Source organism: Aegilops tauschii, chromosome 1 (genome assembly GCF_002575655.3).
Source record: "Aegilops tauschii subsp. strangulata cultivar AL8/78 chromosome 1, Aet v6.0, whole genome shotgun sequence".
Lineage (NCBI taxonomy): Eukaryota > Viridiplantae > Streptophyta > Magnoliopsida > Poales > Poaceae > Aegilops > Aegilops tauschii.
Genome location: NC_053035.3, coordinates 22,149,735 through 22,221,823, shown reverse-complemented (window position 1 = coordinate 22,221,823; position 72,089 = coordinate 22,149,735). Strand labels below are relative to the sequence as shown.

At 47.0% G+C, this 72,089-nt stretch overlaps 3 protein-coding genes across 4 annotated transcripts; 2 read left to right on the top strand and 1 right to left on the bottom strand.

Annotated features, from left to right (window-relative positions):
• The first annotated feature begins 21,317 nt into the window (after window positions 1-21,317).
• On the top strand, window positions 21,318-26,377 carry LOC109768422 (disease resistance protein RGA5). Of its 2 annotated transcripts, none has more exons than XM_020327145.4 (4): window positions 21,318-21,752; window positions 21,872-22,772; window positions 23,414-25,391; window positions 25,497-26,377. In XM_020327145.4, exons 2-3 carry the CDS (start codon window positions 21,949-21,951, stop codon window positions 25,368-25,370), a joined length of 2,781 nt encoding a protein of 926 aa, XP_020182734.1. In that variant the 5' UTR covers window positions 21,318-21,752; window positions 21,872-21,948; the 3' UTR covers window positions 25,371-25,391; window positions 25,497-26,377. The 2 variants fall into 2 exon arrangements, with proteins under 2 accessions (XP_020182734.1, XP_020182733.1); XM_020327144.4 differs by having other exon boundaries at window positions 21,821-22,772.
• A 5,287-nt stretch (window positions 26,378-31,664) lies between these two features.
• On the top strand, window positions 31,665-42,271 carry LOC109768425 (ATP synthase small subunit 6, mitochondrial-like). The gene is made up of 2 exons (XM_040387265.3): window positions 31,665-31,965; window positions 42,015-42,271. Exon 1 carries the CDS (start codon window positions 31,756-31,758, stop codon window positions 31,933-31,935), a length of 180 nt encoding a protein of 59 aa, XP_040243199.1. The 5' UTR covers window positions 31,665-31,755; the 3' UTR covers window positions 31,936-31,965; window positions 42,015-42,271.
• A 764-nt stretch (window positions 42,272-43,035) lies between these two features.
• LOC109768424 (wall-associated receptor kinase 3) lies at window positions 43,036-46,001 on the bottom strand. Its single transcript, XM_020327146.4, has 3 exons — window positions 45,092-46,001; window positions 44,655-44,795; window positions 43,036-44,334 (listed from the first exon to the last, which is right to left on the bottom strand). The coding sequence occupies exons 1-3, from the start codon at window positions 45,987-45,989 to the stop codon at window positions 43,136-43,138; spliced, it is 2,238 nt and encodes a 745-aa protein (XP_020182735.1). The 5' UTR covers window positions 45,990-46,001; the 3' UTR covers window positions 43,036-43,135.
• Between the last annotated feature and the right edge of the window lie 26,088 nt (window positions 46,002-72,089).

Genomic DNA, 72,089 nt, shown 5'->3' with positions numbered 1-72,089 from the left:
GAGCGCGCTTTCCTATTTTGGATCCAGATTGGCACTGATGCTAAACTGCTGAGATGAATCACCTGGAACGAAATCAACAAGTTTAGTCTCATCAGCCGACTTAAATTTCATTGCCGGTTCATGCTCCGTAGTCGGCTTTTTCAGAGAGGTCATATCTGTTGGGTCAACATTGTTCTTGTAAAATTTCAACTCCTCTGTTGCACAAACAGATTCTGCATAAGCTGCATCGCCTTCCTCACACTCCAAGGCCACCTTCCGGCTGCCGTGAACCGTAATGGTCCCATTGTGACCCGGCATCTTGAGCTGTAAATACACGTAATACGGCCGTGCCATGAACTTGGCGTAAGCCGGCCGCCCAAATATGGCATGGTACGGACTTCTTATCTTGACCACCTCAAAGGTCAATTTTTCCACCCTGTAGTTGTACTCGTCTCCAAAGGCCACTTCCAACTCGATCTTGCCCACTGGATAAGCCGACTTACCAGGCACCACACCATGGAAAATAGTGTTTGACTGGCTGAGGTTCTTATCAATCAACCCCATACGACGGAAAGTCTCATAATAGAGGATGTTGATACTGTTGCCCCCATCCATGAGCACCTTAGTGAACTTATATCCTCCCACCTGAGGAGCCACCACCAAGGCCAAGTGACCCGGGTTATCAACCCGGGGAGGGTGATCCACCGTACTCCACACGATAGGCTTCTCAGACCCATCTTAAATAACGTGGAACCGCCGGCTCAACAGCATTCACAGCCCTCTTATGAAGCTTCTGATCTCGCTTACACAGACTGGTGGTAAATATGTGATACTGTCCACCGTTAAGCTGCTTTGGATTGGTCTGATAACCCCCCTGCTGCTGTTGATGACCCTAGCCAGACTGCTGATTAAAGCCCCCTTGACCGTTCTGTGGATTAGAATTTGAGCCGCCGCCTGGGCCATGAAAACCGCCCGCGCCTGAGCCGCCGCCCGGGCCATTGTTTCCATTAAAGGCATTGGAATTCTTAAAGGCCTTCATGATCGCGCAATCCTTCCATAAATGAGTAGCTGGCTTCTCCCTAGAGTCGTGCCTTGGACAAGGCTCATTCAACAGTTGCTCCAGCGTCGGGCCTGACCCGCTGGCTCGGGGAGGTGGCCTCCCCTTGCGTCGCTGGTTATTACCCTGTGAGCTGGCGTTGGCCACGAACTCTAGGCTACCGTCGGCCTTACGCTTGCCACCTCCTTGGTTCCCCGGGTTATGCTGAGGACCCTTCCCATTGCCGTTCTTCTTTCCCTTCCCTGTCCTTTCATCATCTGAAGCGGGGTCCTTGGTACTATCAGAGTCGGCGTATTTGACGAGAGCCGCCATCAGCGTACCCATATCATTGCAGTCGTGCTTAAGCCGCCCGAGTTTCATCTTCAAGGGCAGGAAATGACAATTATGTTCCAACATTAAGACTGCAGAGCCGGCATCCATCTTATCAGATGAATGTATTATCTCTTTGACCCGGCGAACCCAATGTGTCGTAGACTCACCCTCCTGCTGTTTACAGTTAGTCAAATCCACAATTGACATAGACTGCCTACAGGTATCCTTGAAGTTTTGGATGAACCGGGCTTTCAGCTCAGCCCAAGAGCCGATGGAATTCGGTGGTAGCCCTTTCAACCAAGTGCGGGCAGTCCCATCTAACATCATGGTGAAGTACTTGGCCATCGTAGCTTCACTGACCTCCAGCAATTCCATGGCCATCTCGTAACTCTCGATCCAGGCCCCGGGTTGTAAATCAGCCGTGTAATTAGGCACCTTCCTAGGCCCTTTGAAGTCCTTGGGTAGACGTTCATTACGGAGAGCCGGCACTAAACAAGGGACACCTCCAGTCCTCGTAGGGATACCCACGTCGACGGAAGTCGTCGGATAAGCCGGGGGTGTCTGGTAAGCCGTCAATTGAGGCGCCTGCTCCGCCTCTTGTCGCGCTCTGTCTTGGTCTGCTGCATGAAAGGCTCCGTTATGAGCCGGGCCATGGCCAGGGGGTGGGTCATGGCGTCGGACATTACTTGAGCCGGTCGCAGAGACCATGTGTCTGCTATAACTCGCACTCCGGCCTGGACGAGGGGTTGAGTGGATCCTGTCCCGGCTGTAAGAATACGCCTCTTGCTGCGCCAGCGCTGTCTGAAGGAGTTCTCTGACCCGGCGGGTTTCAACAGCCGTTGGAGAGTCGCCGTAAATTGGGAGAGCCGCCAGCCGTGCTGCTGCGGCGACCATGTTCTCCAGCGGGTTAGCATAATGACCCGGTGGTATTGGCACATACTGAGGCGGGGCAGGGTTCACCCGGGGAGGCCCCATCACTTGTGGCTGAACAGGGGTCCCAGACCCGGGCACTATGACCCCCGGCGGGTTACTAGACCCTGCACCTGGCGTGTTGAAGAGGTTTCGAGGATCGTAGACCGGAGGGAGTCGAGATTGGGCCTTTTGATGCCTCCTTCTCATGACCTCATTGGACGCGTTCTGATCCATCGTGAGCTGGAAGGACTGCGCCTGAATCAGCTGAGTCTGGGCGTCGAGAGCCGCCCTCTCCGCAGCCATCCTGATCCCTTCTGCTGCCAGATCCTCCTTGGCTTTCAATATATCTAACTTTAACTGCGCCACCTCCGCGTCATGCTGAGCTTGATCCGCCGGGTCAACCATGGCGGTCAACAGGGCCGTCATCTTGTCCGTGAGATCCATCAGCACCTGAGCCGGCGAGGGCACCGGATTTCCTGACCCGGCCGCAGGGTTTTGAACAGGCTGTGCACCGGCCATGAAGATTCCAACCCGGCTCGGTGGCTCAAAAGGGTCCGGAATACTGTCACCATCGGAACAGCACCTGAGCCTGCCATCTTGAAGTTGATACAACGAGTTTGACTCATCTGTGGACGACTCGCCGTCAGAGCCGGCGGCCGTCTCATCACCAGATCCAGATCCATCAGAGATCCCTCCATGGACACATCCCACAAAAGCATGCCTCAAGGCAGGCAGGGCCCGGACTGGTCGTGCACGCTGAGCCGTCTCGATGAGATCGGCGCAAAGATCCGGCTCGGGGCCCGGCTCACCAATCTTGCCAATGAAGACATGAATTCCGCCGAAGGGGACCCGGTACCCGTACTCTATTGAGCCGGCGTCGGGGCCCCAGTTTGCATCGTTGATGTAGAGCTTGCCGCGACGACTCTTGGTCATCCGGCCCACAGCGTATCCCTTGAGCCCTTCGAAGCTGCCCTTCAAGAACTCAAATCCACCATGCGCTAGCCCCACGGTGGGCGCCAACTGTCGTGGAAATGTCACGGCAGATGTCCTCGAGCTAGGACTTAGTCGTGGAGCCATCGCAGCTAGGAAGCTTGAAGGGGTTAAACGGGACAAGGAACACGAGGATTATACTGGTTTGGCCCCTTACGGTGAAGGTAAAAGCCTACGTCCAGTTGAGGTGGTATTTATTAGGGTTTCGATGACCAAGGAGCTTAACTGCTATGCCTGGCTCTCGACGAGATCTTTCTTGTCCCTAAACCGTCGCCGGGTCGTCCCTTTATATAGAGAGGTTGACGCCCAGCAGCTCTCAGAGTCCCGGCCGGCTCATAAGAGTGTCCGGCTCGGACTCTCAACTATTCTTGCCTTACACTACAAGTTCTATCATAATGGCGGTTGTAACTACGAGCCTTAAGCCATATCCGGGTCTTAAGCCCATCTTTGGCCTGCCGTCTTCAAGCTTGGCGCCGGGCTTCAGACGATGACCATTATGAGTAACCCGGCCCCTCCTGGCGGGTGACTCTAAGGTTTATATCCTCAACAGGCGGTAAATTAAGACCATGTATTTCTTCAATAGGAGGTAAATTCTTAACATCTTCAGCTTTAATACCCTTTTCTTTCATAGGTGTCCAATTATTTCCATTGGTTAATATATTATTTAATAGAATTTCAGCTTCATCTGGTGTTCTTTACCTGAAAACAGAACCAGCACAACTATCCAGGTGATCTCTAGAAGCATCGGTTAGTCCATATAAAAGATATCAAGTATTTCATTTTTCTTGAGAGGATGATCAGGCAAAGCATTAAGTAATTGGAGAAGCCTCCCCCAAGGACTCTCTTCTTCAATTTGCACAAAATTATATATTTCCCTTAAAGCAGCTTGTTTCTTATGAGCAGGGAAATATTTAGCAGAGAAGTAATAAATCATATCCTGGGGACTACGCACACAACCAGGATCAAGAGAGTTGAACCATATCTTAGCATCACCCTTTAATGAGAACGGAAATATTTTAAGGATATAAAAGTAGCAAGTTCTCTCATCATTAGTGAACAGGGTGGCTAAATCGTTTAATTTAGTAAGATGTCCCACAACAGTTTCAGATTCATAGCCATAAAAAGGATCAGACTCAACCAAAGTAATTATATCAGGATCAATAGAGAATTCATAATCCTTATCGGTAACAAAGATAGGTGAAGTAGCATAAGCAGGATCATATTTCATTCTAGCATTCAGAGTTTTTTGTTTAAGCTTAGCTAATAATTTCTTAAGATCACTCCTATCATTGCAAGCAAGAAAGTCTCTAGCAGTTCCTTCATCCATAACATAGCCCTCAGGCACAACAGGCAATTCATATTTATTGGGAGAGTCTTCATCATCACTTTCATCAATATTATCAGTTTCAATAATTTCATTCTCTCTAGCCCTAGCAAGTTGTTCATCAAGAAATTCACCAAGTGGCACAGTAGTATCAAGCATAGAAGTAGTTTCATCATAAGTATCATGCATAGTAGAAGTGGCATCATCAATAACATGCGACATATCAGAATTAATAGCAGAAGCAGGTTTAGGTGTCGCAAGCTTACTCAAAACAGAAGGTGAATCAAGTGCAGAGCAAGATGGTAGTTCCTTACCTCCCCTCGTAGTTGAGGGATAAATTTTTGTTTTCTCGTCTTTCAAGTTCTTCACAGTGATCAGCAGATATAAATCCCAAGTGACTCAAAGAATAGAGCTATGCTCCCTGGCAACGGCGCCAGAAAATAGTCTTGATAACCCACAAGTATAGGGGATCGCAACAGTTTTCGAGGGTAGAGTATTCAACCCAAATTTATTGATTCGACACAAGGGGAGCCAAAGAATATTCTCAAGTATTAGCAGTTGAGTTGTCAATTCAACCACACCTGGATAACTTAATATCTGCAGCAAAGTATTTAGTAGCAAAGTAGTATGATAGTAACGGTAATAGTAGCAAAAGTAATATTTTGGGATTTTGTAGTAATTGTAACAGTAGCAACGGAAAAGTAAATAAGCGAAGAACAATATGTGAAAAGCTCGTAGGCATTGGATCGGTGATGGAGAATTATGCGGATGCGGTTCATCATGTAACAGTCATAACATAGGGTGACACAGAACTAGCTCCAATTCATCAATGTAATGTAGGCATGTATTCCGAATATAGTCATACGTGCTTATGGAAAAGAACTTGCATGACATCTTTTGTCCTACCCTCCCGTGGCAGCGGGGTCTTAACGGAAACAAAGGGATATTAAGGCCTCCTTTTAATAGAGTACCGGACCAAAGCATTAACACTTAGTGAATACATGAACTCCTCAAACTATGGTCATCACCGGGAGTGGTGCTGATTATTGTCACTTCGGGGTTGCCGGATCATAACACATATAGGTGACTATAGACTTGCAAGATAGGATCAAGTACTCACATATATTCATGAAAACATAATAGGTTCAGATCTGAAATCATGGCACTCGGGCCCTAGTGACAAGCATTAAGCATAACAAAGTCATAGCAACATCAATCTCAGAACATAGTGGATACTAGGGATCAAACCCTAACAAAACTAACTCGATTACATGATAAAATCTCATCCAACCCATCACCGTCCAGCAAGCCTACGATGGAATTACTCACGCACGGCGGTGAGCATCATGAAATTGGTGATGGAGGATGGTTGATGATGACGATGGCGACGGATTCCCCTCTCCGTAGCCCCGAACAGACTCCAGATCAGCCCTCCCGAGAGAGTTTAGGGCTTGGCGGTGGCTCCGTATCGTAAAACACGATGAATCTTTCTCTCTGTTTTTTTCTCCCCGAACACGAATATATGGAGTTGGAGTTGAGGTCGGTGGAGCTCCTGGGGGCCCACGAGGCAGGGGGCGCGCCCAGGGGGGCAGGCGCGCCCCCCACCCTCGTGGCAACGGTGTGGGCCCCCTGGCCTTGATTCTTTCGCCAGTATTTTTTATTATTTCCAAAAATAATCGCCGTGGAGTTTCAGGTCATTCCGAGAACTTTTGTTTCTGCACATAAATAACACCTTGACAATTCTGCAGAAAACAGCGTCAGTCCGGGTTAGTTCCATTCAAATTATGCAAGTTAGAGTCCAAAACAAGGGCAAAAGTGTTTGGAAAAGTAGATACGATGGAGACGTATCAGTGGGGAACGAAGGGGAACGAAGGGGGAACAATGTTTCGGTTTGGGACGTGCTTGTTTGAAATTTGGGGAAAGTTACAAACTTTGCCCACATCTAAAATTTTGGACATATTGTGGGTTGGGGGTAGGACAGTCATCTCAGGTGTCCCAAATGTGGGCGGGATAGATTTCGGCCGAGCGCATGGGTGTTTTGGCGCCCACGGCGTATGAATGCTTCTCGGAGGCGGTTGAGACTGGCGTCTTGGTGAAGTTACAAACCTACCCCGGTTTAGACCTTTGGACATCGGGCCGATAGGCTACACGGGCCAGAGTCAGGACAGAAATTTCCTACCACCAAACATTAGTCTCGCGCGGTTTCGGGTGACCAAAGGCCTATTTGGCGCTTCGTTCAATATTTGGGTGCAGAAGCATTAACGTTTTTGGTTCTCTTGAATTGAACTTTCAGGATTTGTCAAACGTCACAAATCTTTACTCTTGAAAATCCTAAAGCTATGATTATTTTGGAATGGAGGGGGTACATTTGAATATACATTGTACACGAGTATATATTAAAAAATATGCAACTTACCTCAGTTCATGCATGGTTCCAGATATAATCTCCTTGGTTGCAAAAAAAGTTAGACATGCGTATCAATATATATAGCATGTTCAAACGCACAACAAAGATTGATGCCCCCTTTTACATCTGATTTACAAATGCCATTATCTCGGGTTCAAATAGATGAATGCACTTCCTATGAATTCGAATCTTCGAAACCCCCTTTATGTTGAATTCTACATGTATTCTATTTCGTAGCTAGCAATTTGGAATGTATCCATGCAAGTGACAAATGTATAAAGTGCTTCACACTAACAACATGGAGTGCACTAATTAATGTTTATATATGAATTGCAAAAGCATCCATTGCCTGCATTTCAAACCGCTCTCACTCTATGGATCGATAATATGAAATAAACACATGCACATGCTAGAATTCAATATAGTATGGGTGTCTGATAGACCGATTTTCGTCCATACGCAATTTGCAAAATTCATGATCTCATCCAAAAATAATAATGCCATTTATATTTTAATTTAATGCGTAGAACCGCCTTTTACACGTATATGCACTATGCCTCAGCCCGTTCTCACAAACGTGCTATATATCTCTCTATCTAACGCATAAGTGCACACACTTTATATGCATCGGCATTTTCTCTTTCACACATGTTCACAATCTCTCTCGGGGTGTCGGAGTCTCTCACGCACACGCTCTCTCTGTATCTCTCTCTCTCTCTCTTTCTGACTACTATGTACCACTCTTTTCACTAATCTCAGTTGGAAAACACTATTTCTCTCACATGCATATATACACACGCACGGTCTCTACTAGCCCTCTATACGCACATATATGTGCCTACGTGTCTCCCGCATGCACATTATCTTTAGGCCTCTCTCGCACACATTGCCCCCCAGACACACCTCTCTCTTAGTAGTTGGCAGATATGATTCCATCATATCATTCGGTAGGATATCCCTGACTGTTAGGCTGGATGGTAATACGAGGCAAAGTTTTACCCTAGTTCGGACCCTTGCAGTTGAGGAAAAAGCCTACTCCTGGTACTGTATATTAGTGATAGGGGTGTGTACAAAGTACACGTGAATACCAGGCATTGTGCGTGTGTGTATACTATCGACGAACTAGCCCCCAAGCTTCTATAACATACTGGGGGCCTAGGGTTACAAATCATATATAGTCGGCTTATCACCAGTGGGGATAGAGTCCTCCGCGACTCTGGTAGCTAGCTTCGTGTTGTACGCCGAGTCCTCCACATGGGTCTTCGTATAACGCGTCTCGGTCCAACCTATGTGGCGCAGGATGGAACCGACCCATGAGTCCTCATGTTGACCCACCACAACTAGAAATGATGTGCCCACCACACCACACACACACAATCGGCCACTAAGAAAATAAGCATATACAATAGTACAATGTTATACATGAAAGTTAATTGCATGGTGCATCCAAAAATATTTGTTCTGCATTGTGAATGTTTATATATTCTCCTAAAATATTAGTCACGGGAAAGAGAAACGAAGGGCATATCTCTCCTTGTCTCCATCGGACACCCCCTCTTTCTACACCACTGTCACGTACGCACACAAACTATCTCTCGGCCCTCTAAAGGTATGCATGCCCATGACACATTCACGCATGACGGTCACTGTATTTCAAGCTAAAGCACTATACGGTCACAGGACTTCAGAGTATGCTCATTACGGTCACCGTATACATTCTCGTGGTGGGTATCTAGCTCACGATACGTCTCCGTATTTTCTTGATGACACTGACGGACTTTGCATTTGATGCGTGCTCCGTATTTTGTTGACGACACTTACGGTCATTGTATTTGAAGCGAAAGCACGATATGGTCACTGGACTTCAGAATAAGCTCATCACGGTCACCACATACATTTTGTCGTGCTAACCAACATGTGGTTGGATGGTTAGGAGGACAGTGGTTTCTCGAGCCCACCAGGGTTAAAGTCCCGGTGCTCGCATTTATCCTGTGTTAATTTCAGTATTTTTCGGCGATGTGCGTTCAGTGGCAGGAAACGTTCCACTCGACTACGAGGCACCTATGGTGACTTCATAAAATCTCAAGATCATATGCTGGCTCACTCTCTCGTAGGTGCTCATAGGGGTAGGGTCTGCGTGTGTGCGCTTATAGCGGTGAGTGCTTGCGCGTATATATGAGCCCTTGCGTCTGTACCGTGTTAAAAAAATACATGTCATGATTGTACGATCACTGTCTCACCCGTACAACTCCGTATTTTGTTGATGACACAATCAATTGACCAGTCAAACGTTCCACGTCGCGCAACTAGTGTTGCACCATCGGGGCGCGTAACCATGGGGCCCACCTGTCAGCCCGTATATGAAAGAAAGAAATGGTAGTTTGAGTCTGTACTGTGTTAATAAAATACATTTTAGGGTGATCATACGGTCACTGGCTCACCATACAGCTCCGTAATTTGTTGATGACACGATCAATTGACTAGTCAAACGGTCCACATTCAGCAGCGCACATTACCATAGGGCCCACCCGTCAGCGCGTATATGAACGACAGAAATGGTAATAAATTAGTGGTCGGTGGCTCCTCGAAGTCGTGAGACCTCTGGTTGGCAGTCGCTGGCGGTGGGGGGCGCGTTGATTGGGCGGTGGGGTGGGGATCGCCGGAGAAAAAGCTCGGCGCGGGGGGGGGGGGGGCCTAGAGGGATGGCCGGTGCGGCGGCGGACCGGTCGTGGGGAGTGGTTTCGGGGCGGGCGGGGCGGCGTGGCGGCGCGGGCCGGCCACAAGCGGCGGGAGCCGGCGGTTCGGTCGGCTCGGTGGCTTCCTCCATCTTCTTGGAGCTCTCTGTCTCGTGGGGATCAGCCTCTCGCGTCTGCTCCAATATCGGCAGATCTTTGCCTGGTTCTCCTTGGTCCATCATGAAACTGACGAATACTAGGAGACCACTGAAAGGAAAAAACAATCGCAATGACAATGAAACAAAAAAGAGAGTGAGGATCGGTTACTGCTTTGCGAAAGTTCTTTTTTTTCTGAAAGAAAATATACCAACATCACGGATCCGCTTACCTTCCCTTCGTTGGGAGAGAAGAACAGTGGCAAATGCGAGTGTTGCCTTTCTTGAAGACGGTGAGGGAGAAGGGGATTCTGCGAAGAGTGAAATGATGGTTGCTTCGTCGGTCAAACTTAGACTGCCGGGAGGTGGGGTTTTGTGATACGACGGCTCGTTACTGCCGCGCTACGATCGGGGTGACTCTCCGCCTGCATACTGCCTTCAAATTTGGTGGATGGCATTTGGGCCCGCACACTGCATGGCCCGCATGTTGGTGAACAAAAGTATAACGGCATTCAGTAGAGGGAGACGTTTCGATGACCTAGGAGGATCCAGAAGCGGTATTGTGTATCCACTGTACTAGTAGTAATTATTTTTCTGGGTAGCTGTAGAGTGTCTCCACTGTACTAGTAGTAATTGTTTCTCTGGGCCCAAGACAAAACAGCCCATCCACCCTAGTAAATAGTAAAATCAATTCAAAAGCCCATATATTTACTGAATGAGAGGCGCTACCCACACCCAGCACACCGCCCCCCAAAAAAACCTGGGTGCTCTTCTTCCTCCTCACTCCCACCCACCTCACGTCAGCTTGCTCCACTAGTACCCCCAAATTCCTCACCTCACTCCTACAGAAAACCCCAGCTACCCTTCAAATCCATGAGCGCGACGCGACGCCCTCGAGGAAAATGGAGTCGGCTGACCCCAGCGCCAAGAAGATGAGGCTCCCGCCAGCGGCGACGCCTGTTGTAGATCCTGCACCCGGCAGCGCAGAGAGAAGCGGCGCCCCCGCCCCCACCGGATCCCAGGAACCCGTAGAATCTCGGGTGGACCGCATCAGCGATCTCCCGGACGCCGTCGTTGGGGAGATCATCTCGCTTCTCCCCACCAAGGATTGCTACCGCACCCAAGTCCTCTCAATTCGGTGGCGCCCTCTATGGCGCGCCGTGCCCCTTAATCTCGACTGTCGTCAGCTATCTCTCTTCAATGATTTTGAAATCCCTAGAGCCATCATATCCTCCCACCAGGGCTCCGTTCAGAGCCTCTGCATCCCGTCATGCTACCTGAGCAAGCATACCATGCCCTGCACGGTGGACGCCTGGCTGAAATCCCCTGAATTCACAGAACTACAGCTGCTTGAGTTCTAGTATTCCCCTGGAGATCACATACCACATACCGAACGCCACGTACGTGTGCCCTCAGCACCGATGTCCATCTCGTGGTTTTCCTCCTCTCTCCAAACCACCACCTTTGCGCTGTGCTACCTACCAGACAATCTGTTACTAAACCTTCGACTCCCATTTCTCAAGAAACTTTCACTTGTGCGGGTTCGTATATCGGAGGCCTCATTGCACACCATCATCCACTCCACTTGCCCTGCCCTGGAGTGCTTGGTGCTTGTTTTCACAGTTAGAATCGGTTGTCTCCAAATAAAGTCGCCTAACCTTGTAAGAATTGGAATTTCTTTTGACGGAAGGCAGCTCATCATCCAAGATGCCCCTTCACTTCGAAGGTTGAACCTTGATTCTAGTTATTCACCGTTGCAAACAACCGTCCTCTCTGCGCCTAAACTGGAGACCTTGGGTGTAATACATGATCTCTGTGCTCATTTCAATATGGTGTTTGGCTCCACAGTTCTTCAGGTACTTTACATTATCATCTACACTTGTAACCATAAGCTGCATTTTAAATTTCTGCGCATAAGTTATATATCATCTTGGAGTACACATTTTGTACTAATATTCTGTTTATGCTCAATGAAGAGTTTCTCCATGGATGTCCTATCAATGGTGCTGGATTCTCTCAAGATCTTATATATCCAAATGAATAGTTTTGATCTGGACAAGATTATTGGCTTGCTGCAATACTTTCCATGTGTGGAGAAGTTGTATATAAAGGTGATAATTTCACGCACATTGGAAGCCCGCATATAGTGTACTACTCCCTCAGTTCGGAATTACTTGTCACAAAAGTGGATGTATCTACAACTAAAATACATCTAGATACATTCATTTCTTGGACAAGTAATTCCGAACGGAGGGAGCAGAATTAACCATTCAGTTGTTTCTCTTTCGACACTCTTTTTTAGAAGTTAATTGTTTTCAATCTTCATGTCTATTTAGGCAACAGGACGGGGTAAGAAAGTTATAACCAATCGGTGGATTCGTAAGCATCGGGATTTTCTCACTTCTCATGAGATTCGATTGAAGACAATAACGCTAGAACGATATGTAGCCAACCGTGCAAACACTAGATTTGTCACATTCTTCCTGCTGAATGCGAGGTTACTATTGTCCATCAGGCTTAAGTTTATCAGCAGCATGGTTTTGACGGATGGGTATGTGGAAGAGCAAAAAAAGGAGTTTCAGGTGGGCAAAAGAGCTTCTGAACGTGTCGGGCTTCTATTTACAACATATTGTAGTCATAATCCAGTAAATTTTACAACCCAGGATGTTCATTATATGGACCTGGCCGATCCATTTGACTGTGACTGCCGAAAACAGTGCTGGAGTTAGATGTTGTTGCCCTTTTCAACCTGGGTTTTTCTGTAAACCTGATGAACAATTAACCCTCGTGCTTTTGTACAGTTTCTAAGCTGGAGTTAGATGTTCTTGCCCTTTTCAACTCGGCTGTGACTGTCATATTTTCTTTGAAACAAGGCAAATGGCTTGCCAGTCGTTTAATTTAGAGTGAAATATTGTAACAACTAACAAATCCCAACCAAGGGAAATAACATCACTCTCGCCGGCTGCTTGAGCTCACTGTGCATTACAGAAGCCAAGTGATTAGCCCCCACCAGCACCCACAAACTTATTTCGAACTAGCACATCAAATGGCTGTAAATTTTCATAGGAAAGGCTGCATGACCGTGACAGATTTGGATTCTGACATTTGGGACCCGCGAGGAAATAGCCTATCCAAGGTGGTGTCGACTTACTAGCCAGTCAACAAACAATTCTGCCTACCAGCCGTTGGATTGACATCCAACATCTGTCGTGTATCTTCTATCTCTTGTCTTCTTCTTCCTCCAGCCGCCCAAACCAAACCACCTCGTCGGCTCCGCCTGCTCCCGCCTCCCATGGCTGGCTGCGCCTCCGCCGCCCCACCGTACGTACCCTCCAACGTTGGCCAGTCCCTCCCTCTATTACCCCACACGTCCTGTTATTCTCTGGCGACGTCAGCCCCAACACGCACCCGCACCCGAACCAGTCAACCCTCGTACTCCCCTCCGCCTGCGACTGGACTGGCGCATCTTACACGGCTCCTGTTCGTTCCGTCCGAGGCCTCGCCGTCATCCTCCGCCTTGCGGCCTTGGTTCGTTCGCCGTGCGCGGTGCCCCGCCCTCTTGCGTTGTCAATGTCGTCAACAACCGAGAGGAACAAGGAGATGATTGTACATGGAGAGGATGACAGTAGGGACCCACCAGCGTCATGGCAGTACGCAAGCAAGTGACTCTATATTACAAGCCCAAAAATATGGTTCCTCCTAATGGTTGGACATCTGGGGCTCACGCCATTGTCAACGTAGTCAATAAATGAGAGAATTACACTACGAGCGGCTGACACTAGGGACACAGAAGGTCGCGCAGTTTTTTTTTTGAGGAACAAGCAGTTGTTATTTATACTAGTTTTAGCGACGGATCAGGGTAACAACGGGGCTGTGCGGGGGCTGTGGCCCATCTAGCCAGGGTTTTATTTATGTTTACCACATCATGAGCCCAGTTGTGTTTTTTTCTTGCTGAAAATGGCTAGCCCAGTTCTATTTTTTTAAGAAATACTCAAACGAGGCCTACTTGCTTTATCAGCCCGGCTCGGCTGCAAATCTTTCAAGACGAGGAGAGTTTCATTCGGTTTTCCCAGAAATGGGTTGTACATTTTTAAAACACATCAAACCGGGAATTAGTTTCTATTTTTTTCATTACAAGATTTTAAATTCCACTGATTTTTATGCGTGGACAATTATTTTGGATTTTATATTTATATAAATTATTTTTCAAAATAGTTTGAATGTGAATCAATATTTCGGGATTAAAAACAGTTGAACGCACCAAAATATGCAAAATTTCGCATACTTTTTAACCTACGAGAGCAGTGACTGTTGGATGTCCATCCAACGGCTGTCGTGCTTCTTCAATCTCTACTCTTCCTGCTCCAGCCGCTCAAACAAGCGCCGGCGGGACTGCCTGCTCCCTCCTCCCGCGGCCGGCTATACTGCTGCGCAGGCCTCACCGCCCCATCACCGCCCCATCGTACTGCCATCGCTGGCCTAGCCATCCCTCTACTCATCCACACCTGCTGTTATTCTCCGGGGACGGCAGACGAACCAGTAAACCCCCGTACTCCTCCGTGTGGGAAACAACTGCCAAGTCTTCCCTGGCTCCGTGTCGTTCCCTTCCTAGGCCTCGCCTTCGTCCACCGCCCTGCTGCTCTCGGCGCGGCCTGGTCAACATGGTCAATGAACGACATCCATCAGAAGTGGACTGTACGTGGAGAGGCTGACAGCTGGGTCCACGGCCACAGCCCAGTTTTTTTGTGATTTGTCAAGTAAGTCTCTTTCAGGCCTGTTGGGCTGCAAATCTTTCAAGACGAGGAGAGCTTCATTCGGCTGGCCGAGAAAATGGCCTATCAGTAATGAGAAATGGGCTGTACATTTTAAAACACATCAAACCGGCAATTAGTTTCAAATTTCTTTTTTTTCATTTCGAGATTTTAAATTGCATTGATATTTATGCGTGGACAATTTGTTGGATTTTATATTGATATACATTTATTTTTAAAATCAGTTTGATTGTGACTCGAAATTTCGGGATTAAAAACAGTTCGGACCGCGCCAAAATATACAAAATTTCGTATAATTTTTTAACCGTGGCCACAATATGGGCTGTAATGCTAACAAAAAGAATATGGGCTCGAAAAAAACCTTAAGAATTAGCAAATGGGCTGTAAATTATTAGAAATAATGGCAGATGGGTTGTATGCTGTTTTCCACAGATTTGAGGCTTTCCTAAAAAAAGGTTGCCGCACAAGCAGTGACTGTTGAATGTCCATCCAACGGCCGTCGTGCTTCTTCAATCTCTGCTCTTCCTGCTCCAGCCACTCAAACAAGCGTCGGCGGGACTGCCTGCTCCCTCCTCCCCGCGGCCGGCTGTGCTGCCGCGCAGGCCTCACCGCCCCACGGTACTCCCATCGCTGGCCTAGCCATCCCTCTACTCACCCACATCTGCTGTTATTCTCCGGCGACGGCAGCCAAACCAGTAAACCCTCGTACAGTCGTACTCCCCTCCGTGTGGGAAAAAACTCCTGAGTCTTCCCTGGCTCCGTGTCGTTCCCTTCCTAGGCCTCGCCATCATCCACCGCCCTGGTGCTCTCGGCGCGGCCTGGTCAACGTGGTCAACGACCGACATGCATCTGAAGTGGACTGTACGTGGAGAGGCTGACAGCTGGGTCCACGGCCGCACGCAAGGAAATGCCTCCTTATTACGCGCAAAATAATTCTTCCTCCACCTAACATCTGGGACCCACCGAAAGGGCCTCTGTATTTCGTGAAAAAAATGTTACCGCCGCTGACAGCTCGGACCCACCAGCTATATCTTCGCACGCAAGGAAGTGCCTCCTTATTACGCACAAAAAAATGAATACTCCCCCTGCTAGCTGGGACCCAGTATAGCGGGAGGCTGACTTGTGGGCCTACTAAGTTGACAGGGACGGAGGCTTTGTCAACTTAGTCAATATGCACGATTCTAGCTCCAGTGACCGTACGATGTCCATCCAACAGCCGTAGTGCTTCTTCAACCTCTGGTCTTCTTGCTCCAGCCGCCCAAACCAGCGCCGGTCGTGCCTCGTGCTCCTGCCTCTCATGGCCGGCTGCGATGCCGCGGAGGGCTCACCGCCCCCTACTACTCCCACCGCTGGCTAGGCCATCCCTCTACTCACCCACACCCCCTGTTATTCTGCGGCGACGACAGCCTCACACCGCAGCGAACCAGTGAACCCTCATACTCCTCTACGCGTGGGCATCCACTGCCGCATCTTCCCCGGCTCCGCGTCGTCCCCTTCCTAGGCCTCGCCGTCGTCCACCGCCCTGGTGCTCTTGGCGCGGCGTGGTCAACGTGATCAAGGAACGACTTCCATCGGACGTGGACTGTACGTGGAGAGGCTGACAGCTGGGTCCACGGCCGCAGCAAGGAAGTGCCTCCTTATTACGCGGAAAATAATGATTCATCCACCTGACACCAGGGACCCACCGGACGGGCAACCATATTTCGCGAAAAAAACGTTTCCCCCCTGACTGCTGGGACCTACCAGCTACATCTTCGCACGCAAAGAAGTGCGTCCGGGCAAAAAAAATGATTCGCCCCCCTGACTGCTGGGACCCACCAGCTACATCTTCGCCCACAAGGAAGTGCCTGACAGTCGGGACCCACCTGGTCGAAGCGTACGTAGCGTTGTCATTCTAGTCGCGAATGTGTACGTACATACTGGTCGATGTAGAGGCGCACACGTAGCATGTACACGTACGTACAGCGGCCAGTGTGCAAGAAAGAAAATACGGCCACGTACGTACATCCGGGCGGGGTCTCGAACGCCTACTCGCGCATACGTACGGCTAGGGCTCGTGTACATGGCTGGATCGGAACGGAGAAACAGCGTCGGCGTTGTGTTCTTGGGGAGCCAACCGGCTGGGTCGGAACGGAATGCGTCGTCGTGTTCATCGGGAGGGCTTGGACGGAATAGCCAATGGAAACGAGGCCTGACGTACCGCAGAACGGAGGAAACGGCCTTGTGTTCGACCGGCCACGTTCGAAACGGGATCATGTTCATCGGGAGGGGTCTGGCGTACCGCAAAACGGAGGAAACGGACTTGTGTTGGACCTCCTACGGTCGAAACGGGGTCCTGTTGATCGGGAGGGGTGTGGCGTACCGCAAAACGGAGGAAACAGACTTGTGTTGGAGCGCTACGGTCGAAACGGGGTCCTGTTCATCGGGAGGGGTGTGGCGTACCGCAAAACGGGACTCCACGGGATACTGTTCATCTCCACCGTCGACCCCCTCCAGCCTCCACGGGCTACTGTTCATCCACCGTCAACCTCCTCCAGCCTCCACCTACGACTGTTCATCCACGGGCTCCTGTTCATCCAGCCTCCACCGCGCGCTACTCCACCGGCTACTGTTCAACCAGCCCTCTCCACAGGCTCCTGTTCAACCACCCCTCCACGGGCTACTGTTCATCCAGCCCTCCACGGGGTGGTCCTGTTCATCCAGCCCTCCACGCGGTGGTCCTGTTCATCCAGCCCTCCACGGGGTCCTGTTCATCCAGCCCCAACCGACTCGATCTATCGGGGTCCTGTTCATCCAGAGGCAACACCAAGGGTCCTGTTCATCCACCCCCATCGGGAACTGTTCATCCAACCCCCCCCCCCCAGCAACACTCACTGTTCATCCAGAGGCAGCATCGATCAGCTTCAGTTAGCAGCAGTAGCGAAGGAATCGCTCGATCGGGTTAAGTTAACAGCCATCGATCGATCGCTCGGGTTCAGTAACGCGTAGCCTGCAGTGCAATCGCTCGGGTTCAGTAGGCGAACGCTTCGCTCGGGTTCAGTTATAGCCCAACTCCTTGCACACACGCGCGTACGTGTACGAGAGAAACGCGCATTGCTCGACCCGACCACCCACCGTAACCGGGACACCCCGATATTTTCCTCGCCCTCACTTCTACCACGGTTTTTTCCGTCATGGACGGCCCAAAGAATGTCATGCTGCTGCGTCTCCGGCCCGCCCAGGACGAAAAGCCCATTTTCTGTCATGATTTTTTGTCATAGAAGTAGGAGCCCACCACATCTATGATGATACCGGGTTTTGTCACAATTATCGTCATAGAAGTGTCATAAGTATAACAGGAAAAAAATTCGTTCGGCCCAAAATGTCACAGATGTGTCTTTTTTTGTAGTGCATGTTTCTAGATTGTAACCAAATTAATGCCCATGTTAATCATGACAGATCGAAGATGTCATGTTGGTACATTTTACAAATCCTGCAAACCAAATGGGCATGTAGCAGTGTTCAAAACTGCATGTAGGCACTAACACGTTCTCTTCCTTTGCAGTGCATATTAGGCCCGGTGGAATGGAAGTGCCTCCAAAAATGCCAAACTTCGTATTGGAAGAGCATATGGCAAAGCAATTGGAAGTTATTATGTCAAACCCATACATGACTTGTCAGCGGCCGGTCCCTTTTCAGAAATGACGCAGCTTGCAATGTTTGAATTTGGGCGTTGTAATCTTTGAACTTGAACCTTGCAATATTTATGGTATTTGTTATATTGAACCATTTCTGTTTTCTTGTCTCAACGCAAACAGTTCATCCGGGTGAACCGCATGTCGTACATCGCACACACCTTGATCTGGCTGACCGTTTCTTTTGTGTTGCCTAATCACAAACAGTTCATCCGAGTGAACTATATGATGTACATCGCACACACCTTGATCCGGCTGACCGTTTCTTTTGTGTTGCCTAATCACAAACAGTTCATCCGAGTGAACCGTATGCTGTACATCGCACACGCCTTCATCAGGCTGCCCGTTTCTTTTGTTCCGCCTCATCGCAAACGGTTCATTGGACTGAACCGTATGCCCTGGATCGCACACGGAACTAAAATCTGAACCGTGTTTGATGCATCCTCAATTGCAAACGTTTTGCACATTTTTTGACAGTTTTTTTACATCCCCGTCTGTGATTATTGCATCGCACACAGTTTTGTGAAAGGGTCTCTGATCGTAGTGTCGCGTTAGCAGCATCCTGCAGTAGTGAGAGGAGCAGCAGCAGCACGGACAGAGCCCCACCGGCGACAGGGCTATTAAGGGCGACTCCATCCTGCTGACCCAAACTGTCTGCGCGCGTCCGTTTGAATCGAAACGGCAAAGCGCCGGCCCAATGCGCGGACCCAAACTCAAAACGTGTCCGCTTGGTATCCATGTGGACGCATTTCTGGCCTAAATTTGCATCTAGTTTGTGTCCACATGGACATGGAACGGATGCGTCGCACGTCTGCTCAGTGTCTGCCACGGCCCCATTTGTCGGCCGCCCAACCACCGCCCGCAGTCGTATTAAAGGCAACCACCTACCTCGAGCCCGCCTAGCAGTGGGTGGAAGCACCGGGTCGCCCTCCTTTTTAATGCAAGCGTGCGGGGGTGCTAGCCTCATTCACTTCCATCCCTATGTCCACATCTAGCCTAGCTTGCCCCCTCGCCAGCGACAACCAAGCCCTAGCGCGAGCTCGCCATGGGGTTCTTCAGCGGCAATGGCAAGGAGAAGTTCTGCCCCGATGCGAGCTCGTTCCGCGCGCCTCCTCCTCCGTCGCCGCCGGCTCATCGACGCGGCAGGCCGCCACACGAGCGGGAGAGGCTGTACATCCCAGTCCACTAGGCACGGTGGCACTGACAGTACCGCTAGCCCCTAACGTATCCTATCCTGATGTCAGCCTATCGCAGGGCTGGCATCTGGACCCGCAACGCATCCCGATTCCGGCGGTGCCGCGCTCGCCACGGGCGCACGTCGAGGATGTTCGTCGGCGCCGTGAGCTCCTTACGCCAGAGCAACACCTTCTCCGCACGTACGCGCCAGACTCTACCAACTGGGAGGTCTGGTTCCTGTTGGAGCACGAGGAGAAGCGTCGCCGCGGCGTGCAGGTCAACCTCGGCATTCCCCCCGCCCACAGAGGTCTTGCCAGAGGAGGAGGAGGAGGCCATGTACGAGGCCGCGCTCGAGGCGGCCCTGCAAAGCATGCTGGAGGAAAGCCGACGCGAGGAGGACACCCACTTAGAAGGCCTGGAGCAGGACCTCGCCCTATCGACCGTGGGAAACTCCGTCCACGCTCGCCTCTACCCCCCCCCCCCCCCCGCCCTCGCAGCCTGTGCTCGATTCCAAGCCCGAGCCCACGCCCATGCGTAAAGCGCTCGCCGCCGCTCACTTGGCCCGAGGAGACGTACTCGTGGACCGGCGCGGTCCGCGAGGGAGTGAGCGTTCCTCCCCATCCACTTCGTTGTGATGCGGGAGGAAGCAGCGCGCTGGAAACAGCACTGGCTCACGGAGGAGCGGGCCGATGATGAGCGGGCTGCGGGAGCGCGAGGTGGAGAAGACACGCCGCGAGCAGGAGGAGGAGGAGGAGGAGCGCGCCCACTACGGCACCATGCCGCCGCCGCTGCAAATGCTGGAGGAGGCGGCGTGGGAGAGCGCTTTCGCGTGGGCTAGGTGGCCGCCACCCTTCATCGACCTCACCGGTGACGGCGACGACGGCAAGGGCAAGGGCAAGGGCGAGGCCTAGGGCAGCGTGTGGGCACATTTTTTTAATGTTTAAGTGGACTTTGCCCGGCAGTTGCCGGCCATTATTGTTTAATTATGTTTATTTCGGCTGCATGTTTTTGAAATTGCTTTTTTCTGGACGCGGGGAAAATAGGACGACCACCCGTTGGACACAGCGGCCGACCCAAACCAGAAAGCGGATGCGCTCGTCCGCTCGGCCGACTCAAACGAATAAAAGCAGACAAATCGCGTGTATCGCGTGTTTGTTTAAGTATGCGCCTTGGAGATGCCCTAACCACTGATGTCAGCCTAGTCCCTTGTGACGAAAGCAAAAGGTGTGTGTGAGGCTTTTTATTTGAAAGACACCGTCGTTCTATGGTAATTTGATCCATTTTTTTACCCAGTGTGATTGTCTGATTTGTACTAGTGTCACATCTTCCTTTTTTTAAATGTTTTGAAGAAAGAAAAAGGAAAAGAAAATATTTGCACGGATTTTCATGTAAAATCAATGACATGAGACTGAGATGTGCAATACATAGAGCACATCTAGATGTGCTTTAGCAAAACTGTAAAAAAATACTTTCTCACAGCAAATAAAAATATATTCCTAGAATAAAGCGAAACTCTTCTTCCTCGCCAAAGAAAAAGCAAGAATAAGATTTGGGGCATGGCACGCGTTAGATCTTGTGCCAATCAAGAGCCCAGCCTTCTGCAACAGAGATCCTATTGGGGAACCTTTTTGCGACAGAGGTCTTATTGCGGAATATATTTTTTCGAACATTTTTCTTTTGCAGAATCTTTTTACAACATATGTTCTATTGCAGAATCTCATTGCAAAACACGTCACGGTAACGAATTGTGAGTGCGCTCCGAGACGGCACGTGGCAGGTGGAGCAGGTGGCGGATACGTCCGATTCGACGCGATTTGATCCTCCGTCGCCGCTTTCGTCGTCGTCGCCTTAGATGAAGCCTTTCCATCCTCTGGCGCCGGAGATGAAGCCACAATCTCCTCTGCAGGAGCGGGGCCGCTGCTGGCCTTTCCTCCCCTTTCGCGAGGCGACGGCGTGGGCTCCCGTCCGCAGCGTACAACTTAATCATTCGCAATTTCAGAAAGATGAACAGAAACAGGGCACCCATCAATCATTGAGTGTCTACAGTTCCGCAATTGCTCGGAAACTCCCTCGGATCTACAGCGATGGGCTAATGCAGAGCCCATGGCAGTCAGTCCACTACATACATCCATCCGAGAGATCCCACTCCACTCCAGTAGCTAGGTTTCCACTCTCCAGGCTCCACTCCATGGCGGCGGCGGCTCTCCTTCCCCTGCAGGCTCGCGGATCTCGTTGACGCGCCCGGTCACCCTCGCCAAACCGAGGCTGCGCTGCGGCGGCGTTACACGGCGATTCGGCTGGACATTGTCATTCCGGCGGGTATGCTCTTCATGCTCTGCTTCATGTTTTGCTCGATTTGCTGATGCTTTGCTCGATCCGTGCCGCAGCTGTTTGTATTCTTGTTCTCGTTCGAGCTATTGATGTTTGAGTACTGGCAGCCCAAGCTTCTCCGCAAAGACTGAGCGTGCTGAACCAGTCAGGCCGGGAGCTGAAGGAGGGGACTGTGAAGTCTGTGATGGCGCCTGTGGTGACCGCCGCACTGGGCGCATTGGGTCCCCTGCTGGGGAAGCTCGCCGATTTGCTCGCCAATGAGTGCGGCCGCCTCAGAAGGGTCCGCCGCGAGATCCGATCCCTCCGGACAGAGTTTACCAGCATGCATGGTGCGCTAATGAAGTACACCAAGCTAGAGAATCCTGATGACCAGGTGAAGATATGGGTATCGCTGGTCAGGGAGTTGGCCTATGATACCGAGGATCTTTTCGACAAGTTCATTCGCCACCTCGGCAACGGCGAGAGTCATGATAGCGGCTTCAAGGAGTATTTCCGCAAGACTGCTCGGCGTCTAAAGACGCTTGGAGCTCGGCATGGGATCGCCAGCCAAATCGACGACCTTAAGCTTCGTATCAAGGAGGTGAAGGAACTCAAGACTAGCTACAAGCTCGATGATGTTGCTGGTAGCACCTCTGGCAATGCAGCCGTGGATCCCCGGTTGGCCGCTCTTTTCGCCGAGGAGGCACACCTTGTTGGCATTGATGGTCCAAGAGACGAGCTTGCAAAGTGGATGCTGGAAGAAGAAAACAAGCATCATCGCAGGGTGTTGTCGATTGTTGGGTTTGGTGGATTGGGAAAGACAACACTGGCGAATGAAGTCTATCGCAAGATTCAGGGGCGTTTTGATTGTCATGCTTTTGTGTCAGTCTCCCAAAAGCCAGATAGAAAGAAGATCATCAAGGATGTGATCTCCCAAGTATCTGACAGCGATGCATTCAAGAAAGATATTGAGATTTGGGACGAAAAGACATCCATTTCAAAGCTAAGGGAACTTCTACAAGAAAAAAGGTAATTTCTCACATTTTTGTTTCCATCAATATGTCTCGTTGTAAACAGTCATTATTTTAACTTCTTGTTTCTGCATCTGCTTCTATTTTTTTCACGTAATGAACTGCATTGAACCATAGACAGTATGTCAGTAGTACTAGAAAGTGTTCACACAAAGTGGAATAAAATACTATGTAGTTATGAAATATAATGGTTCAACTTTGATACCAGAAATTCACGGATATGCTTGGCAGAAGAAAATTACTAAAATCATTGTTCAAGTTTGAAAAAACAATTCAGTTACAATTTAGAGGCACACACATAAGTATATGTTCCTGCGCTTAGAGTTAACAGAGGCATGAGATCGATGCTATCTGACCAAATTAAAACTTCCACACTGGGGCGCTCTTGTGTGTAAGTAAATCCAAACACCAGATCCCTGGTGGTTGACGTCGTACCTTACACCTTCACTGTTCAGTAGAAAGAGTTGGCAACATTAGTTTGCTTGTCTGCACTAATAATCTATCGACACAAACATTCAAGAAAATATTGATGTAAAGGATTATGATTTCATTGAAATACCTTTACTTTACTATAGTTTTGAGTATGCGGAGAATATGTAATATAATTATTGATTGATGCTATCTATTGACATCTATCAGGTATCTTATTATCATTGATGATATATGGTCTATAGTGGCTTGGAATGCTATCCATTGTGCATTTCCAGAGAACAAATGTTCTAGCAGAATTTTGGCTACTACACGCATACTGGAAGTAGCTAGCTCTTGTTGTCCAGGTCCTGATGACCAGATCTATGAAATGAAACCTCTAAGTGATCCTCACTCTGAAGGACTATTTTTCAAAAGAATCTTTGGCTCAGAGAATTCCTGCCCTCAAATGTTTCTTGAAGTTTCGAAAGCTATCTTGAAAAAGTGTGGAGGCCTACCATTGGCAATAATCAGTATTTCTGGTTTACTAGCAAGCAGGCCACGTGTCAAGGAAGAGTGGGAGAAGGTAAAAAGATCAATTGGTTCTGACTTGATCAAAAGCCAAAGTCTGGAAGGAATGAAGAACATACTGTCCTTGAGCTATAATGATCTTCCACCAAACCTCAAGACCGTCTTGTTGTACTTAAGTAATTACCCCGAGGACTATGTGATTGACAGAGAAAGGTTGGTGAGGCAATGGATTGCGGAAGGCTTTATTTCTGAAGAGCGTGGGAGGAGCTGTCAAGAGGTTGCAGAAAGTTATTTTTACGAGCTTATCAATAAAAGCCTGGTCCAACCAGTGGACATTTGCTATGATGGGAAGGTGCAGGCCTGCCGAGTTCATGACATGATGCTTGAACTTATCATTTCAAAATCCATTGAAGAAAATTTCATCACTGTGGTGAACGGCGGTCAAACTGTTTGGGGAAATTCGCAGTGTTCTATTCGACGTTTATCGATCCAGGACATTGACCAGGAGCTTGCATTTGAATTGGCAAAGAAAGATCTAAGCCATGTCCGGTCTCTTATAATAACATCATCAGGATGCATGAAACACTTGCCCAGTCTTACTAAGTTTGAAACTTTACGTGTACTTGATTTTGAATATTGTCGGGGCCTGGCGGAGTATGATATGAAAGGTATGGAAACCCTGTTCCAGCTGAAGTACCTAAGCTTTCGCGGAACAGGCATATCGGAGCTACCATCTGGAATTGTGATGCTGCGTGATCTAGAGACGCTAGATTTAAGGAGTACAAAAATCAGAGACTTGCCAGATGGAATTGTACAGCTCACTAAACTGCAACATCTATGCACTGAAATGTATGGGTATCACAGAAAGATACCAATCGGGATTGGGAATATGACAAACTTAAGGGAGATCTCAGGCTTTGATATTACCATGAGTTCAGTAGGTGCAGTAGAGGAGCTAGGGAGCCTGATCAATTTGAAGGTACTCCATGTATGGTTAACTGTAAAAGGTGCAGAATCTCACAAGAGTCATGCAGAGATGTTCCATTCCTCACTATGCAAGCTTGGCAGCTACAAACTCCAGTCCGTGTGGATATTTGGTGGTAATTCATATGCATTCGAGTTATTAGATTCCTGGTCTCCTCTTCCATCTTGCCTCCAAAGATTTAAGATGACCACCCCGTACTGTTTATCAAAACTGCCAAAGTGGATTACTCCAGCACTCACAAGTCTTGCATACCTGGAAATTAATTTAAGTGTAATAACAGAGGAGGTTTTTGGCATCCTTGGAGAGCTGTCTGCATTACTTTGTCTGAAACTTTATGCCGACATGGTCTATAAAGACAGGCTTGTTTTGCAAGCCAGAGGATTCCGATGTTTGAAGGAGTTCGTTTATGAACCTGTTGGTGAAGGTGCAGGGATCCTTCTGTTTGAGGAAGGGGCACTGCCAAAGCTCGAGAAGCTTAAGCTGAGTATCTCTGTACCAATAGCAAAGGCCTATGGGTTCTACTTAGGTCTTGATCACCTCCCGTATCTGAAAGCTGTGCGAGTTATTCTTCACAAGCGGGATGCCACATCTCCTGAAGTTGAGGCTGCTGCAGCTGCCATAAGGAAGGAAGCAAATCTCCATCCCAACCATCCCAGGTTAACTCTTCATTAAGAAATGAAAAAGTGACACGAGGTATTGTTAGTTTTATAATTACGGAATTCAAAAAGTTCATGCTGTCTGCAATCAGAAGCATATCGTCAAGAAGCGTTCTGACGGGCTGATATTTTCTCTCTGTAGGGAAACTGTTCTCCGTGAATATAACTGCAGGTGGCTCCGCTGCAATGGTTTCCTGAACGGCTGAACCTGCTACTCTCGTTGCCTGAAGCTCAAATAAAAGTGGCCTACAGTTGCCTTTTGATTTATGATATTCGTCCTTGCTTTGCGTACTACTGTACTTGATTCGGGCAGCGGTGCATCTGGTACTGAAGTCGCAGCTGCCAGTTAATTTTTTCTCTGTCGGTGTCAGCCTAATGCTTGCTTGTTGATGTTGATGTAATAATCCTCGTGAAAAGAGTGTGGCTACAGATGTGATTTGGGTGAATGAATTCACCTCGATTCCACTCGCTCCCTCCCTGTACTCCTGATAGACTGTCTGTCGGCCAGATTGGATCTGTATATTAGTCTCCTCTATCTATTCTTTCAGTTCAGTCTCCCCTGTCTCATCACACCTGATAATATCTTCCTTGTGATTTCTTACCTAGTCAACTGTAAAAGCACATATCAGTCTAGTTGAGCACTAAATCAGGTAGCTACACTTGCTATGGCCATGCAGTTTACTACTACATGTGGTTTTGTGAAGATGCAGCAGTGAGCTCTAAAGGCACATGCCAGTGCTCAGTTGAGTTAAGAATTTGTGTGGGGCTTTTTTTTCATGTACACCGGTACTACTTGATTGTAACTTGAATATCCAGACAAAAGTTGGTTCAGTCCTGACTCCTGAGCCATAGTTACATGCTGAAATTCAGCCATTGTTTCAGTTAGTTGCAAAATGGGAACTTGTAATGTAAACTACTCATGTTGAGTATTAACAGCTGAGATTTCGCTGAGTGCTCTTCACTTTATTATTCAGAATTTCATTATGAGATACAGCAATTCTGAACCCTGCCATTGTTCATATACTAGGCCCGGTATACCGGCGTGTAAGACTATGGAAAACTTAGGCAACAGCATGTGTCCATCCTCTGGCAAGCAGACAGTCTGCGGTCCAGTTCCGGTTTTGTGACAACAGCCACATGTTGGATCTGATCTTGGGTTCCACCTTGACGCGCCAAATGCCGTTGAGGTCCGGCCTGGCAGGCCAAATCGAGAACTGGATACCATAGTTAGAGGCAGCAGAATAGCGCCCGTCGGAAATGAGAGTCCATCGTATGTCGTCAGGTTCAATGGATTGTGTTGGGTGTTCTGAATCTTGCACCATAGACCGAAAAACTGAACTAAGACAGGCTCGGTAGAAATTCTGTGAAGACCACGCATCCTCTGACCTCCCTCGCAAGCATCACGAACAGAGAGCGTTCTTCCGTGTGGCCAGTTTGTACAGATCAGGAACAAGGAATTGTGGGACGTCATCAGCCAGCCAACTGGTAGTTTGTTTGTGAGTAGTAGTTGTTGTTGCCTTACTTCTCCATATGTTATTTTCTGCAGATTTCTACTGTGGCGTGCTCCACTTGGATGTATTCTGCGTATGCTAATAATAAGATTTAATTTTCAGGTACAGGATCTCATTACTGTCTGTAGTTCAGGAATATGAGAGCAGAAATGGTTTTTTCATTTCTGGAAAATGGAAGCAATCATTGGCTGTACATGAAGGAATGTATCTTCATCTTGCAGTAACAGATAGCTCCACAAGGAAATATATATGGCACGTTGTAAAATGCAAGAAGCCACATTCTCTCAAACATGGGAGTGCATCAGCGCCACACTCTCGTCCTGATTAGTCTTCTTCTTCCGATTCCTCCTCTGTTGTGCTCTCTTTTGTTTCCTTCTAGGAAACATAATGTCAAGTCATCTTGTTCTTTTGATTGGAAAACTGTAAAAAGGCTCCCATTGCGACCTTTTCTTCTGATTCCTATTCTTCCAATTCATTTTCTTCCCATCCTTCATTGAAACCCATATGCAAACACGTGAGGAAGAAAGAAAAATGAATAATGTTTTATTTTGCGGGTAAAAGATAGTAAAAAATGAATCATGTTGGTTGTGTGTGACGGAAGCCAAAATAACAAGACACGGCAAGGCTGGGGCGGTTGGGATGGGCGTTCACTGCAAACCTTAGCGCAGCCTTGGCTTCCTCCAACTTTAGAGGGTTGCCTTCCTCTTTCCACAGGACAACATTGACTCACTTGAGGGAAGGGAGGTGTGCCATATTCACGTCCAACTTACCACTCCCAATGTCCGACGCCCGGGCATAAAACTTGAGGAGTTCAAGCCTTGGCATCGCTCCTCCTGGAAACATAGATGGTGTTGACGTGAAATACTCGAATCTGCACTCCCTTGCACATGGGAATTCATAAGTGTCGGTGTTGAAGATGTATTGAGTATGAACTTCGGTAGACTCTAGTCTCAGATGACAAAGAGCCGGCAAGGTTCCAAGTATTTTAATGTCCTTCCCTCGCACCATATCCACGGAGATATGCAGGTAGGATAGGAGGGAAAGCGAAGAAGAATGAATCCAGCCAGGCAACATGGAGGTGCATCCGCGGAACACAAGGGCACAGAGGTACGGAGGGGGCATCCGGCAGTCCCAGCTGAGATCAAACCTTGTGACACCATAACTGACAACACCAAACAGTTACATATGCTCTCATTTCGTCCCTGCCACCGAAGGTTGAGCACCCTTAGCTCTTTCAGCTGCCCTATCTCCTTCTCAATTCCATTAGAACCGTCCACATACAGTCCACTCAACTCTTCTATGGACGCCTAAGTTTCCAATCCCAACCGGCATTTTCATACGCACATCAATGTATAGGCACATCAAACATCCTAGCCGAATAATAGTTGATGGCACCACTGATCCAGTGTTCCTCTTAAGTCTAGTGTCTGTAGAAACGTAACTTTCCTATCTCAGTCGGGAGCTCCCCAGCATGTGTATCTCTTAACCCTAAGTACCTCAGATGTACCAACTTCATGACATACCCAAGATCAGCTCATGTGTACTTGCCCAATGATTTGAACTGCTTAAATCTAATACACGTAGAACTTGAAAGCATGAAACAGACTGGATTACTGAAAAAGGCTTTCGCCCCGCTTTATATATAAAGCCATGATCAACGGCGCCCGATACAACCGCACTCGCCCACAACACACGCACACACACCCAAGGCAGGATACATAGGCGCTGAGCGCAACAATACAATCCCTAGCATTACAAGAGCCGCTAGGGGCTTCAACCGTGAACACGCCACCGCGAAGAAGTGAAGCCGCATATGACGAACCGTGGGCTCCAAGGCGGCGCCTTCAGGAAGGATACAGCACCGGAGCGCCGCCACCTCCCGATCCAAGGATCAGACTTTTCCCTAGAGCAACACGACGGGCAATAAGGCCGCGACGACGCCTTCAAGAAGGGAGCACTCTTCGCCGCCACCGGTCCATCCAAAGATAGAGTAGGTTTTCACCCTAGCCACCACTCACCGCCACCGAACGCCACACCCCAGCTACCACGCCACCCACACGGCCGTGGCAACTGGGCAGCACCGAGGCACGAGCTCTGCCCATGAGCATCGCGCGCACACCACCAGGGCCGCCACCCCGGAATCCAAGACCTTGACACCAAGTCACCCGAGACCCGCCGCTACCCCAACCGAAGAGATGAGCAGAAAGGACCCGCCTTTCGCACTCCTGGTCGGAACCAACGATGAGACCCAATAGGCCGGCCACAACTAGCCTCCATCGAGTCGTCCTACTACACCGCGCGCGAGACGAACGCAGTCCTACTGTCGGGCGTGAGCCGGGCCGGTCCAACAGCCGGGCGCGAGACGAGCTCGGTCCTACGTCAGCAGGCACGAGATGGTCGATGGACCGTAGCCGGGAGAAGACCAGCCCTCCGGCGAGAGAAGCGAACAGACGCCAAGGAGAGGGGTTGAAGACCGACACAGGCAGCCTATAGACGAGCCGACGCCAGAACAATCTGGCCGCCGCCGCAATCAACCTGCCACCACCACATCACATGCGCCTCCACGCCCTGGTCAGATCCACCCGAAGCCCGCCACCCCGCACCGAAGCAGCGTGGACACCGGCCGCAACAACACCACCTCCACAGGGGCGCCGGCAACCCCCGCCCTCACCGACCATCACATCCGCCGGATCTGGGCAGGGATGTCTAGATCCGCCGCCAGCACGTCCGAGACCACCAGACCCCACGAGCGCAGGGGGAGGGGAGGAGGAGGCAGCGTCGGCGGGCCACAAGGACGTGGGGAGGAGCGCCAGGGCAGGGGCCGGCCGGGACCCGCCGCCGCGTGCAGGGAGAGGTGCTCCACTACGCCAGCCACCCGCGCGCAGGAGGAAAACCGCCCCGCCTCTGCCTCTGCCACGCGGCCTTTGGCAGGCGGCGCCCCCGGCGGCGTCGAGGGAAGGGGAGCCGGGGTGGAGGGCCGGGAGTGGCGGTGCTAGGGTTGTCTCCCGACGACGCTCGCGGGAGCACCTCGGGAGAGGGAGGGGAGCTGGTGCGAGAATTTCAGACAACCCGTTTGCCAAACAGACTGGATTTGGTCATCAATCACACTACAGAAAGTAACAGACCTCACTTGTGCCATGAGTATGGTCGACACCCGAGGGTTGGTGAGCTGTGACATGCTATTCTGAAATGATGACATGCGAACCATTCTGTGTGGATTATGTGTTCTTGGATCTATACCATTCAATATTTTAACGAAGTTTTCTTCACTTGACATTGAGCATATTACATCAAGAACCATATCATGCACACGACAATCATCTGCCCTGCCTTCATCATTAAGGTATAATGGTTGCATCATGTTTCTATTTATAAGATCATTGAAGTAGGTCTCTCCAACATCATATAGTGATCTTGTTTCCTGTGTTCCATGATGGACAAAGCCTTCAGCTATCCACATCCATATAACCTGATCTCTCCGGGCCACTATATCTTCTGGAAACATACTCATATATAATAAACAAGTCTTCAAATGAGCCAACAAGCGCAAGGAGAGTGTATTAAGCTAAATGTTGATGCCTCCTTTGTACCAGCTTTGGGATCAGCATGGACTGAGGCAGTCGCCAAGAATAGCACCGGATCAGTTGTTTTCTTTGTAGGCCGCGACTTCCATATGTGTACCGATGCAGAGGAAGCTGAAGCAAACGCCCCACTGTTGGGCCTCAAGTGTTTGCGGGATATAAACAAGGTTCATGTACAGGTGGAATCAGACTGGGTTGCCGTCATTGCGGCTGTGAATGTAGAAGAAAGAAACAACACTAAGGCCACGTTCAGATCTCCTCCATGATCCAGCTTCCAAAGAAGCCAGCCAGAAGCAAGCCGAACGGGATAGCTCCGAGAATCCCGCTTCTGGAGAATGAGCGACCCGCAGTGCAAATTTCTGGAGCAGCCGAAACACAGCTCCGCATAAACGAGAAGGAGAAAAGTTGCTTTAAATTATGTTGGAATGCCCTTCCAAAGTGGCATCCGCGAAACTTTTTCTTCTCGTCGTACAGTTTTCCTCTCGCGACGAGCCACCGAACTGGGACTTGGCTCGCTTTCTGGGCTGTCAGCCCATTCTAACCAAGAGCAGTTGTTCGGTGCTGCAGAACGCATCTTTCTCCCCTCGGAAGCTGGCGGCGGCTGGCTTCTTAGGAAGCTAGCTATTCCGTGAAGCTGGAGAAGATCCGTACGGGCTCTAAGTGGTGAGCTACTTATGAAGAAGCAAAGACTAATGTGGGAGTTCAGTTTGTGCATGATGAGTAAAATTGGAAGCGAGTGCAGCGTGGCCGCGCATGAGATATGCTAACACAAAGTTTCTAAAACTGTGGTTTCTAACTTTTAGCTGCCAAACGCAGCCTTTGTTATGTTTTCGAGCAGCCTCGGTGGTTCCCTAAGATTAATCCTTTTCTCCTCTTCTTTCGAAGAAGAAAAATAGAGCATCTTGTTCTTCTTCATTTATTTTTTGAGAAAAGAGCATCTTGTTCTTCTTCATTTATTTTTTGAGAAAAGAGCATCTTGTTCTTCTTCATTTATTTTTTGAGAAAAGAGCATCTTGTTCTTCTTCATTTTTTTTGAGAAAAGAGCATCTTGTTCTTGAGAAGAAAAAAAGTCTATCTGGACCCGAAGTTCCGGAACGCAACGAAGCCCAAACACCAGCCCGCATGGCGTGGCCCACGAGAAGCCCAGCTGGACACCACGACTCACTCAACCAACCCACAGCCACTCCTCTTCTTTCCCCTCACCCCCCGTCCACGCCGCAACGCAACCGAGAGAGAGAATCAGATCTTGGTGGACTCGAATCCAATCCAATCCAATCCAAGGCGGAGGTCGAGATCAAACCCACCGGAGATGAAGTTCTTCTCGGCGTTCGACCCGTGGCCGGTGTTCTTCCGCCGGGAGTGGGGCCGCACCTGGCCCTTCCTCGCCGGCTTCGCCGTCACGGGGGCCCTCATCACCAAGATGACCGTCGGCTTCACCAAGGAGGACCTCAAGAACTCCAAGTTCGTCCAGGCGCACAAGAAGAAGTAGTCGCCGCCCGCCCGGCCCGTCCGCCGCCAGGTATCCCCCCGGCCCCTCCCTTCCTTCGATCCGTCCTTGGGTAGGTAGATGCGATCTGTTGACTGCTTGTTCTCGCGGTAGATCTGGGGTGGGTGGGAGCGGCGTACTGGTTAGGGCCTTCCGGCCATGACCGCCCGTTCGATTCGCCTTCGCGCGTAGATATCTGATGCCGAGTCAAATCGGTAGAGTCGTTTGGGATCTAGAGATAAGAGGGGGATGAGGAGCATGAGCGAGACATTGGAACATCGGATCACTTGAACCGATTGGACGATGGATCTGCAGTGTGAGTTGGCCCAAGTGAGTTCATTCATCAATCCCCGTCTGTTGGGTAAGAGGGGAAGTGGGTGCATGAGGGGGACACAACATGATGGTTTTGTGTTCAGAAATGGTATTGTAATTGTTGGGAATCGTAGCATAATTTTAAAATTTTCCTACGTTCACCAAGATGCATCTATGGAGTGTACTAGCAACGAAGGGAAGGGAGTGCATCTACGTACCCTTGTAGATCGCGAGCGGAAGCGTTCCAATGAACGTGGATGACGGAGTCGTACTCGCCGTGATCCAAATCACCGATGACCGAGTGCCGAACGGACGGCACCTCCGCGTTCAACACACGTACGGTGCAGCGACGTCTCCTCCTTCTTGATCCAGCAAGGGGGAAGGAGAGGTTGATGGAGATCCAGCAGCACGACGGCGTGGTGGTCGATGTAGCGGGTCTCGTGCAGGGCTTCGCCGAGCTACTACTACGAGAGAGAGAGGTGTTGCAGGGGAGGAGGGAGGCGCCCAAGGCTGTTGTGTGCTGCCCTCCCTCCCCCCCTTTATATAGGCCCCTGGGGGGGGTGCGCCAGCCCTGGAGATGAGATCCAAGGGGGGGGGGGGGGCGGCGGCCACAAGGGGGGGAAGGGGTGCCTTGCCCCCCAAGGCAAGGGGGAACTCCCCCCCCCTTAGGGTTCCCAACCCTAGGCGCATGGGGGGGGGGGAGGCCCAAGGGGGGCGCCCCAGCCCACTAGGGGCTGGTTCCCTTCCACTTTCAGCCCACGGGGCCCTCCGGGACAGGTGGCCCCACCCGGTGGACCCCCGGGACCCTTCCGGTGGTCCCGGTACAATACCGATAACCCCCGAAACTTTCCCGGTGGCCGAAACTGGACTTCCTATATATAATTCTTCACCTCCGGACCATTCCGGAACCTCTCGTGACGTCCGGGATCTCATCCGGGACTCCGAACAACTTTCGGGTTTCCGCATACATATATCTCTACAACCCTAACGTCACCGGACCTTAAGTGTGTAGACCCTACGGGTTCGGGAGACATGCAGACATGACCGAGACGCCTCTCCGGTCAATAACCAACAGCGGGATCTGGATACCCATGTTGGCTCCCACATGCTCCATGATGATCTCATCGGATGAACCACGGTGTCGAGGATTCAATCAATCCGTATGAAATTCCCTTTGTCAATCGGTATGTTACTTGCCCGAGATTCGATCGTCGGTATCCCAATACCTTGTTCAATCTCGTTACCGGCAAGTCTCTTTACTCGTACCGCAATGCATGATCCCGTGACTAACGCCTTAGTCACATTGAGCTCATTATGATGATGCATTACCGAGTGGGCCCAGAGATACCTCTCCGTCACACGGAGTGACAAATCCCAGTCTCGATCCGTGCCAACCCAACAGACACTTTCGGAGATACCCGTAATGCACCTTTATAGTCACCCAGTTACGTTGTGACGTTTGGCACACCCAAAGCACTCTTACGGTATCCGGGAGTTGCACGATCTCATGGTCTAAGGAAAAGATACTTGACATTGGAAAAGCTCTAGCAAACGAAACTACACGATCTTTTATGCTATGCTTAAGTTGGGTCTTGTCCATCACATCATTCTCCTAATGATGTGATCCCGTTATCAATGACATCCAATGTCCATAGTCAGGAAACCATGACTATCTGTTGATCAACGAGCTAGTCAACTAGAGGCTTACTAGGGACAGGTTGTGGTCTATGTATTCACACATGTATTACGATTTCCGGACAATACAATTATAGCATGAATAATAGACAATTACCATGAACAAAGAAATATAATAATAACCATTTATTATTGCCTCTAGGGCATATTTCCAACAGTCTCCCACTTGCACTAGAGTCAATAATCTAGTTCACATCACCATGTGATTTAACACTCACTGGTCACATCACCATGTGACCAACATCTAAAGAGTTTACTAGAGTCAACAATCTAGTTCACATCACTATGTGATTATCACTCAATGTGTTCTGGTTTGGTCATGTTATGCTTGTGAGAGAGGTTATTAGTCAACGGGTCTGAACCTTTCAGAACCGTGTGCTTTACGAATATCTATGTCATCTTGTGGATGCTACCACGCGCTATTTGGAGCCATTTCAAATAATTGCTCTACTATACGAATCCGGTTTGCTACTCAGAGTCATCCGGATTAGTGTCAAAGTTCGCATCGACGTAACCCTTTACGACGAACTCCTTTCCACCTCCATAATCGAGAAAATTCCTTAATCCACTAGGTACTAAGGATAAGTTCGACCGCTGTCATGAGATCCTTTCCCGGATCACCATTGTACCCTCTTGACCAACTCATGGCAAGGCACACTACAGGTGCGGTACACAACATAGCATACTATAGAGCCTACGTCTAAAGCATAGGGGACGACTTTCGTCCTTTCTCTATCTTCTGCTGTGGTCAGGTCTTGAGTCTCACTCAATACTCACACCTTGTAACACAGCCAAGAACTCCTTCTTTGCTGATCTATTTTGAACTCTTTCAAAATCATGTCAAGGTGTGCTGTCTTTTGAAAGTATCATCGGGCGTCTTGATCTATCTCTATGGATCTTGATGCCCAATATGTAAGTAGCTTTATCGAGGTCTTCCTTTGAAAAACTCCTTTCAAACAACCCTTTATGCTTTCCAGAAATTTTACATCATTTCGGATCAATAATATGTCATTCACATATACTTATCAGAAATGTTGTAGCGCTCCCACTCACTTTGTTGTAAATACAAGTTTCTAACAAACTTTGTATAAACCCAAAAACTTTGATCACCCCATCAAAGCGTATATTCTGACTCCGAGATGCTTGCTCTGATCCATGGAAGGATCGCTGGAGCTAGCATACCTTTTAGCATCCTTAGGATCGACAAAACCTTTCTGATTGTATCACATACAACCTTTCCTTACGAAAACTGGTAAGGAAACTTGTTTTGACATCCATCTGCCAGATTTCATAAATGTAGCTAATGCTAACATGATTTCGACGGACCTAAGCATCGCTACGGATGAGAAAAACTCATCGTAGTCAACTCCTTGAACTTGTGAAAATACTCTTTGCCACAAGTCGAGCTTCATAGACGGTAACATTACCGTCCATGTCCGTCTTCTTCTTAAAGATCCATTTATCTCAATGGCTTGCCGATCATCGGGCAAGTTCACCAAAGTCCATGCTTTGTTCTGATACATGGATTCTATCTCGGATTTCATGGCCTCGAGCCATTCGTCGGAATATGGGCCCACCACCGCTTCTCCATAGCTCGTAGGTTCATTGTTGTCTAGCAACATGACTTCCAAGACAGGATCACGCATTACTCTGAAGTAGTGCGCATCCTCGTCGTCCTACGAGGTTTGGTAGTGACTTGATCCGAAGTTTCATGATCACCATCATAAGCTTCCACTTCAATTGGTGTAGGTGCCACAGGAACAACTTCCTGTGCCCTGCTACATACTAGTTGAAGCGACGGTTCAATAACCTTATCAAGTCTCCACCATCCTCCCACTCAATTCTTTCGAGAGAAACTTTTCCTCGAGAAAGGACTTGTTTCTAGAAGCAATTACTTTTGCTTCCAGATCTGAAATAGGAGGTATACCCACTGTTTTTGGGTATTCTATGAAGATGCATTTATCCGCTTTGGGTTTGAGCTTATCAGCCTGAAACTTTTTCACATAAGCATCGCAGCCCCAAACTTTTAAGAAACGACAACTTAGGTTTCTATAAACGGTGTCGTCTCAACGGAATTGCGTGGTGCCCCTTTTTAAAGTGAATGCGGTTGTCTCTAATGCCTAACCCATAAACGATAGTGGTAATTTGATAAGAAACATCATGGTATGCACCATATCCAATAGGGTGCAGTTATGATGTTCGGACACACCATCACACTATGGTGTTCCAGGCGGTATTAATTGTGAAACACTTTCCACAATGTCTCAATTGTGTGCCAAACTCGTATCTCAGATACTCATCTCTATGATCATATCACAGACATTTTATCCTCTTGTCACGACGATCTTGAACTTCACTCTGAAATTACTTGAACCTTTCAATAGTTCAGACTAGTGTTTCATCAAGTAAATACACTCAGCATCTACTCAAATCATCTGTGAAGTAAGAACATAACGATATCCACTTCATGCCTCAGCACTCATTGGACTGCGTACATCAAAATGTATTACTTCCAATAAGTTGCTCTCTTGTTCCATCTCACTGAAAACGAGGACTTTCAGTCATTTTGCCCATGTGGTATGATTTGCATATCTCAAGTGATTCATAATCAAGTGAGTCTAAACTATCCATCTGTATGGAGTTTCTTCATGCATATATACCAATAGACATGGTTCGCATGTCCCAATCTTTTCAAAAATGAGTGAGTCCAAAGATCCATCCACATGGAGCTTCTTCATGCGTTCTATACCAATATGACTCAAATGGCAGTGCCACAAGTATATGGAACTATCATTACTATTTTATATCTTTTGGCACGAACATGTGTATCACTACGATCGAGATTCATTTTAGGTGCAAGACCATTGAAGGTTTTATTCAAATAAACAGAGTAACCATTATTCTCATTAAATGAATAACCGTTTTGCGGTAAACATAATCCAATCATGTTCAACGCAAACACCAAATCTCGATGGTAGAGGGAGCATGCGATGCTTGATCACATCAACCTTGGAAACACTTCCAACACATATCGTCATCTCACCTTTAGCTAGTCTCCATTTATTCCGCAGCTTTTATTTCGAGTTACTAACACTTAGCAGCCGAACCAGTATCTAATACCCTGGTGCTGCTAGGAGTACGAGTAAAGTACACATTCATATAACGTATATCCAATATACTTCTGTCGACCTTGCCTGCCTTCTCATCTACCAAGTATCTAGGGTAGTACTGCTTCAGTGACCGTTCCTCTCATTACAGAAGCACTTAGTCTCGGGTTTGGGTTCAACCTTGGGATTCTTCACTAGAGCAGCAAACGACTTGCTGTTTCATGAAGTATCCCTTTTGCCCTTGCCCTTCTTAAACTAGTGGTTTTACTAACCATCAACAATTGATGCTCCTTCTTGATTTCTACTCTCGCGGTGTCAAACATCGCGAATAGCTCAAGGATCATCATGATTATCCTTGATATGTTATAGTTCATCACGAAGCTCTACTAGCTTGGTGGCAGTGACTATGGAGAACTATCACTATCTCATCTGGGAGATTAACTCCCACTCGATTCAAGCGATTGTGGCACTCAGACTATCTGAGCACGCTCAACGATTGAGCTTTTCTCCCTTAGTTTGCAGGCTTAAGAAACTTGTCAGAGGTCTCATACCTCTTGACGTGGGCACTAGTCTGAAATCCCAATTTCAGTCTTCGGAACATCTCACATGTTCTGCGACGTTTCAAAACGTCTTTGGTGCCACAATTCTAAACCGCACTGAACTATCACGTAGTCATCAAAACGTGTATGTCAGATGTTTCGTAACATCTACAGACGACGCTGAGGTTCAGCACACCGAGCGGTGCATTAAGGACATAAGCCTTCTGTGCAGCAATGAGGACAATCCCCAGTTTACGGACCCAGTCCGCATAATTGCTACTACCAACTTTCAACTAAATTTTCTCTAGGAACATATGTTAACCAGTAGAACTAAAGCGCAAGCTATGACATAATTTGCAAATACCTTTTTGACTATGTTCATGATAATGAACTCCCACTCAGATAGACATCCCTCTAGTCATCTAAGTGAAACATGATCCGAGTTTAACTAGGCCGTGTCCGATCATCACGTGAGACGGACTAGTCAAGATCGGTGAACATCTCCATGTTGATCGTATCTTCTATACGACTCATGCTCGACCTTTCGGTCCTCCGTGTTCCGAGGCCATGTCTGTACATGCTAGGCTCGTCAAGTCAACCTAAGTGTATTGTGTGTGTTCCGAGGCCATGTCTGTACATGCTAGGCTCGTCAACACCCGTTGTATTCGAACGTAAGAATCTATCACACCCGATCATCACGTGGTGCTTCGAAACGACGAACCTTCGCAACGGTGCACAGTTAGGGTGAACACTTTCTTGAAATTATTATAAGGGATCATCCTACTTGCTACCGTCGTTCTAAGCAAATAGGATGCTAAAACATGATAAACATCACATGCAATCAAATAGTGACATGATATGGCCAATATCATTATGCTCCTTTGATCTCCATCTTCGGGGCACCATGATCATCTTTGTCACCGGCATGACACCATGATCTCCATCATTGTGTCTTCATGAAGTCGTCACGCCAACGATTACTTCTACTTCTATGGCCAACTCGTTTAGCAACAAAGTAAAGTAATTTACATGGCGTTATTCAATGACTCGCAGGTCATGCAAAATAATAAAGACAAATCCTATGGCTCCTGCCGGTTGTCATACTCATCGACATGCAAGTCGTGATTCCTATTACAAGAATATGATCAATCTCATACATCACATATATCATTCATCACATCTTCTGGCCATATCACATCACATAGCACTTGCTGCAAAAACAAGTTAGACGTCCTCTAATTGTTGTTGCAAGTTTTTACGTGGTTTGTAGGTTTCTAGCAAGAACGTTTCTTACCTACGTATGACCACAACGTGATTTGCCAATTTCTATTTACCCTTCATAAGGACCCTTTTCATCGAATCTGTTCCGACTAAAGTAGGAGAGACAGACACCCGCTAGCCACCTTATGCATCTAGTGCATGTCAGTCGGTGGAACCTGTCTCACGTAAGAGTACGTGTAAGGTCGGTCCGGGCCGCTTCATCCTACAATGCCGCCGAAACAAGAAAGGACTAGTAGCGGCAAGAAGAATTGGCAAACTCAACGCCCACAACTACTTTGTGTTCTACTCGTGCATAGTAACTACGCATAGACCTAGCTCATGATGCCACTGTTGGGAATCGTAGCATAATTTCAAAATTTTCCTACGTTCACCAAGATGCATCTATGGAGTGTACTAGCAACGAAGGGAAGGGAGTGCATCTACGTACCCTTGTAGATCGCGAGCGGAAGCGTTCCAATGAACGTGGATGACGGAGTCGTACTCGCCGTGATCCAAATCACCGATGACCGAGTGCCGAACGGACGGCACCTCCGCGTTCAACACACGTACGGTGCAGCGACGTCTCCTCCTTCTTGAGACAGCAAGGGGGAAGGAGAGGTTGATGGAGATCCAGCAGCACGACGGCGTGGTGGTCGATGTAGCGGGTCTCGTGCAGGGCTTCGCCGAGCTACTACGAGAGAGAGAGAGGTGTTGCAGGGGAGGAGGGAGGCGCCCAAGGCTGTTGTGTGCTGCCCTCCCTCCCCCCCTTTATATAGGCCCCTGGGGGGGGTGCGCCAGCCCTGGAGATGAGATCCAAGGGGGGGGGGGGCGGTGGCCACAAGGGGGGGAAGGGGTGCCTTGCCCCCCAAGGCAAGGGGGAACTCCCCCCCCCCCCTTAGGGTTCCCAACCCTAGGCGCATGGGGGGGAGGCCCAAGGGGGGCGCCCCAGCCCACTAGGGGCTGGTTCCCTTCCACTTTCAGCCCACGGGGCCCTCCGGGACAGGTGGCCCCACCCGGTGGACCCCCGGGACCCTTCCGGTGGTCCCGGTACAATACCGATAACCCCCGAAACTTTTCCGGTGGCCGAAACTGGACTTCCTATATATAATTCTTCACCTCCGGACCATTCCGGAACCTCTCGTGACGTCCGGGATCTCATCCGGGACTCCGAACAACTTTTGGGTTTCCGCATACATATATCTCTACAACCCTAGCGTCACCGGACCTTAAGTGTGTAGACCCTACGGGTTCGGGAGACATGCAGACATGACCGAGACGCCTCTCCGGTCAATAACCAACAGCGGGATCTGGATACCCATGTTGGCTCCCACATGCTCCACGATGATCTCATCGGATGAACCACGGTGTCGAGGATTCAATCAATCCGTATGCAATTCCCTTTGTCAATCGGTATGTTACTTGCCCGAGATTCGATCGTCGGTATCCCAATACCTTGTTCAATCTCGTTACCGGCAAGTCTCTTTACTCGTACCGCAATGCATGATCCCGTGACTAACGCCTTAGTCACATTGAGCTCATTATGATGATGCATTACCGAGTTGGCCCAGAGATACCTCTCCGTCACACGGAGTGACAAATCCCAGTCTCGATCCGTGCCAACCCAACAGACACTTTCGGAGATACCCGTAATGCACCTTTATAGTCACCCAGTTACGTTGTGACGTTTGGCACACCCAAAGCACTCCTACGGTATCCGGGAGTTGCACGATCTCATGGTCTAAGGAAGAGATACTTGACATTGGAAAAGCTCTAGCAAACGAAACTACACGATCTTTTATGCTATGCTTAAGTTGGGTCTTGTCCATCACATCATTCTCCTAATGATGTGATCCCGTTATCAATGACATCCAATGTCCATAGTCAGGAAACCATGACTATCTGTTGATCAACGAGCTAGTCAACTAGAGGCTTACTAGGGACAGATTGTGGTCTATGTATTCACACATGTATTACGATTTCCGGACAATACAATTATAGCATGAATAATAGACAATTACCATGAACAAAGAAATATAATAATAACCATTTATTATTGCCTCTAGGGCATATTTCCAACAGTAATTTGATTACTTGAATCGATTACACGATGGTTTTATGGTGTGGCTTTGTCCAAGTAGAGGAATGGGCAAGTTAGTGCATTGATTCAAGTCTCTGGCTTTACTGGTTAGGCCACTCTGACCTCTTGGCTGCCGCTGTAATTCTATCGAATGTGTTCTTTTGTTGCTCAAATATAGTGTATTGGATTCCCAACGTGTGTTATCATCCTTGCTGTACACTTCCATCAATACCCCAGAATCTTAGTAATGTGGTTGCAGACCTGCTCCTAATTTGTGCATCCTCTGTTATTCTTCAGAAAATAAGCATACAAGAGAATTATTATTTCAGCAAGCTAAGGGCTGTTTCTGTTTTGTAAGTTGTAGTGACACAAAAAGGATTCAGTGTCCCTAGTATCTTGTAGCCTATGGCAGAACTGCCTGACCCACTGATGATGATAGCACCCTTGTTTCGGAATTATTTCTTACCACATTAACGATTTAGAGCACTACCTTCTACTGTTTATGTGGTCACTCTAGCTCTTTTGCTACTTTGATGTTGTTATCTTATCCTGTGTTCACTCTGGTCCCATTTTCTTAGATTATCATCATTTCTATTTAGTGTGGAGAAAGTTGAGTTGGTCAATCAACTGGCTCTTTATATTATCACGATTGTTTCTATATGCAATCAAACAAAAGGATAACAAGTAGATGATCTTCATTGTGCCAAAATACTGGAATGCATTGAGATGTATCTGACTATATGTGAAACTCTGTTTGGTCTTCTATATATGATGAGCCTTTCCGTAGGATCAAATTTTATGAGCATAGGAATATATATACCTCGGTTTCTGCAGGGAATTTTAGCTGTGTTAATGTTAGAGCTTTCATCTGTAACTGTTAAAATGTGCAAATCACTTTGGATTATTTTTTGCTGTGGCAATGAATACCTATGACTGCTTCAGCTAAATCTGATATCGTAGGCAGCATGATTTCTGCTAAAAAGAACTCAGTGTTTGCGCCCTTTGCTTCAGTAGTAGGGTTTTAGAAATATTTGTATGCCTTTTGTAGTTTGCTATCAAGTTACTGAATGCTCAACATTACTCTACTGGCAGGTCACAGGGGCAGCAGCTGAGTAACCGGCATGTGTCCTTGATGCGGCGAGCCAGTCCTCACCCTCACTATTGTGATTGAGCTTTTATGTTTTTTTTTCAAATCCAACTGCATGCATTTTTGCTGCTCTGGTTTGTAATGTAATAAGCGACATTTGAATCGTTGAATCCAAGAAAAAAAACGGCTTCGGATAAAGTAGCTGCCATGGGTCACTCTGTCTATGTACAATGAAGACGCTCTCTGTTTTGTTTCGTGGATCTGTTACCGTGTGTGCTTCGCTTTTTTGGTAGTCGATACTGCTGATTACTGCCATTGGTTGTTAAGAGCATTTACTTGCTTACACTGGTTTACTGGATGTCTGGAATAGGTTGATCAACTTGATGATCTCCAATCAAGTTTAATTCTTCTTAAATTTACGATCTTCAAGTAAGTTTAATTCTAGTCATGCTTCCCAGGCGACCATGCATGGAAATGAATTTGAACGCTGCAAATAATGTAGCCATCTGTTTCCAAAATACATGATGTGTACGGTATGTACCTAGTCTATCCCAGATACAACTATGGCTGTTGTTTATTTAAGAACTTGCTACTTTAATATTTAAAATTGTAAGACTTATACTCCCTCTGATCCAAAATAAGTGTTGTGGTTTACAATGATATTAATAGGCCACAAAATATTGGCAGAGTTCCCCGCTTGCATCCTCAACAAGGTGGGCCACTTTGTCTTTCTTTTTTGCCTCATACGCAGGAGCTGGTTTTCATTATCATCAAATAACGAATCAACAATATGAGAGTTCCAACGAAAGCAAACTACCCTAGGTGTTCAAGGTTTAACTTACATGACTAATATTTAAATTTTCTGACGAGTTAGTACTAGAAGTTAAAATCTTTACATGACCAGCAATCAGTCAGCAGTTTCCACATGTCAGCAAAAAGTTTATCCCTTTTGTTCAAATCCAATCCAACCAAATATGTGTGACCAGATCAAATACACATAAAACACGTTCAAGAATGCTAGTCAGGGGGCAAATACACATGGTAACAATATTCAGAGAGAAAAATGTATGGAAAGAAGCTGTGCACGCAAGTGCTAGTAGCTTAATGGAGTATCTAATTGCCTTCGTCACCTAGCATAATATGAACTTCCTGGATTTATGTGTTGGTTCTCATTTTCTCCCATAGAATAGTCAGATTCTACTTCCTGAACACCGGTGGAATCTCCACCTAGAAGGCTCTCTCCATCCGTCTCCACGCCCACTCGTACCCATGGATACATTGGAAGCTTTCTCAATCTGCCGAGCTCATTCGCAACCTCTTCCATCGAGGGCCTGCTGTCACCACACATATCTAGGCATTTCTTTGCTAGGTCTGCAAGTCCGTTCAGCAACTCCATGCTCTCTTGTTCTTTCACGTGTTTGACCAACACCGCATCAAGATTGTTCTCCTTCATGGCAGATAGGAAAGTCGATGATAAGATCTTTTGTGTGTCAGACCCTTCAAGCTTTAGTGGCAATTGGCCTGTGAGGATCTCCAAAAGGATAACTCCAAAGCTATACACATCGCTTTTAGCTGTCAACTGACACGTTTGCAGGTATTCAGGATCAAGGTATCCACACGTACCTTGAAGTATTGTGAGAAATTGCTCTTCATCAGACGGGGCTAGTACCGAGGCTCCAAAGTCCGATACCTTGGCCATGTGGTTGTCATCAAGAAGAATGTTGGAAGTTTTTACATCACCATGAATAATAGGGGGAGATGCATAAGAGTGTAGGAAGCTGAGTCCTTCGGCTGCTTCATGAGAAATCCTTAAGAGATTGCTGAAGGAGATATGTGATGATTGGTTCTTTCCATGAATATACTCAAAAAGTGTACCATTTAGAACAAACTCATATACTAGAATTGGAACTTCCACCTCAAGGCAACAACCTAAGAGTTTCACAATGTTCTTGTGATTTATTTGGGATAAAATGAGCAACTCTTGGCCAAATTCCTTCTTTTGCCTTTCATCAACTAATGCACATCTTTTAATTGCAACTGTAATGTTGTTCTTCAATATCCCTTTATAGACTGTTCCATGACCTCCTTTTCCAAGTATTCTGGTACTGTCAAAGTTGTTGGTGGCATGTATGAGCTCAGCTTCTGAAAATATAGTGAAAGCAAGACCTTTCTCAGATTTCATCCTATCAAACAAAAGCAGCCCTCCATGTTGGCGGAAATACTCCCTCTTAACTTTTTCCAATTTTCTCTTCTGGATTATTATTTGTCCCCAAAATACAGTGATCATGGCGGTAATGATTGCCCCAAATAATCCTAGTGTAACTCCTGCATGCATAACGATATGGGATGAGACAACTATTTGAGTGAGAGAGAGAGAGAGAGGGAGTTGGTGTTCTTTCACTAACAAAAGATGTATTATTAATTTCAAAATTTACGGTTAGTGAATGGGACACAAATAATTAAGGTCTTAGTCTATTTCTCATGTCCAAGTCCACACACTGATCCTCACATGACGTCTTAAATAAGAATATCAAATAACTAGCACCATAAAATTAGACAAAAGGAAAACTCAATGGACTTAAAAGTCAAGGGATAGGAAAAAAGTAATGTTTTTAGCTAGATGATCCCATTTCTTTTTGTGTTACCTAGTATTAAGCCGATATCAGGGCTGCATGTATTGTCTTCCATTTTTCTTCCTACTCGACAAGAACATCGGTATCCTCCAATTGTATTGTGGCAAGTGCCTCCCGAAGGACATGGGTTGTTGTTACTACATTCGTCGACATCTGTAGTAAGATGGGCAAAACTAAATATTAGAATTTTGACATAGTAGTAACATTTATATATATATATATTCAGAGTGCAATTTTATTGACATTTGTGTGTATACACATTCAATACGACCAAGTTCATAGAAAACTAGCATTAACTAAATACTAAACAAATAAAATATGAAAAGATAATTCATGATAGATCTAGTGATACAGATTTCGTGTTGTAAACTTGTCAAAGATAGAGAAAGTTTGACATCCATCTTATAGTATTAAAAAAGGATGGAGTAGTTAGTAGTAGATTATAGTACCTTGGCATCCACCGGGGAGATAGGCATTGCCTTTGTATCCCTGCGAGCAGTTGCACATATAGCCGTAATCATTGACGGAATCCACGCACACGCTGTTGCTGCTGAGGCATGCGTAGGTCGTATTCCGTCGTGCGTCGTCACACGACTTTGCGTCCCTCACAGCCCAATCAACCACCATGGGCACCCGCCCATGGTGCGTGTCGTTGAAGGTGGTGTTGCCGACGTACGAGGTGATGAAGTTGAACGCCGTGGCCTCCATGAGCACCGTGTAGCTGCACCGGTTGAACTCCCAGATCCGGCTCGTGTTGACGGAGCGGGAGAAGTTGGTGTCGTAGTAGTACATCCTCTTGGGTATCATGGTCTGGGAGCAGCCCAAGCCGGCGCAGGACCCGTCCACCAGGTCCGACAGGTTGCGGCACGTGGCCACGCCCATCCCCTGGTAGCCCGTGCCGGCGAAGTCGGACATGATGCCCAGGGCGTTGCACCCGATGACCGTGAACCTGTTCTCGACGTCGGAGAGCCGGTAGACGGAGCTAGGCCCTCCGTTTTGGCTCTCGTGATAGCCGAGATGCTCCATGCTCCTGGTGGAGTTGTTGTAGCAGAAAGCCTCGATGTAGTTGAGCACCCTGGCGGTGCTGTGGGTCAGGGAGATGTCCAGCACCTCAAAGATGGCCTTGAACGGCTTGGGCTTGAGGGCGCCATCTCTAACCTCGCAGCTGAGGTCGAAGACTTCTGCGAGCGAGCAGTTGGGGATATTGGGATCGATGCCAAATGGGTACGGTATCTCGACATCGCCGCACCGCCTTCGGCAGTTTGAGCTAGGACCCGCGGCCCCAGAGGCATGCTCTGTCCCAAGCAGTATGAGGCCAAGAAGGCTAAGCTGCAACAAGACGTGCATATTCTTCGGCTGAAGATCTACAACCAAGTAAACCACACTGTCCTTTATTATTTTTCGATAAAGGGCGGTTGGTTTCAAAGACAAGATTACTCGGTAACATGGAGAAATGGAGGCCATGCGCATACTACAGTTCATATATATGTCACCTAGCTAGGCCAGTGAGCTTCTTGCATGCTCACAAGTAAAGCATGCCAAGAAAAGCAGAATGGATCTCATGACAAACATAGCTAAAACTCTGGCTTGAGCAGCATACTCAACACAAGCGTGGAGAAGATGATATATATTGAAAGCTTACGGCATAGAACTCACCTGATAAATCTTGGAGAAGCCGCACGTATCTTGGAGGAGCTGCTCTCTCGCGCTCGCTCGAGAATTAATTTGTGCTTGCTCCGGAAGTCCCTCTGTGCTAATTGTGTTGTGAAGAACAGCCAACGGTAGCAGGTAGGCGCACACGAGGACGACGACGTAGAGCTCTCTTATCTTAAACGGCGGACTTGTCAAAAAGTCTATGGCCAGCGGCAGGTCGACTGGTCAAAAAGTCAACACGCACGCAGCTACTTGCATGCATGGGCAAACGGCGGACTTCTTCTTTTGCAAAAGAATAAGCGGTCTCATGGTCAGCGTCCAAAAAAGAAAAACGGTTTCCTACCGTACGTCGACGGACGTCCCTGCCTGTCTTGGCCGTCCAAAACTTTGAGATTCGTGCATTTTTTCACCCATGTTTTTTTGAAAGATCCAGCAAATTGCTGGCTTGATTTAGATTTAGCAGAAAGCAGCGGAAGAACAACATGGTGAAAATCCGAAGATCAAAAAGAGAAACAAAAAAAACTGCGGCCCTAATAGCTGCAGGGAGCTACACCCACCACAAACAACATGACCACACAACCGAAGCACCTGTCCTAAGCTAAGCATCACCACCGCGTCTCGAACAACGCCGATCACCTCCGAAGATAGCAGCAGCTCCCACTACAACTTCCCTCGCCAACGCACCATCCACCCAGGAAGCAGGGGTAGATGCCAGGACTTGGTCGATCCCAGGAAGAGCTTTGTCTTGGACTCATCGATGATGTCGTACATTGCGCCTGGAGCTTCACCTTGAACAGCGGCGAGCACCAGAGGAGCGCCACAAAGAGCTTCCAGGAAGTGTCTCCAAACGTGATGCTCCCAACAAAGGAACGACGTCAAACACGTCGCCATCACGCCGATCCAACACCGGACCTAGGATTTCGCCGGGAGACAAGCCACCATCCGATCACGAGGAAGATGCCGACACACCTCAGGTGACGCCTCCAAGGAGGAAAATGACACCCACAGGCGCCATCGCCACCGGCCTCTGGTCGTGCAGGACTTTCGTCCGTATCGCCGCACACCTTCGCTCGTGCCCACAGAAGCTCGTTCATGCAGTCTCGCACCGCCACCGCCACAGAACCTAGTCGTAGAAGCCATGGAGTCGTGGTCCACCCCGCCCACGGCGAGCCTACAGTGACCAGATCAGTCCCTGCATCCCGCATCTATCACGACTGGAGCCGCCTGCTCCAGCATCATAGGACCAGCGCGCAGGGCCGGCGCGCGTCAAACCCACCACGGATCTGGCCAGGTTTGACCAGATCCGGCCGCCACACGCCGGAGGGGAGCCGCCCTGCCAGCCCGCGCCGAATCCGATGCACCTCCACGCGCCCTCGCCTGGCCGCCACCGCGCCAGGCCGTGCACCACACCCGCTCGCCCCTGGACGCGCGCCGTCCCCGGTGCCAGATCCGCATGCCTGGCCGCCTCCGTGGCAGGCCGCGCCACGCCCTCGCCGGCGCCAGATCCGCCCTCACCTAGCCGCCCCCACGCCAGATCCACTCGCCTGCACGCCGTACTTGGCCATGCGCGCCACCACGGGAGCCGGACGTCCCACGCCTCCCGCGCCTCGTGGGGAGGGGAGGACCCCGCCGCCGCCGACGCACGCACGGGCTTTGCCCGGCGCCGTCCCCTGGTGGCGGCGAGGGAGGGGGAGGCGAAGGTGTGGGAGGCGGCGGCGACGGGCTGGGGTTTCGCCCGGCCGCTCGCGGGAGCGGCGCGAGCGAAGGTATGAACGAGCGTAAACGAGCGTATCTATGATAATTTATTTTTTCACCCATGTTGATATTACATTCTGAATTTGCGCATGGCGGATCTCTCTTTTTGCCTGACGGCGCCGTGGTAAGCCGAGGCAGGTCACATTCCGCCAGCGTGGCCATGATAAACCTCGTGGGATGGCGGTACACTACTTGTTGCAAATTTCTGTTTTGGTTTCATTATTGTTGACTCACGTTCGGTAGCCAGGCACTCAAAGGACGTTCAAATGATTCCCGCTGGACGCCCTTGTGGGAGCATGCATTCACACCCAATGGGCGCGCTTGCCGTTTGACTATATATAATCTAAGCTAGTAGTAGTAGAAAATTAGCACGGATTTGTGTGTGCGTTTTTTCTGAAACCAGTAGCACGTAGACAAGAGGCGAGCCAGCTGGATAAGCCCCGCCCAGGGGAGAAGTCGGACGACCACGGGGAGTGCACGCGTTCCGTTCTCTGCTTTGCTATCTAGAAATAAGAATGACAGGGAACCTCCCGGCTCCTCAGCGATTTGGATCCCTGGCCGTTGGATCTGCTTGCTTGATCGGATCTGGGCCGTTCGATCAACCTGCAGGATTGACTGGGCCGTCGGATCGTCTCTCCGTCCCTGTAGCAATGAATAGTAGACAAAAATGCATGCCACTGCGCGTAAATTTAGTGCCCCGCCGAGGGTATTTTAGACATTACACGTATCCCTTTAAAACGCAAGCAACAAAAAAACGAAAACCTAGCCCTTCCTCCCGCACCCGCGCCCCCTTCCCCGTCCTCACGCATCCCCAGCCCCCACCTCGCCGCCGCCACCAACACCGGGCGATTCCGGCGGCCCTCGCCGGTGAGCAGCACATGCACGACTTCCCCTCGCGACAGTGCTTCCTTCCCACCGGCCAGATTCGATCCTCATGGCCGCAAGCGCCCGCGCGCGACCCTTCCCTGCGGCTAGGGTTTGGGCTGCCTCCAACTCCGGCGCGGTGAGCTCTCCTCTCCTCTCCCCTTCTTCCTTCTCGCCCCACCCCACACACTTATTTTTTCAATTCGGTGCAGCAGCCACCCTCCTCCATGGACGAGGACGACCACCACGGCCCGCACCAGTCAGCGCCTCCCCTGCTGAGAGAGAGAGGCAGAGTAGTAGACTTGGGCCCGAGCGCCGGTTCTTCTTAGTCGCGACGGTTGTGGGGCGCAGATCGACGCGATTTCGCCTGAGACCGAGAAAGTTTTCTCTCCTGTACGATTCTATTTTGCCCCGTTCTTGCTCATTGGCCGCTGCAAAATCTATCTTTGTCCCATTCTTGGTGATTGGCTGCTGCTCATATCTGTTTTTTTCTTTGTTTTTCCTGCAGATTGGCCCCTTGTCGCCTGATTCTCATCCTTTTGGTCGATCCTCTGGTCAGTGCCTCCTTCGATCTGTGCCTACTCGTCATCTACATGCAGCCTCGTGTGTCTCTGTTCACAGATCTTCATGGCAGCTCCTCTTCTTCTCCTACTTTTCACTCCTCTTTGTTTACAGAACTAGGTGCACGGTTGTATGTATCGTCTTACCAGCCGAATTTAGGTGTTGGCTCGGTCTGGAATTAATCTAAAATACTGTTTTGACTAATGCTAAATACATGTCAACACTTATGGTTATCAGGTTCTTAAGCATAATGTTCTGTACAATACTGATATACTTAGTATGTTTACCTACAGAGTCCACGTCCTTAACCGTTTTATTCTCTCGATCAATGTAGCTTGTTCTATTGAATCTTGTGTTTCTTTCCATGGCAATAAGGGGATATACTTAATTGATCTGCAAACATCAAATTTTGTTGAGTCTAATGATGCCTTATTTTGTTCAAATAATTTGCTAAGAATTTTTATCTTTGGTATATATCTAAAGAATTGTGTGTTTACTCATGGACAACTATACGTTGTTGTGTCTCATGTACATCAAGAGAATCGCTAAAAATACTTGCCGAAGATGAAAATGTAGATTGTACTACTGAAACTCAGAATATCGTTTACCCTTAGGGGCATGCCTCTGTTGGGGTCTTTTGAGATATCAGTGTACCATCGTGGTGCTATATTTTGCATTGTGTTTCCTTTTTTATTAGTTTCAGGTTCAACTGCCTTCGTCCGTGCATATCCTTTTCATATAATCATAAAACGAGATAGTCGATTCGTCTTCTTTTGCCGTTTGGGATGGTACTTTCGTCCGAATAATAAATGATTGGGTGTAGGGAGAGGGAGTGTATCTCCATACCCTGTCCTCATCATGCTAATTGCATGTAATCTTTCTCTCTTTCATATATCTTTTGGTAGTTTTTCTTTTTGAGGTTGTTATGTCCTCTCCTGATGATTAATTCTGACTATTTGTTGTAGATGGCATTCAATGCACTGTCTGAACTCCATCTCGGTAACTCGCTCTAGCATTCCTGTGGGTATGTCTCACGTCTTTGGCATCACTGCGGTGGAAATGATAATGGGCCTATCAATCACACAGAGATATGGTTACACTTGACACTAAGGTACCTGGATTCCTCGGCCTGGTCTATCATTTTGGCCATTCCATTGCTTTTTGGATACCTATGTCTCCTCTTCGGACTCGTGTTCTTTTCTCAACAGGGTAACCATATGTATGCACACATACCTGAGAAATTTGTTCACCAGTTTATGGATGTGTTTAAGAAGGCAGGGTCTATGATATCCGCAAATTCTTAGTCTTACGCAAGAAATATGTCTTGTGGCCAGTGGAGAGTCACAGTACATGATCAGGTTCAAAAGGTACATGGCTGTTGTTTGGAGGGATGGTCTAGAAGCAGAGTCTCCTTTCTGCATTTATACCCCGACTCTAATTAATCAACTTCCAAGGCCTATAAAATGCCCGAGTGTATCACAAGTATTTGATCTGGTTAATCAAATATGTTTGTATAGCGTTCTGCAACTCGGATTGCTTAATTGGCTGATTATTGGGGTGTTATTTTGGAGGGTCATTATGGTGTTTCTGTACTGCCATTAAAGCTCCATTCTTGTGATATTTTCTTGCAACTGGATATTTGTTCCTCTCATTGATGTGTCCACCTTGAGATTTCCTTGCATACCTCTCATACATGGTTGCTGATTGCTTGTGTTTATTTCTTTTATACTACCTCTGCCTGTTTTTTCCATTGAAAAATGCTTAGCCTGAGGCATTTGTTGTCGATGTAAGGAGTATTGAGAATCTTAATTTGCTTGATGAAAGTTCTATTCAATTTCACCCGCCACCATTCATATACAAACCTTGTATTTGAACTGTTTTCCAGCTACCCTCGTCATTACAATCGAATGGAGGAAGCCCTTTGCCATTCTACTCTTCATCAAAATTTCTCAGACTTGGGATCATATGCTTTTGTACCTGCGCAAGGCTTATTGTTAGCATCATGTATATACTATGATCATGCCATCTTCTTTATGTATGCCAGATAAACCAATTCCTATATGTAACTGAATTTGTTTGCAAGTTTTATTCATCGGTATGATATATGTTTACAACACGCTAAAATCACATCCATTACCATCTCAATGTCCTGTTTGCCGTACATTAGTTTGGCGGGCTTAATCCAACATGATGACTGTTCCTTTCGTTAGCAGGGAATGAGCTGGAAATGAATTGAAATCTTCAAAGTTCACAATTTGCCTTTTCGATGCCCCGAAATACTTCCATCGTGGGCATAAGAATGACAGGAAGGGGTGGGGCTAACCCCTATTTTGGTGACCATCTCTTCATGCCCTGTTGAATATAACTTCTCCACCTAATGACATGTGTCGAGGTATCTCTAAAGCCAACGCATTTAACTTTGTGTGTGATAGCGTTGGAAGTACCCATGTTTGGGTCCTCTGAATATCACTATGTTACAGATACAACTCAATTTAAAACAAAAATTATGTTTTTCTACTACTTATGTATAATGTAAATTCTAGAACCTTTAGCCAGTAATTCATGATTGGTTGATACAATGAACCGTCGGACCTGCTTCTGATTATTCTGCCAATTCTCTAGAAGCACAACAAATTATCTTCTAAAAAGTAATACTGTTAAATGGTATATGGTTCTGAAGTAGTAATAACCTAAAAATAGACCTCTCTCTCATTATATGGTTCTGAAGTAATAACCTATATTTATAATAGCTGTAAGGTATGGGTTCTCCAAAGTTTTTCATTGTTATAGTAGAATCAACTTAAATAAGTGTCAGTGCCAACTTAATCTACAGAGTGGCTGCATGTGTGGAATCAGATTTATTGTGAGACTTGTACTGCCTGAGTGTGTCAGCAGGAACCAATTTAGATAACAGGTGCATCTGAACAATAATCATGTGATATTTCAAGTATCAAACCGACAAAATGAGATAGGAAAAAGAACATCAACCTGTTGACTTTTTAAAATGAGACATTGAAGCATCCTTTGGTAGACCTTTGGTTCCTCTGTCATCATCTAGACCTTTGAGTATTGTATCATATGGAAGCCCTCTGTTGGTGTCCAGTGGAGAAGGAACAAACATTGAGTACATTTAGCTGTTTTTTCCTGGGTACTAGATTAGCTGAAACATTCAGCAACCTGTGTCGCATGCACAGACGACAAAGAAAAGGTTTGCTCCATTACATTAATTGACCTAGAAGTGTAGCTACATATTTAAAGTAACACTTCAATATTATTTGTTGTCCTTGTAATATATGAAAACTGCTTCAGTTCAAATAATGTAATTCCATCAGTATTTAGCTAGAGTAATAAGCACCCTTCAGTTTTGTTTTGTCCGAATTAGATACAGAATTCCATTATAACGATATACTCCCACCATTCCTAAATATATGTCTTTTTAGATATTCCAATAAGGGCTACATACAGAGAGAGATGAGTGAACCTACATTCTAAAATATGTCTATATACATCCGTAAGTAGTATGTATTGAAATATCCAAACAAATTATATTTTGAAACATAGGGAGTAGCAGATCGGAAACGTGCCTTGGCATGTGGTGCCTGGCTGAAAGTTTTGTCTCAGCGTTTAAACAAACCACAATATTGTTGCTACTTGGTATAGGATCATTTGTCAAAGCCATAGCAAAAGGCAAGGCAATCACATGTACCAAAATGCAGAGCAACCATGAGAATTTTGTCAACTATTCGGCTGGAAGTTCATGAGGAATGGACATATATACTTTTCATATAGATAAAGTCACATATGCCGAGAGCAACAGTCATGTCGCCCATGAAGCTCTCTTTTTATAATTAAATTTTCAGGAAAATACCACTGTATGATTATATCGGTTTAACTCCAGTCCACATTCTTTACTTTGTCAAGTGCATGCTATAGTTCACATAGTAACTCCATTTATGGGTATTTTACTTTGTCAAGTGCATGCTATGGTTCATAGAAAAATTCTGTTTCCACTTATAATTCAGTGATGTTCTCACCTTAGATTTTATTTTTTTGTAATTGTAGAAAGTGGGGATGGACATCCATGGATCTGCCATTCCTGATTTGCTTTGTGGAGGTATGATCTTTCATAATGTGTTAACATATCTCTGGAATAAGTTCTTATGTTTAGTACAATAGTTTGGCTGATTAGTTTTTAGAGGCTTTTTTTGGAAAGGCTTCAACAAGCTGCTTGAATTACTGCCTTAGGTTAGTAAAATTTGAACCTTTAACTTTATCTTGGTTTCAACCATCAAGGATTTAGTGACATGTTCTTAATGATATATAGAGGAGTAGGCAGTAGTGCATGGTAATAATAAAAATACATCATGTGTGTGTGCATGACACATGCCCATGATTCATAATGATTTGCGGCAGTCTTAGAGGAAAATTTCCCATTGCTGTTCATCCCCTTTTGAGCGTTATTTGCAAAGTTCATCCATTAGTGAAACATTTACCCTTTCTTGTTTTAGTGCTCTGTCTCCCTACTTTTATGGCAGAGAATGGTGTGGCTTCGTATACAACAAATGTTCTCTACTCTTGCAGCTCATGTATTATTATTGACAGGGTTTGTCTAGACTTATCTTTAAGGCTACAACCTGGAGTCTCATGGGTGTGTGAAGATGATACCTAAGTAATCTAGGGCTTTGTTAGGGGTTCACTTATGTATATTCTTTCCCTGTATATCACTGTAACCTGCTTTATGGTTTAGATTTGAGCACTGGACCATGGTGCTGGACAGGGCACAGCGCCCTAAGACTGCTCTTTGGAATTCCAATATACTTGGAGATAGAAGTGAAAGTTGAGGATCAACAAGTATGTTGTATGGTCGATGCCCCCTTTTATAGCATTGTTTTATGAAATGCACTAACGCTCCTAGAAGGTTGCTCGGAGTATATTTGTATATTTGTTACAACAAGTAAGATCTGGTATGAAATCTGCCAATGTCATGTGATAAACCTTGATGTTTAGTACTGAATCATTACTAAGTGTTTACTAACCTCATTTTTGAGGTGTACCTTTGTAGCTAAGTTGTTTTTGGTATAACTTCAGCCTATATTGGCTACCTGCTTGCTTATATATGGATGTGGTGCAAACATTGTTTTAGATTAGAACATTGCTCTCTCATTTCGCGCTCTTAGTATGCCTTATAACCTAACGACGATGTGGAACTCAATGATGTTTTCTAGAAGTGAACGTTTCTTCTTTCTGTTATTCCGTTGTCCTATTTGAATACATACGCTAAACCAGGATTCTTACTAAATTGAGCATTAGCTGCTTGACCACAGCGTTAGGACCGGCACCCTCGCGCCAAGGCGCCATCCCGATCTAGTACGTACTATGACGATCGAGCTGGTGGGTGGAGACTGAAGCCACCGGAGGATGTCATGATATATATACTTGTATATCAGTATATGTGAGCTTCTACGTCTGCGTTATGTTTCTCAGAAACAGAAGAAGATAACGATTGATGATCTCCTTAGCTACTCCTCAAATTGGATTTATTAGCCCATGTATTTTGGGTCAAATTTTGACTATAAAGCTTGATGGACCGCCAGATTAGTTAACATGCATGGGCTCATGGAAGAATCGCAAAGGACCAGCGTAGGCTTTTCTTTTATTTTTTAATGGGATTTTTGTATTTATTATAAAAGTTTATCAGAAGTAGAAAACACTTCAAATATAAGGAAAAAATACATCAAGGTTTTTGGATCACCAAATGACCACTACGCTATTGTCCCTTCCATATCAGAGCCGCCATGACCTTCCGATGACAACCATAAGTCCTCGGACACGTGCCCCCTAAGTACAAACACCCCAAAGACGTAAAGTCGTCGTCATTGAACCCTTAGATCGAGTCAAAGCACATGGCAGTTGTCAATTACATTTGAACGAACCAACTTGAGGAGGATCCTAGCCCCCAAAACAGCTCGAAGATGAATTACGGGCACCCGCGGAAGTGTGACGAGTTCCTAGCCAGCGCGAGAGGGGCAGGGTAAAACGATGAAATGTATTCCCTTAATTCGTAATGGTTAATGTACGCAAAGTTCAAATTTAAACCAAGCATCGATCACAATTATAAAGTAGTAACAACTATACTGCATACAAAAGACAACCCATTCAAAAACAAGTACCACGTCCAAAAAATTCCTATTATTAATCTACTTAAGACATAACGAAACTACTGTAGGTACTATAGAGATGGCTAAGTAGCTAATTAGTGATGCCGGCGTCGATCACAATCGATGAGCTCGAGTTCTCCTTCTGCTCCTCCGTGTCGCGAGCCGATGCTTTGGATAGGCAATCGACCAGCGCCTCCCGCGCGCTGGCGCACGCCGTGGCGTCCGGCGGCGGTTCCTGCACCCAGCATGTGGCGGCCATCGCCTCCAGCTTATCCCGGCATTCGGTGTTGGCGCAGTTCAAACCCTTGATGATCCCGTCGACGTCGATCACGGCTCTTGGCGACGAGCACGACGATTCGTTCCCTGTCGCGATGGCCGACGATGGTGTTGCTGTTGCATGCGCTCTCCATGAGAGACCAGAGGTGGGTGGTCGAACTTAGGAGAGGAAGTAGCTAGAGCGTGAAACTGTCGATGTCGTCGATGGTTTACGTACGTACGCGTGCGTGTGCTCTTTTCCCTTGTATTTATGGTCACACGATCGTGCTGTATGTGCATGAACTGGACTCGAACTAGTATTTGTTTCCGTCTCGGAAACTATTCTAACGGTAGTTCCTTCCAACCACGTGAATAAAAGTTCCTTGCAGCGCAAGTCGCTGAGTTTTGTACGTGGAGGTGTATACGTATTATGTACAGCAAGTCCCGCAGCGTGCGCGTGTCAAGCAGCGTGACTGCTTACGTAGGCCTTGACCGTCTGCACTTACGTACGCTCCCAATAACGCGAATCAACGGTATGGAGTAATCATACGCAGCAGCCGTTCCTCTCGTCCCTGGCGGCTCCAACCCTAGCCGCCGCCAGGGGGCGCCAATTTTCTAGCGCCGTACTCCGGCGGCTCCCCTCCGCTGGCGACCTCGGTCGTTAGTGGTGAGGGGGTCGCCGGATTCACGTATGTGGATCGTTTTTACTCCCTTGTAGTCTAGCTTTTTAGACTGTTCATCATCTTGGCTTCGGCGGCGACGATGTCAGTGTTAAATAAAGATTCTTCGAGGCCATCGGCCCTATGGTTGGAGATCGATTTGAAAACCAGTCTATTCAAGTAAGGATGGCGTGGCGGTGGCGGCATACTCCACTACTAAAAAACAGCTATAGCCAATATGGACACTAATGGCGCACTGTACATGTCGTGCGCCATTACTAAATACTAATGGCGCACCATGTGTTGGTGCGCCATTAGTGTGAAAATACTAATGGCGCACCACATCCACGGTGCGCCATTAGTAAATTTTCTTTTAATTTTTTCAAAACTACTAATGATGCACCGTGGGATGGTGCGCCATTAGTAGTTCAACTAGTAATGGCGCTAATGGCGCACCATCCCACGGTGCACCATCAGTAATTATGTTTCAAATTTTTTTTCAATTTTTTTTATTTTTATTTTTTAAACTACTAATGGCGCACCGTTGGACGGTGCGCCATTAGCAGTTCAACTACTAATGTCGCACCACTCCCACGGTGCGCCATTACTAGTTGAACTACTAATGGCGCACCACTCACAGGTGCGCCATTAGTAATTTTGTTACAAATTTTGTTTCAACTTTTTTTTTGAAAAACTACTAATGGCGCACGGTTGGGGTGGTGTGCCATTACTAGTTGAACTACTAATGGCGCACCACCCCCACGGTGCGCCATTAGTAACTTGGCCCATTCCACCGAATGCACCCCCCGGACCGCCTTTTCAGTTAAAAATAAAATAAAAAAAATGATGGAAATGTCAAAAAAATAAAATAAAATAAGTTTCCCATGTGATATGTGGTCTAGTTGTTGGGAAAATTAACAAATATGAATTTCGACTTTATTTGCAAAATCTCTCTGGAATTTCTTAAAATGGGCATAACTTTTGCATACGAACTCGGATGAAAAAGTTTTTTATATGAAAAATCATCTACTCAAAAAGTTACATCCGAATTTAATCGGGGGAACCCCGTTAAACATTTTCAAAATCCTCAAAAACCTAACAGAAAAAAAGATACGGGGCTTTCAAGATCTAGAGGCAAAAAAATTCAAAATTTTTCAAACTTACTAGTGGCGCACCGGTTGCTAGGTGCGCCACTAGTAACAGAAAAAATATTGGTTTTGAATTCTTTTTGGATTTTTTTTCAAAAAATGATTCATAATATGACAGGGAAGTTTGAAATATTTTTCAAAATTTCATCATACTCATGAATATGAACAAAGTCCTAGACATCAATAAGATTTAATAGGATTGATATGATAGATATATCAACAAGTGGCTGTTAAGTGAGGTGGTGCTGGGGTTGGATAGAATCGTGAAGTTAAGCGTGCTCGGGGCTGGAGTAGTGTGAGGATGGGTGACCTTCAGGGAAGTTTGACCACTTAGTGCGATTTGATTTGAAATTAAGCTTATTGACCTGAGATTAAGCCATAGTGACCCGAGATTTTGAAAAAAAAATTTGGAATTTTTTTTTGAAAAAAATATTTCTGAAAATAAATTTAAAAAAAAAAATTTGAAATTTTTTTTTGAAAAAAATATTTCTGAAAAATATTTGAAAAAAAATTGTTACTAATGGCGCACTTCTATGTGGTGCGCCATTACTAAGTCAGATAGTAATGGCGCACCGTGGCATATACTAATGGCGCACCATTGGTGCGCCATTAGTATACCAGATAGTAATGGCGCACCAGCGGTGCGCCATTAGTAAAAATTACTAGTGGCGTGATGCTAGTGGCGCACCAGTAGTGCGCCATTAGTAGGCAAAACTGGTGTGCCACTAGTAGGCCTTTTTCTAGTAGTGCTCGTGGTGGACCTGTGTCCTCGGGCTCCGCCGTTGCGACGGCGTTTGCTCCAGTGTCGGCGCGGAGCTTGGGAGGTAGTTCAGGAGCGGATGCAGATTGTGGTCTGCATCGACGACATCTGGAAGACGGAAAGTGTGCTGAGTTCGTGGTTCGTGGATGGCAGGTATGGTTTCCTCCTTTGGCGTCTTAGTCGTGGTGGGGTGCTAGATCTGGAGTTCGATGGCGTGTCCGGGGTGTTGCCCCGTCTGATTCGTTCAACAACAATGGCTTCACTTTTGGTGAGCCATCTTAGAGGTCCGCAAAGCTGCATATCAGCGATGGAGCCACGTCGAGCTCGGATGGGGAGGTAATCTGTCATTCTTTTCTTCGGTGGTGCCGAAGGCAGGTGACGGGCGTTGGTGTCAAGCTCAGAGATGTTCTGCTATCTTTTCAGTTTTGTCATGTCGGGCATTACATGACTTGTACTTTGATCTTTATGATATGAATGAGACATGTATTACCATGCAAAAAAAATTAACGCGAATCGACATCTCCAAATTAAACGCGCCGTCACGAACATACCTGCGAATTTTTTTTGAACACAGTACACGCAAGCGCTCATATACACGCACATACACGAAGTAACCTTAGGCACCTCGTCGTCGAAGGGAACGTCTCCTCCCACTGACTGCACATCGCCGGAAATTCTGAAATAAATTCAGAAATAAATGCGAGCACCAGGATTTGAACCTTGATGGGCTGGGGATACCACAGTCCCACTAACCATCCAACCACAGGTTGGTTCGCGAACAAACCTGTGATTAGATGGTTAGAGGGACAGTGGTATACCAGCCTATCAGGGTTCAGGTCCTGGTATTCGCATTATTCCTCGATTTATTTTAGAATTTCCGGCGTTATGCTTTTAGTGGGAGTAGACGTTTTCGTCGACGACGAGGCGCCTACGGTGACTTCGTAAATCTCAAGATGATATGTCCGTTCAGTCTGTCGAAGGTGCTCATCGGGATAGGCTATGCGTGTGTGTGCGTTCATAGGGATGAGTGTATGCGTGTATGTATGAGCGCTTGCGTGTGTACTATGTGAAATTAGATGCGCCGTCCGTACATTCAAACTGTTTGGGCGTCCTGCGTGAATCAGTTGCCAAAAAAACTTGCTTCGTTTCTTTTTACTCTGAACAAAACATCAAAGCCTTGTACGGATGCCCGTATTTGGCGACCTTTTTTTATAGGGGACCCTATTTGGCGACCTAGGCGCCCCCAGTCACGGAAGCACACACGATTGGGCCGGCCCATGCATAGGGCGGGAGGTGCTCTAAGGGTAGGGTGTGCGTGTGTGCGTGTGTATATATATATGAGCGCTTACGTCTATATTGTATTAAAAAAATGTCTGCAGAATCCCTTAAAAGTAAATGAGTAAAGTGTCGACCGGCTTCGGAGGTACTCCCTCCGTCCGAAAATACTTATCATCAAATTGAATAAAAAGAGATGTATCTAGAACTAAAATACATCTAGATACATTTCTTTTATCCATTTTGATGACAAGTATTTCCAGGCGGAGGGAGTACTATGTACGCGCTCTTGCCCTGCCGGCCAATAACCTTTTTAAAATAAAGTTGAGGACCGGGTGCTAATAATAACTCTGTATTTCAACGAGATACGGTAAAAAGGGTACGAGGTCAAGATGCAGAAAAAAGAGAGCACGAGAGTTGGCGGTGTTGGTGCTGGACCGCACGGCCAAAACCCGTTATGTCTACCGTGGGTTTCCGTGTGGTGCATGGGTGTGCACGAAACCCTCCATGGCTGGTGGTGGTGGAGCCAGGGGTGTGGAGCATCCCGACCGCGCGCGATCGATCGGTATTTCACTTGCAGCCAGAAGCGACGGACATCAAGGAGGCGAATCAAGAAGCTGGAGGGGACGAGTTCCAAGCTTATGCAGCTGAAGCAAGAGGAGTAGGGAAAATTTTTATGTGTTTTTTGAAGAGGCAAGAGAGATTACACTACCTATAGTAGTTTATCTAGAAGCCTCAAAGTTTACCCGGCCATCTCCTTCTCCCAAGGTAACATGAGACTAGGGTTTCTGCCTCCCGTCGACGGCGTCGCCAACCTACCTCACCTCCTACGGCCTTATCCCGACCCTTGTCGATGGGAGGGCTTCCATTTTCGATATTTCTTTGAGTTATGTCCTACTCACGAAAACGAAATGGTGGCAACTCCCTCAAGATGAAATAATGTTCTCTCCACCTAGCCCTCGTCCCGGTGGTGCTTCTAGCAACGTCAGATGGCGTGTGGATGTGCGTCTCTGGCGATCTCGCAGGATTCAGTCGGTGGTTGTCTTTGGTGGATCTGCTCATATTCGGTCTTTGTTCTTCTATGTTCGTGTATCGTCAGGTTAGATCCTTCCAATCTATGCATCTCTTCATCAGTGACGGTTGTTGTTCTGTTTCGCTTGTCCTATGGGGCCTTAACACAATGACTTTCGATTGTTACTACAATAAGTTTTGCTTGGCTCCGACGAGGGAGGGGCAATGACGACGGCACGCCTTCAGCTCGCTTCAACGTTTGTAGTCGTCGATATGTGGTCTACGGATCTGAATGTAATATTTATTATTTCTGGTATTCATTATATTCCATGATCGAAGATGAAAAGATCTTAAGTTTTCCAAAAAACAGTACTATGCTTTGGGTTCTAGGTGCACAATAAGTAACAAAGTAGTACGTATAAGTTCAAACCAGATATTGATTACAATTATTGTAGTGTAACAGCGAAACTGCATACTACTATAAAAGACGAGACTTGGGAAAAACAAGCACTAGTCGGCAACAAGTACCGGATCCAAAAAAATAAACTCCAAGTACTACTTATAATCAGACACAAGGAAACGGAACCAGTACTCCTAGGTATATAGAGATAGCTAAGTAGCTAGTTAATGAGGCCGTCGTCGTCGTGGATCACAATAGATCAGCTCGAGTTCCCGGCCGGCTGCTGCTCCTGGGTGTCGCGGCCGATTCCTCGTATACACACTCGAGCAGCGCCGCCCGCGCGCTGGCGCAGGCGGCGGCGTCCGGGCCCGTGCATGCGGCAGCCACCGCGTGCAGCTTATCAAGGCATTCGTTGTTGGCGCAGTTGAAACCGTTGATGGCCCCCCGCAGAAAAAAGAAACCGTTGATGGCCTCGTCGATGGCGACCGTCAAGGTTTCCGTCAACAGGTCGGGAGACGGCCGCAGCGATTTGCTCCCCGTGGAGACGGCCGATGGTGTTGCTGTTGGTGTTGCGCTCTCCATGACGACGACAAGAAGTAGCTAGCTGTAGCCTGTAGGTAGGGCGTGAAACTATCTATCTATCTATGTCACGGCCGACTTGATAGTTTTCCCTTGTATTTATCGGCGCATCTAGGTGCTGTACATATACGAGTTCGACTCTAACTAGTATCAGTACTACTTTTGTTTCAGAGTTTATTCCTTCCAGCCACGTAAAAAGGATTAGTTCCTTGCAGCGCGAGTCATGTAGTTCTGTACGGGGAGAGAGATATGCCCAACGTTTTCCTAATATAAAGCTCTGTTCCTACACATGTATAAGATTTTTGTAGAACACAATACAAACGCATGCGCTCATATATACCCTACAAACACACACGCAGATCCGCTATATATGAACACCTCTGAGAGACTGGGTTGAAATATCATCTCCTCCTAAACATCCAGTCACATGTTGGTTCGCACGTATCTGATTGACTGTATGTATGCTGATGTCACTGAGAGTATCAGCAACCTCATTGTTCTTCCTGCAAAAGATAAAATAAAGGACACACCTATATGGGCTTTTTCGGCTCTATTCCTCTGAGGCACTTGGCTAGGCAAGTCTGGAAGGCTAGACCCTTCTCCCCCTCACTACTAGGGAAAACCTTATACACAGAACCTTAGGAGTAGCACGGGTTAAAAAAAAGCGCTGCTAGTACTTAGCAGCAGTGTGTATCCACATAAGGCGCTGCTGCTACAGATATAGCAGTAGCGCGGCAAGGACAAACGGCGCTACTACTAATATTGTCACACCGTTGCCGCCAGGCATAGCGTAGTAGTACACTAGTAGAAAAAGACCCATTTATCCCGGTTCATAAGGCCCATTAGTCCCGGTTCGGGAACCGGGACTATAGGGTCGGTACTAAAGCCCAGTACCTTTAGTCCCGGTTCTTATACGAATCAGGACAGATGCGGCTCCACGTGGCCGCTGCGGCTTGCCAGGCAGGGGGCCTTTTGTCCCGGTTGGTGGCACCAACCGGGACCAATAGGCGTCCACGCGTCAGCAGTTCAGGGGCTGGGGTTTTTATTTTTTGAGGGGGGGGGGGGGGGGTTGGGGGTTTTGGGGGGTTTTGTAGGGTTAATTTAGGGGTTTCATATATTGTGTTAGTTAGCTATTAGAGAGAAGTGTCCTCTCTTATCTCCGTGCTTGGTCGACGGTACGTACTATACGTATAGAGACGACTCGACATGCTAGCTAGTAAGCAAATGAAGGAAACCATTAAGTACACAAGATCGTCATGAACATATATAAAGAGAAGTGATCGACCTCTCTTTCTCCGAGAGATTGGTCGAACAACAAGTTTTCGTACATCTACCCGACGCTACTAGCTACATATATACAATATAAGATCTCTTACAATCCCTAGCATCTGATGTCAAGTTCCACATGATATTCTCCATCTTTATCTATGCCGTGGTCAAGAAAGAATCCCGCCAATTCCTCTTGAATTGCTTTTATGCTATTTTGTGGTAGGAGTTCCTCCCGCAGCTCCCAAAGCTAATTTGAAGAAGGGGGTCAATACATATATATGAATGAAAATCAAAACAAATGATGGTAATAAAATAAAATTGTGAATATTATTGCTTACGTACTTCAAAATGTTCTTTAGAGTAGCCCCGCTTAGAGGTCGTCGCGTTGTAGATGTACTCGCAAATGTAGTGTCCATAATAATTATTCCCGCCTTCCTGCCACAACCACTTTACGAGAAATAGAGGTCAATCAAACTGATAATCAAGCATTATAAATGGAATTGATGAAACTAGCTAGAATCAATGGGAGATGCGCGGAACTAGCTAGTAGTACTTACCTTCGGGTGTTTAAATCGCAGCTTCTTCGGCAGTCCCGGAGCCTCTGCGGTGAACACTTGCCAAACCCTGCGAGAGAAAGAAAATAATTATTACTTGATATGAGGACATGAATAAAGTTGCCGATATGGTGCGATAATGATCGATTGAACTTACTTCAGTCATGACCACATACTCCTTGGGATCTTTTTGTCTTGAGTCTAAGACGGTTACTAGTCCTGCTCAAGCTCAATCTCTAGGAGAATAAAGTGGAAGTCTAAGACGGTTACATTAACCTCGACTAACAAGGGAAACCGAATATGCACAAGACAGTAACACTCACTTGAAGTTGTAAGGAAAGAGTATTATATCTTTGTTTTGATTTATTACCAACGATCATAGCAAGTTGGCCTTGGTATCTTTGGCTTGAAATTCAAGCACAAATTCATCTATGAGATTTGTGTTAATGAACCCAAATCACCGATTTGTCTTTTCTTCAATTCGGCGATCTTCAATCTGCATAATATAGTGACGATAATTATATATACATGCAATGAGAGAGCGGAGCTATATATAGAGACTTAATGACATAAGTAGTACTTACAGACAGTAGCAAGTGACCGTAAATTTATCGAGGGCCTTTTGATTGAAAATCTGGAAGAACTCCTCAAATGGAACAGACAACAGATCAATTCCAACGAGGTCATGCTCCTCTTTAACTCTCAGCGTCAAAGTATTCTTCAACCCAGACTCTCTGCAGGTTTTCATGTACCAATCATGGAATCTTCGCGTCATCATTGTTAGAGATCTTCCGTCTTTGATGTGAGGCTTCCCGTAATGTTATTTGTGTTCGTCCAACTCCAAGAAATCATAATGTACATCGTCTGGCAGGTAATCTCCAAGATTGGTATTGGGCAAAATCTCTGGATGATTAGCAATGATATCGCTAGACACCTTGAGCGGGGGGCACGATTGGTTCGCTTGTTCGCCGAGCTGGACAATTTTTTCCCAGCTCGTCATTCTGCTAACCTTTGATCACTGATAGTACTTCCTGACCGCTCCGCTTCGATATATGACCTTTGAATAATGTGATCATAGTTGGATTGCGGCGGAGAAGGTGGTGGTCGCTTCAGGGCATCGATAGTGCGCTTCGCTTTAACCGGATCTATCTTCTCCCCGGGAGGTGGATGTTTCTTTGCTTTCACTGCTCCAAAGAAGTCCCTCACTTCTGCTTCCATGATCTTCTTGTTTTCCTCCACGGTCCTCTCGTATGGTAACTTCTCTAGAGGCTTGCGAGATGGACCGGATCTGTATTGCCTCCCGCCTCTGGCTGTACTGCTAGACGCCGGAGCAGATGGATCGGCTGCGGAGGAGAAGGACTACGACGCGTCGGAGCATCCGGAGCGGTGGCGGGGCTCTTCCGCCCTTGCTGACGAGGCAGATAAGGAGGAGGTTGGCTGCTCGGGCGCGCCGGCGTAGGCGGAGAAGGAGGCGGAGTGCCGCCACGTGCCGGAGAAGGAGGCTGAGTGCCCTTATCACTCGCCGGAGGAGGAGGCGGAGGAGGAAGCGGAGTGCCCTGACTCGCGGGAGGAGGAGGAGGAGGCAGAGGCATCCAGTTCAGAAGGTTGATGAGCTCCTTCCACCATAGGCATGGAGTCTTCAGAGCAGAACCCAGCTGAGTCTCCCCTTCACTGGTAGGGTGGTCAAGCTCGAGGTCCTCAAATCCCTCCGTTATTTCGTCCACCATCACCCTAGCATATCCTTCTGGAATTGGACGGCAGTGAAAAGTTGCGTCGGGTTCAGGAGGTCGAACAGAGCCGACCGTCGCCTTGACTTTAAAGTTCCGCCATTGCGTCATAAGGTGGCAATGTTGAGACTCCATGATAGCATCCACGGGGTAGCTAGCAGGAGCCGTGAAGACAGGCTCCAGCTGAAGCTGCTCGATGGAAGCCACGCTGCTTCTCCGCTGATATGGCGGGGTAGCTTCAATGGTAGCTTCGGAAGGTCGCTTGCTGGGAACTGCTTCTCGTTCCTCTAGCGCTTGTACCCTTGCGTGCATCTTCTGCAGTTGGGTATGCTCCACTTTCCCCCTCCTCTCCTGGCATTTGTAACCATCTGCGTCCGGAAACCCAGCCCTCCACGGAATGGAGCCTCGCGTGTATCATGTCCATGTAGGGTGCTCAGGATTCCCGAGGGCCATTGTGAGCTCGTCGTTCTCTCTGTCTGGAACGAATGTCCCTTGCTGCGCTGCGGTGATATAGTTCTAAAGCTTCATGACGGGTATTCGCATTTGCTCGTTTGTCCAAACGCACTTCCCTGATACAGGATACAAGGTTCCGCCAACCCTGAACAACCAAGTCCGGCAACGGTCTGGCCAGTTCAATGTCTCTGGTTCGACCCCTTTATCAAGCAGGTCATTCTCAGCCTTGGCCCAAAACGGTTGGGCTTTGAGGTAGCCACCTGACCCCGCGATGGTGATGCTCCTTCTTCGCAGCATTTATCTTGTTTGTCGCTGACATCTTCTTACTCTTGTCCGATGTCTTGTGGGCCACAAATGCGTCCCAGTGATCTCTGATCTTCTCATACCGGCCGGTGAATTCTGGTGTCTTTCTTCGTCGACAAATGTTGTTTTCAGCTCATTCTTCTACCTGCTGAATAGATCTGCCATCTTCTTAAGAGCATGAGACTTGATCAATTTCTCTTTAACTGGCTTCTCCGGATCCTCCTCTGGCGGTAGGGTGAAATTTGCCTTCAGCGCGGTCCAAAGATCATCTTTCTGCATATTGTTGACATAAGATACCTCAGGGTCTTCCTTCTTAGGCTTAAACCATTGGTGGATGCTGATAGGGATCTTGTCCCTAACAAGAACCCCGCACTGAGCAGAAAATGCTTCCTTGGTCTGGATGGGTTCAATCGGTTGGCCATCGCACAAGATTACTGTGATCGTGAACCTTTCATCCGAGCGCAGCTTTTTCTTCGGACCTCGTTTGTTTACCGAAGTTGTGCTCGATCCGGAGGGCTAGAAAAAAGAAGAAAGATGAGAGTTAATATGTGTACATACCAAAACAATGAATGCATCAATTAGCGAGTCAACACAGGCTTAATTAATATATATACCTGGTCGGACTCTGTTCGGTCACCGGAGCCGTCATCACGGTCTCGTTCTTGCACCGGCATTCGGTCACCGGAGCCATCATAATCATGTCTTTCCTCCTCCATTGTTCGATCATCGTAGCCTGCTTCTTCACCCTGTCCTTCCAGATCATCATTGTCGTTAAGATACGACAAGACATCATCTTCGGCTAAGATTATGTCCCCCAACACCTCTTCTGCTGCCTCGTCTCGTCCGTGCTCCATTGTTTCTGCAAATATTACAATATGGCAATTATTATGCAAACATGACAGCAGGTGGATATATTAGTGGAAAACGTAGACCTAGCTACCTAATCACAACAAGGAATCATATTAGTGGCCTCGACACTTCTCTAGGTTTTGGGGTGGCCTCAGCAACGCTTCAAGGCTTCGGGGTGGCCTCGACGACAGTGCTCTTTTAACTTGGTAAATTTGGGTGGCCTCGGCAACGCTTCAAGGGTTGATATGCAAAAGCCATGGATTTCTTCAATACTTTGACACTAGCTAGGCAACCTCTCGACCCCTCGGCGATCCTCGACCCTCGACCGCTCGGGCAATCAACGACCCTCTACCCTCTTTCCCGACCCTCGACCCCCTCATATCACGTTTGTCTAGTGTCAAAGGATTCAACAAAATCATGGCTTCATCATTAGGCGAAAGTAACAGGCGCATGATGGTACGAACATGGCAACGAAGTAACCCTCGGTCCCTCGACGACCCTCGAACCCTCGACCCCTCAACCCTCGAACCCTCGGCGACCCTCGACCCCTCGGTGACCCTCGACCCTCTACCCTAGCTAGTTCCCGACCCTCGCCCCTCGATAACGAGATACCCAATAAAAAATAAGAAAAGGAAGAAGAAGAAAAAAGAAGAAAAAAAGAGGAGAAGAAGAAAAAATAGAATATTCTTCTCCTCTATTCCTTTCTTTCTTCTCCTCTTTTTTTTCCTTTTTTCCTCTTCTTATTTATTTCTCCTCTTCTTCTCATTTTTCTTTTCCTTCTTCCTAAACTAAACATAAACTAAAATAATCCTAAAACTAAACGGAACTTCTCGTCCTCCCTTTTTCTTCTTCTTCTTCTTCTTTTTTTTTTCATCCTAAAACTTTATGAACAAAATTACAATAGAAAAAAATAAAAATTCTATGAACAAAATGACAACAGAAAAATTCATAAAAATTCTATAAAAATGACATATTCTTTGCATATGAACATATACAAACATTTGCATATTCTACATTAATATCACCAAAAAAAGCTATGAACAGAAAAAATCCTAACTTTTGCATATGAACATACATCATCATCATCATCATCTACTACTACTACAATATGAATAAAAAATTATATATATATATGTGAACAGCGCCTTTGTCGTCGGCGTCGGGGTGCGCGGCGGCGTTGGGGCGGGCGCGCGACGGCGTTGGGGTGCAGGGGGAAGGGGTAGAGGAGGGGGAACGACGCGGTGAGGCTCACAGTGCAGGCGAGCGGCGGCGAGGTCGGGGCAGGGCGCTCGGCGTGCGCGACGGCGAGGTCGGGGCAGCGCGCGGCGAGGTCGGGGCAGGGCTCGGCGACGGCGAGGTCGGGGTAAGGGCGACGGCAACGATGAAGACATCGGACGGGGGCAGCAGCCTGGCGGCGTCGATGTCGTCGGCGTCGTCGGGGCGGCAACTGCGAGATGAGAAGTGAAAATTTTCACAAGTCCTGCTTATAAACCCAGAGCATTGTTCCCGGTTCATAGCACCAACCGGGACCAGTGCCCCCTTTAGTCCCGGTTTGTGCCACCAACCGGGACCAAAGGTCTTTTTTCAGCAGCCCAAAGGGCGGGAAGCAGAGGCCTTTGGCCCCGGTTGGTGGCACCAACTGGGACTAAAGGGTGGCATTGGTACCGGTTGGTGCCACGAACAAGTACCAAAGCACCCCTTTAGTCCCGGTTGGTGCCACCAACCGGGAACAAAGGCCTTGTGTTGCCCCGCGTCAAAAGTTTAGTCACACCTCGCTAGCTGAGAGAGCTCGAGAGTGGTTTATAAGCGCTGTTGCGCCCACCCTCTAGAGCCCCTCTCAATTGCAGGCTTTCGGGCCTAACCGTACACTGTGTGCCTGTGGGCCTATTGGGCCTGTTGCGGGCGTGAATCCTGGCCCATGATTGGGTTTCTAGTCGTATTCAGGCCATGGTGGCCCAGTAGGTGGCACTTTTTTGTTTTACTTGTTGCTTTATTTAGTTTATTTTGTTTCTACTTACAACAAAATACTTACTGTTGCTATTTTATTTTATTTTAATTTGTTAATACTTATTTGTTAAAGTTTATTTTGTTCCTACTTATTTATTTTATTTTGTTTCTACTCATTTTATTTTGTTTCTACTTATTTATTTTATTTTCTTTTTGCTTGTAACGCTTTGAACAGAAAATACTTTGATATTTTTAGTTGATTCCTTTTGCTATTAGAGTTTAATTAAAGTTTTCTAGTTCATTTTTTTTCTATTAGAGTTTCATTAAAGTTTATTTTGTTTCTACTTATTTATTTTCTTTTCTTTTTTGCCTTTTTATTGATTTTATGTAAAAAAAATTTGCTTTTAATGTTTTGAACATAAAATACTTTGGTAATTTCAGTTGCATAAATTTAATATAATTTTTTCAATAATACTACAGGTTTATAAAAGCTTTTTAGTTGATTCCTTTAGTATCGGTTCTAAGGCTGTTACAAAGGCATTCATTTAGTACCGGTTCTAAGGCTCCCCACGAGCACCTTTAGTACCGGTACTGCAGCTGTGTTTTAGTCCCACCTCGCCAAGGGAGAGGCACTCGCAGCGGTTTATAAGCGCTAAGTGCAGAGACGATATGAAGAAGAGGTGCAATGCTCACCTGCACGTTGCTTAGCTTCAGTCCTTGAGGAAGTGGTGTAGACTGCATGGAGCTATCAACGTTTCGGACGAAAACTACACATAGCTCCATGCAGTCTACACTATTTCTCAAGGCTTGAAGCTAAGTAACGTGCAGGTGAGCATTGCGCCTCTCTTTTATTTTGAGCATTGTGTGTGCAAAATGTATCATTCAAAGCCACATCATCAATTTTCAACCCTTTCTGGCTTCATTTGTTATTTTTCATGCATTTACTTTTTTTTTGAGCTATAAAACCCTGAAATTCAAAAGCATTTCAAATGAACTCTAAAGAGGTTGAAAGTTGGCATGATATCATCATTTCACCCACATAGCATGTGCAAAAAAGTTGAGGGTTACGACAAAAACTAGATGCACTTCGTGTACAAAACGGATAATCTCTTTCGAAGTATCAGGGTTTCATACGGAAACTCATCTGTTACAAAGGGATTTCATTTTTTTGAACTTATTTGAACTCCAGAATTTTTGTGCGTTCAAAATACACCATTCAAAGCCACATAATCAATTTTCAACCCTTTCTGACTTCATTTGTTATTTTTCATGCATTTACTGATTTTTTGAGCTATAAGACCCTGAAATTCAAAAGCATTTCAAATGAACTCTGAAAGGTTGGAAGTTGGCATGGTATCATCATTTCACCCACATAGCATGTGCTAAAAAGTTGAGAGGGTTAGGGCATGGACAACACATAAAACCATTCTGCTTGTTTGCCTCAGCCACTTCGAGAAAATTATGCAGGCCCTTAATGTACTTGGAGGTGTGTCTGTCACCGTACATCCATTGCCGGTTCATCTGCGTGCATTATATATAATTATGTGTGTCAAAAACCATTACAGATTCACATGGATAGATAAGTGACCAAATTAATAGAAGTTCATCATCACATTAAAACCAAAGTACATACATAGTTCAAATTGAACAACATATAGCTCTCCAGAGCATCTAGTTAAACCATACATTGAAACTATGTAAAACCTTTCAATGCAACAACAAATGCGATAATAATCACAACCAAGGTAACAATTGATCCAACGGCATAATGATACCAAGCCTCGGTATGAATGGCATATTTTCTAATCTTTCTAATCTTCAACCTCATCGCATCCATCTTGATCTTGTGACCATCGACGACATCCGCAACATGCAACTCCAATATCATCTTCTCCTCCTCAAATTTTTTTATTTTTTCCTTCAAGTAATTGTTTTCTTCTTCACCTAAATTTAACCTCTCGACAATAGGGTCGGTTGAAATTTCCGGTTCAACTAACTCCTAGATAAATAAAATATATGTCACCTTGGTCGGCATAATTGTCATAAACAATAAATGAACCAAATAGTTATAAAAAGATAATAAATACCACATCCGAATCATAGACAGGACGAGGGCCGACGGGGACGGATACCAAAACCATCGCACTATATAATAACAAGGAATAGTAAAAGTAAGGAAATTAGACAAGTATCTATCTGAAGTAAGAATTTTTTTTCTTTCAGAAAGAAGATAAGAACAAGAGGCTCACCACGGTGGTGCCTGCGACGAGATCGGCACGGGCGATCGATGGCGGTGAAGACGGGGACGGGACGTGACGGACCGCTAAACCTAGACAAATCTCGGGGAAAATGGAGCTCGGAGGTCGAGTTTCGAGAGGAGAAAGCTTAACTAGTGTGGCTCGGGCATTTCATCGAACACCTCATGTGCATAGGAGGTGAGCTAGAGCAGCACAAAGCTCTCCCTTCGACAGCCATAAAAAACAGAGCAGTGTGGAGTGCTCTGCTCGCCGGCGAGGGGGTATATATAGCCACCTCATTGGTCCCGGTTCGTGGCTGGAACTAGGACTAAAGGCTACCCTTCTGTCCCGGTTCTAGGCACGAACCGCGACCAATGGCTGTGGGCCAGGAGCGAGGACCATTGGCGCCGGTTCGTGCCTAGAACCGGGACAAATCGATCCACAAGAACTGGGACAACTGCCTCCCGAGGCCTGGCCGGCCCCCTGGGCGCATGAACCGGGACGTATGCCCCCCATGGGTCCCGGTTCGTGATAGAACCGGGACTAATGAGCTGACCAGGCCCCAACCAAAGCCCTGTTTTCTACTAGTGAGAGGAGAAGAAGAAAAAAAGAAAAAAAGAGGAGAAGAAGGAAAAATAGAATAATATTCCTTCTTCTCCTCTATTCCTTCTTCTTCCTCCTCTTTTTTTCTTCTTCTTCCTCTTTTTTCTCTCCTCTTCTTCCTCTCCTATTCTTCTCCTCCTTCTTCCTCTTCTTATTTTCCCTTTTCCCTCTCCTTCTTTTTCTTCTTCTTCCTTCTTCCTTCTTCCTCTTTTCTTCTTTTTCCTTATTTTCCTTTTTCCTCTCCACTAACCTAAAATCTACTAACATAAAATGCACTAACAGTCCAACTAACCTAAAAATGCACTAAATCAACTAACCTAAAATGCACTACCTAAAATCGATATCTACTAACAACCTAAATAAAAAATTAATACATATATGAAAAAAAACATATATAAACAAAAAATGCTATGAACATTATATTCAT

Coding starts and splice junctions, on each gene's coding strand:
- LOC109768422 (XM_020327145.4), top strand. CDS start 21,949: ATGGCGCCTGTGGTGACCGCCGCACTGGGCGCATTGGGTCCCCTGCTG. Junction 22,773..23,413: donor GAACTTCTACAAGAAAAAAG/GTAATTTCTCAC, acceptor GACATCTATCAG/GTATCTTATTATCATTGATG.
- LOC109768425 (XM_040387265.3), top strand. CDS start 31,756: ATGAAGTTCTTCTCGGCGTTCGACCCGTGGCCGGTGTTCTTCCGCCGG.
- LOC109768424 (XM_020327146.4), bottom strand. CDS start 45,989: ATGCACGTCTTGTTGCAGCTTAGCCTTCTTGGCCTCATACTGCTTGGG. Junction 44,796..45,091: donor TCTCCCCGGTGGATGCCAAG/GTACTATAATCT, acceptor ATCTTACTACAG/ATGTCGACGAATGTAGTAAC. Junction 44,335..44,654: donor TGATATCGGCTTAATACTAG/GTAACACAAAAA, acceptor TTATGCATGCAG/GAGTTACACTAGGATTATTT.